This window comes from Phyllostomus discolor, chromosome 2, assembly GCF_004126475.2.
Source record: "Phyllostomus discolor isolate MPI-MPIP mPhyDis1 chromosome 2, mPhyDis1.pri.v3, whole genome shotgun sequence".
In the NCBI taxonomy this organism is placed as follows: domain Eukaryota; kingdom Metazoa; phylum Chordata; class Mammalia; order Chiroptera; family Phyllostomidae; genus Phyllostomus; species Phyllostomus discolor.
In genome coordinates, this window is record NC_040904.2 from 216,619,509 (window position 1) to 216,688,540 (window position 69,032).

The 69,032-nt window shown below is 63.5% G+C and overlaps 1 protein-coding gene across 7 annotated transcripts; it reads right to left on the reverse strand.

Annotated features, from left to right (window-relative positions):
- Positions 1-7,141: 7,141 nt before the first annotated feature.
- On the reverse strand, positions 7,142-42,593 carry BRD1 (bromodomain containing 1). 7 transcript variants are annotated; one of them, XM_028533022.2, is made up of 13 exons: positions 42,289-42,591; positions 37,709-39,088; positions 29,328-29,484; positions 24,785-24,916; positions 24,349-24,477; positions 23,343-23,655; positions 22,140-22,400; positions 16,837-17,334; positions 9,579-9,732; positions 9,111-9,238; positions 8,006-8,115; positions 7,678-7,832; positions 7,142-7,369 (listed from the first exon to the last, which is right to left on the reverse strand). In XM_028533022.2, exons 2-13 carry the CDS (start codon positions 39,073-39,075, stop codon positions 7,186-7,188), a joined length of 3,588 nt encoding a protein of 1,195 aa, XP_028388823.1. In that variant the 5' UTR covers positions 39,076-39,088; positions 42,289-42,591; the 3' UTR covers positions 7,142-7,185. The 7 variants fall into 7 exon arrangements, with proteins under 7 accessions (XP_028388823.1, XP_035875650.1, XP_028388825.1 ...); XM_036019757.1 differs by having other exon boundaries at positions 9,111-9,241; XM_028533024.2 differs by having other exon boundaries at positions 16,837-16,941; positions 42,289-42,590.
- Between the last annotated feature and the right edge of the window lie 26,439 nt (positions 42,594-69,032).

Below are 69,032 nucleotides of genomic sequence, written 5' to 3' on the forward strand. Positions count from 1 at the left end.
CCCACAGGCACCAGGGGACACGGCCCAAGTGCGGCCTGAGGCCTTGCCTTTGTGGGTGTTGTTCCGCAGCAAAGGGCCACGAACAGCAGGTGGTGCTGCAGCCTCGGGGACGCTCTGCAGCCCAGTGCAGAGGGCAACCACCCAGCCAGCACCCTGGGGCCCGTCGCAGCCGCTCAGCACCCACAGGCCAAGAGCCGCTGCACAGGGGCTGTCCCGGAGCCCCAGGGGAGAAGGCGGGGCGCAGAGGGTGGGGACCCCCCCCGAGGGCAGAGTGAGGCTCCCGGGAGAGCAGGGGGGGCAGTGGCAGTCCCACGAGGCTGTGCTGCGTGGCTCCCCAGCTCTGGACGGACCCCCGGAACCAGCTGCCAGAGCCTCTTCCCGGGGAAGTGTTGACAGCAAACGCCATCCATAACGTGATTTAATTAAGCGACGATGACAGTGAAATCGACAGTCGTGTGGAGTCTGGTGACGGCAGAGCCCGCCGACCACCCGGAGCCGAGGAATTAACGCATCGGGATGCCCGTTGTTTGGGGAGAATTACCATATTTTCCAAATGCCTTCAAACTTTTATTTTCTTCCCACGGTCTCCAAGTTTCTCCAGCCCTGACACTGATTAGTTCCAGCTAAATATGCCTTTTCTCATCAAGAGAAAAGATCATGCGTTTTATTTTCAATTAACTCGCAGGAATCTGTCAGGAATGATCCGGCTGAAGCTCATCACTCACAGTCCGGTTTCTCCAACCCCCGGGAGCCGGGAGGGGCGGTCCCGGGGGCCTGGCTGCTCGGCGGGGAGGAGGGGGCGGCACACCCCTGCTCGCTCCAGGCCGGGGCTGCCCTGTGCACAGAACTCCCCCCCAAAAAAGAGCAGGAATGTGGGGGGGGCCCATCACCACCTCTGAGTGGTGAGTGGTCCCCCACCCTGCCCACCCGTCCCCTTGGTCTGCAGGCCACACCGAGGGCCCCGCAGGGAGGACGTGGGCACCGGCAGCCCCCTCTAGGACCAGCCCCCAGACTGGGGGTGGAGCTCCCGGGCAGGGTCCAGCCTCTCCACCCCAGCGAGACCGGGACTGGCCTGAGGGGCCGGGGCCTCGGGGGTCTCGGCTTCACGTCCCCGGCGGGGGGGGGGGGGGGGGGGGGGGCATCTGACCCGGGCTGGCCCGCCGTGCAGCCGACGCACGTGTCCTGTTCGGTGTCGTTGGAAGGGACTTCCCGGCACCCCGAGGCCCTGTCCGCGCTGTGTGGGGCTCAGCGCAGCCGAGGGAAGGGCCCTCAGCGGGAACACTCCGTTCCTCAGGTCAGGGCCCGCAGGCGGAGGCGAGGGGCGCGAGGGGGCAGGAGGCCTGCGCCCAGCCCGGGGCTGACCCGGTGGTCCCGAATCGCGGCCTGAATGCACGGAGGGCCTGGCCGTGGACTCTCGGCCTCCCACGCTCAGGAGCGGCGCGGCCTCCACGCCTCCGTCTGAGACACACAGGGGTGGGGTGGGGCGGGGGGGGAGCCTGTTCGCCTCTCCCAGATGCGAAGGGAGTGGGGGCAGCCCCCTCTGCCAAGTCCAGGGACAGGGTGAGGGTCTTGCACACGGGAGGCACCTGGGGCAGTCCCCAGACGCTCAGTGCCCGAGCCCAGTGCCCAGCGGGGCCCCCGGGGCATTCATGTCTGACCCTGTCCCCCCCACGGCTTCCCCTTCTGCACCCGCCCAGCCCCACCTGCCCAGGAAGGGCGGCCTGCCTCCTCGTCCACCAGGACAGCTTCCACAACAGAGCACAGAGTGGGGGGCCCACTTCCTGTCCTCTCCCTGACACCCACCCAGGAGCTCCCCTTCCTGGGCCCATGGTAATGCCCCCTCCTCCAGGCAGCCCCCCCAGCACACTTGTGACTCAGTTATGGGTTGTGGTTGTTCCCGGCTCCTGCCCGGTGGGGGCGGCTGCCTCTCCTCTCTCGTCTGCCCCACCCCTCGTCCTCACAGAGCCCAGGGGGCAGGAGGTTCCAGGATGCACCTGGGAAACCAGGTGGACGCATGAAGGAATGGACGAGGGGACAGGTGGGGCTGAGGAAGGGGACTGGGACACGGGAGACTGCAGGAGCAGAGGGGGAGGCTAGAGGGGGAAGGCGAGGGAGAGATGGGGCGGCCCTCGGCCCCAGGACAAAGCTCGGGAGAGAAGGGAGCTAGGCCCAGGCAGGGTGACAGGGTGCGGTGGGTGACCGGGACATGGCAGGAGGGCTCTTCCTCCGGGACAGAGAGATGGCGTCAGGCCCCCGGGGAAGGACAGAGTGCCTGGGGCCTGGCGGGCAGGTCTGGAGGACCAATGAGAGGTGCCCCTCACACCCACAGGCGGTCACCGCTCCCTCCCGGCGGTCGGCAGCTCCCAGCCCTCCCCACAGGCCGGCTGTGCGGGCCCCGCTGCCGGCTGGGGGGCGGGTCCGCCCAAGGGGAGGCGGCCGGCACAGGAGCCTCTGGGCTTGGGCTGCAAAGCGGTCAGGGCTCGGGGGCACGGCCCGGAGGGGCCAGCGCGCCTACAGGACGGACGAAGCCCGGCAGGTGGGCGTTCCCAAGGACAGGTGGTGCGTGGGCGGCCCCCGAGGGGGCGGGCCGCACAGAGAGAAGACCCCGAGGGCCAGGCGCCTGGCCGAGCAAGTAGGATGGCCCCTCAGTCCAGCACCGACAGGGGAACCCTCTCGCGTCCCCACACCCGCGGACGCGTCCCGACCACGGCAACTCGGTCACCTCCAGAAGCTGCCCTCCGTCCGCACACTCGGTGGGAGGCTCTGGGCTCCGCTCCGAAGGTGCGTCAGCGCACCTTGCTGTGGCAGCGGGGCTCCCGGGCGGCCCCCGCAGGGCAGAGTGGGGTCCGGCCCCTGTTGGGAACCGCCCTGCCTGGTATCAGAAGCTGAAACCCCCGCCTAGGTTAAGGCTAAGGGAACGCCCTTGGAACCATAAGCCAGCAAGGAGACAAAAGTTTATCTCCCTGGCAGGAGCGCTGCTTCTGCTGCTTCATTCATAACTGAACCCCAAAGCTTGGTCGGTTAGCCAAAGACAGGTAAGATTCCCCAAGGGGGTAACGACCTAAGACAGGCACGATCACTTTGGGAGGCCCCCCAAAAGAAGGACTTGGGGGGCTGCAGCAAAAGGGGGCTGTGATGGACCCTCGCTCCTCGGCTTTGACATAGCCTGAGTTCTCATCATCTGGGAGAAAATCTCCTTATCTCTTGGGTGCCTTGGTTCCCGTGCTCCACCTAAGCCTGAAACAATGACAGGGTGGTGCAGCTCTGGGCTGGAAAGGGCGGATTCCCCAGGTGATCAGGCCTAAGAAAGAACATGTAAATTCCTGTGAAACCGGCTTTGTTTAGAATGCTCTCAGTGGAATGAGAGGGGTCCAAGGAGGAAGTTAGTTTGTTCCTCAAAGTCTTACAGCTCTTTGACCCTGACTCAATAGACCGGCAGAGTTCCTTGTTTTCTATAGTTCCTTACTTCCCCTGATGAGTCCTGTACTTTACCTGAATTATTATGCAAAAGGAGCCCAATAAACGCAGGTAAATCGGCGCGCTCCCCACTAGGGGGGGTGGCCATTCCGTCCCTACTTCCCCACAGACACTGGTCTGTCTCTGTGCGTGTGTTTTTTCTCGCGTGTTTTTTAGCGAGCCATCCACAGCGTTCCGTGGTCACTGCTGGCCGGTGACCCACGCGTCAGGCCCCGGTGCCTCGCTCCTCACACAGGGCACAGCCAGGGGCCGCAGCGGCACTGGCGGCGTGACTCTGGTCTGCTCAGGCTGTCCCTGGCAGCCCCCTGCCAGGTGACTCAACTCTCCGAGCCGCAACTCCTGTAAAATGAGACCACCACCAGGGGCTTTGACTGTCGGCGCCGGCCCGAGGCAGTTAGAGGTCGGGACCCCGTGTGTGGGGAGGCCTCGCCCCCTCTACCCAGGGTCTCCTGCAGCTCAGGCCCTGGGGGAGATGTGCGCCCCCGGAACCGGTCCCCGCACCCCCCAGGGAGCCCTCGGGGCCCCGCCCAGGCAGCGAGGGGTCAAGCCGCCGTCACTGGGGTGTTCCACACCGCACCCCGGCACCCAGAACTCCAGACCCCTCAACAGCCCCGTCCGCTGCCAGGGCCCGCCCCAGAAGACTGGCTGCAGGGGAGCCCGCCTGGGGCCCGAGGCTGGTCACACGGCCCCCACGTGCCCACCAGGGCCCCCCCGGTGCCGGGCGGAAGACGAGTCGGGAAGCCGGAGGCAGCTCCGAGGCTGCCCGGGTCCGCACGCCAGCCCCGGGAGCCGGGCTGCAGGGCCGCGGCACCCACCCAGGGTGCAGACCGACGGTGGGCCGAGGCCAGCGGCCAGGTGTCCGGAACACCCAGGTGCGAGGAGTGACCTGCAGGGAACCAGGCCGAAGCGCCTGCTCCGCACACACCGAGGCAAAACTCGCCATTTGTCCAGGACCCTCAGCCGGCACGGGCACGGGGACCGGCGTGCAGAACGGGAACACGGACCGAGGCCACCACCGGCGGTGCCGGCTGCGGCTCACGGGGCCCGTCCTGGGGGAGGCCGGGGCCACAGCCCCACCCGAGGCCCGTGAGCACGGCTCACCGACGCCAAGCTCTCGTTCGCTCACTCACACGCACGTGCACCTCCGCGGCACGTCACCAAAACCTCACAGGCCCCCCCCCCCCTCACACACGCACGGCTGCAGGCGCGGCCCCAGGGCCCCAGCCTCAGACCTCCACCCCACCTGTGGACGCCCCTGTGGGAGGCAGGTGGGGCCCAGCAGGTCTGGGGGCCCCGGAGTGGGCGTCCCCCGGCGGGGCTGACACCGAGGCTCCGGGCGGGACTCCGAGGGAGCTGCGGGAAGGTGAGGTCGCGGGACCCAGTCCACGCAGAGAGCCCAGGCGTGCGGGTCACAGCCTCCCTGGAAACAGTGGCAGCTGGGCAGCCGCCCCGGGGGCGCCTCTGAGCTCTGGTTTCCCCCGAATCCACAGGGAAGATCCAGGGTCAGCCCCTCAACCCCCAGAATCACCACGGACTCTCACAGGCCACTGGCGGAGTCTCGGAACGATGACGGGTCTTATCCCTTTCAACATCTTGCCGTGCACCGCTTGGTAAGAGCAAATACAAGGTCCTCTGCAGGGCAGCAGCGTCTGGCAGCCCGGCAGAGGCAGCCACGGAGCTGCCCGCGGGGCGGCGGCCGAGCACGGCGGCCACGCGGCCTGTCCAGCTGGTTCTTCACGAAGTGACGCACCTTCGAAGGGAGCTGCCTCTCGGCTCCTCTCCTGCGGCCCGGAGGGAGGTCCCGCTCCCCCTGCAGCAGCTGCGGGCGGGCGGGTGGGTGGGCGGCCTCCTGGGGCTCCCCATCAGACAGTGCCGAGGCCCCTGCCGTCCAGGAGGACCCCCGGCTCTGCAGGGCACGGGGCCCCCACAGCCCCCAGGGACGACACAGCCCAGACCCACCCAGGGCCTGTGACCTGGCTGAGGGCTGGGAGCCCCGGCGCTGCCCACCACCCAGAGCCAAAGCCGACCCCCGGAACACGGGTCTGCACCCTCACCCACCCTGCGAGGGGAAGCACCCGCTGCATCCGCCAGACGCCGAGGGCCGGCCTGAGCTGGGGGTCAGAAGGGGACACCCGTGGGCGAGGGCAGAGCACAGGGGAAGTGCCCCCACAGCTGGGCCCGCATGTGCACAGACCACCCCCCAAAGACAACAGGCCCTCCCGAGACCAGCCGCCCAGTGCTCGCCTGGAGCCCCGGACGGACGCCCAGGCCGGCCTCTGCAGCCTGCCCCAGGCCTGACGCCCTCCCGCAGGGGCGAGATTTGGCCCCGGCCCGGCTGACGCGACCGAAAAGCTCCAAGCGCCACCCTCCGCTGTGCGGAGACCCCACGACAACGCCCTCCTGCAGGGCGGGGCGGAGCGGAGCGGGCGCGCCGGCCTCCACCCCGGGCTCCGTGCCCGCCTGCGGGCCGCCCAGAGGGGCCTCGGCAGAGGGAGGCGTTTGTGCAACACGGGACGGAACCGTCGAAGGAGACGTTTATTTTCGAGTTTCCGTGGAGACGTTACAAACAACTGAGGCTGGAAAAGCAAAAAAATAAGAAAGAAATCTCAAACCCCCAGTTTGAAATAAAAGGAGGACTTGCTGAAGCAATCAGTGACGCCGCCCCGCGACCTGGCTGCCGTGAGGGCGTGTCCGGGCCCCGCGGGGACCGGCCGAGGGCCCGGGCGGCCCCGGGCTGCCCTCCGGGACGTAGGAATGAAACGGCCACACCGTCCGAGTCTTGACTTTATTTTTTAATATAAAAAAATGCAATTTTGGAAACCCACCCTACCTTTTCCCCTAACATAATGCTTTACCTCTGAAAAATAAAAATAAAGTACTAATTCTATGTACATCACAGGTACCATACAAAATGTATCCAAAGTTCCTATTGCTACCAAAGTGTCCTAACCCCAAGCAAGTCACAGAAAGGCCCTCCGTGTAAACAGGAGCACGAGTTACAAAACCGAAGAACACGCCCGTCGTCCCCACAACCACCAACGCAGCCCGCCCCCCGGCAGGCCGCTGCTTATGTGCCTGTATAAAAATGCATATCAATATACTTTCGCAAATTTATTTTTCATTATAAAGCACATGAATACACTTTCTACAATAAATAACCCGCGTGGGGGCACCCGGAGGCGGCGGGGCGCGGCAGGCGGAGGGGGCCGGGGCCGGGGGACCGCCCGCCCGGGGGTGAGCGGAGTGTTTTTGGTGGTCTGCAGGCGGTGGGCACGGCAGGAGTTTATCCCCCTTTCCACAAAGTACCATCAAAATAATGCGTTTTCTCTCTTAAAATACACATTTATCACTGTAAATTTACATCCCATCTTATTAAATAACTGGTACTCTGTGCAAAGAGTGTGATTTACAAAATTATTAAACATTCAAAAGTCTTTAAAAAAAAAGCTATGGATCGAAGAAAGGGATGCGGGCGCGCCCTCTGCCGAGACCCGTCCCGCCCGGGGGCCACGCCGCCAGCAGCAGGAGGCGCCGCCAGCAGGGGGCGCAGGCGGGCGGCCTCACAGAGAGCCCGGACGCGAGCCCCCTCGCCCGGGCCGGGAGCGAGCACTCCGCTGCACCTAGACCTCGGGGCGGGCGCAGTCAGGGCGGGCGCAGGGCGGCACGCCCAGCTGCCCACTGGGCGGGGCAGGGCGGGGCGGGGCGGCCTCAGTCGATGTCGCTGAGGTCGCTGGCCGGCTCCCCGTGCACGCGGCTCAGGTGGCTCATGGCCCGGTCGAAGGCGACCCGCACGGCCTTCCGGATGCTGGAGTTCCGGCCCTCCATCATCTTCAGCTTGTCTATCGTCTCGTCGATGCCCAGGGGCACCATCTTGGACTTGGGGAGCCACTGCCTGTCGGGGAGAGGGGGATGGTAACAGTGAGGTCGCCCGCGCAGCTGCCCGCTCGCGCCCACGTCCCGGCCCGACGGCCCCCACCCCCGGGGACACGGGGCTCTGTGGGGCCCGGGGCGGCGGAGAGGTGGCCCTGGCCGGCCTGGGGACAGCGGGGCAGACGCACGGCCCGGCCCGGCCCGCCCGCCGCACCTCTGCAAGCCCGAAACCAGGGGGCCCCTCCTCTCCTGAGCTGCCAGGCGGAGACCCGGCCGATTTGGTGCCGGTTCCCACCCCCGGGAGGCCCGGCCCCGCCCGCGCACACTCACCAGCTCCGCTTGTTGTCGAAGAAGAGGACCAGGAACAGCTTCTCGCCAGCCCTGGTCTGCATGTGCTCGCCTATCTTCAGCACGTCCAGCGGCGGGGCCGGGATGGTGACCCCGTTGTGGTGGCCGGGCACCCGCGGCATCTTGGGGTCGATGATCTGCCGAGGGAGAGAGGGCGCGGGCGGTCCCACCTGAGCGCAGCCCCGGCAGGAGCTCTCCCACACCGACCCCCCACGTGCGGGTCTCTCGGCAGCAGCTCCCAGGACCCCCGGCTGCGGGCCGGGCGCACGCGGGGCACCGCCCCTGCCCCGCCCCCCGCGCCAGCACTCACCAGGGCGGGGTACGAGGGGTAGCCGCTGCACTTGGCCCACACCACTTTGAGAGGCTCGAGGGCAGAGGCGGCAGCATCCGTCGAGATCCACATGCTGCTCTGCCCCACTTCTGCGGAAGGAGGGTGGACAGAGCAGTGAGTCACCTGGAGGGCAGCGGGGCACCCGGCACGCGTGAGGCCGCCCCGGAGGGCACACTCACCGCCAGGCAGCAGCCCCCACTCCCCGAACAGGAGGGCCGCAGTGCACCCTCTACCCCGGGCCTGAGGGCGGCTGAGGTCCTTGCACCCTCCCTCGCCGGGTCCCCTGCAGCCCCGCCCAGGCTTCCTCGTACCCTGCCCCCGCCCAAGGGCCTCCAACCTCCAGGTTCCCCACCACTGCCCCTCCGGGGCCCGGCCTCTCTCGCACCTCCGCCCCGGCGCCAACCTCCAATGGGCCCCAGTGCATCTCCACAACCGACACCCCAAATCCAAGACCACAGCCCTGGCCCCCCACCTGCTCTGCCCTCCTCACCCCTCCTCACACCTGGCCAGCAGGGAGCCTCGCCTCTCAGAACCCCCTGGAAGCCCACGCACACACCCGGGCAACCGAGGTCCCTCCCCGTGCCCAGCCTCCTCTCCATACAGCCCGGCTGCTGCTCAGGCCCCTCCTGGCTGTGCCTCCCAAGCCTCGCCCCACATCCAACCCAGACTCCACCCCAACTGGACAGCTTGGCCATGCCCCCCACACTCAGGGCCTCCCCCAGGTGCTGAGAGCTAGGGAACACTCCCCGCCCCGTGCCTGCTTGCCATCTCTCGGCGGCTGCAAATCTCAGGTTGGCCTAAACCAAAGCCAGCAGCCTCCACGGCGTCTCACGCCCAGAAACCAGTGGGAGCTCAGCGCTCCGCACCACACAGGCTGCCAGACAAAACCTCCTCCCCCGCCACGGCGGCCGGGGCTAGCTGCACGGACCCGGCCTGCAGACCCGTCCACGGCCCAGCACCCCGGCCTCCCTCCTCTGCGCTGCAGCCAGCCCCCCGCCCCCAGGAGGGCGGCCGGGGCACAGCCACCGAGTCCCCCCCGAGGTGCAAGGACGACACGGCGTCCACGGGGCCCCCACGCACTCACCAGCCGCGATCCTGGCCGCCTTGGCATAGTTCCCGTTCTCAATGCAGGAGATCAGCTCGCTGCGGTCCTCCAGCGTGTGCCTGCGCACCAGGGCCGGCTTGCCGCGGCCGCACTTGGGGGCGTTAAAGCTGCCGGAGGAGAAGCAGAGCGGCGTCAGAGGGCGGCCCTGGCCGCAGCCTGCAGTCCCGCCGCGGCCCACCGGGGGCAGTCCGCGCCCACCAACCAGGGACACGCGGGGCCCCGGGCACTCGGCGGCCTCCCCGAGGCAGGGAGCCAGGGAGCCAGGGCGCGGCTCACCACCGTTTCCACAAAGGCAAGCCTTCGTGAGAAAAAGACAAATTACACATCAACTACGGGTCTAAAAACGGTATTCCCGTGCGGTTGTGACTCCCCATTTCCAGGGAAGTCCCAGGAGACGGGCGTGTCCCACACGCCCACGACACCCGCAGGGCGGGGGGCGGGGCCCACCTGGCGCCGCACAGCGGGCTGCTGCTGGAGCAGATGCTGGACTCGGAGGCGCAGCGGCGCCGCGGCGCGGCTCTCCTCGCGGGCCCGCCGCCCGGCTCCGGCTCCGGCTCCGGCTCCTGCTCGCTCCTCACGCCCCCGAAGCCGTTGGTGAGACCTGCGAGAGACACGGGCGCTGAGCTCCCCGCCACGGCCCGTGCACGCGTGCGCATCGCGGTCCTCCCGCCCCAGCCCCGCCCCCAGCACGGCGCGCACGACGCAGGAGACGCCGCGCTGGCGCCAAGACACTGGGGCGGCCCTCGCCGCGGGGTTCAGTCAAACCCGGTCGGAGAACCCGTCGTCTCCGGGAGGACCCGTGTCCAACGGTCTCCACAAAGGCAAACACAGGGCACAGCTGCTGGGTCCCGGGTGGACGGAGCCGCACGCGGCCAGCCTGCGCACGCCGGGACCAGCCACGTCCGCACGAGGCCCCTCCCCGAGGAGCGCGGCCACCCAGAGCGGCTTCCCGCGCGGAGCTCCCGACGGGAACGCAAGGTCCAGGAAAAACCTCCTCCCCGCGGGGAGGGACTCGCGAGCTTCAACGCCACTCTGGAACACGCCACCACAGACCACGGGTGCCGGCCCACCTTGGGGGGTCGGGGGGTGGGCCGAGGGCCAGGCCAGCGCTCCGCCTCGGTCCCCCAGAAGCCAGGGCTGCGGTCCAGGCCGACCTCAGAACCGAGCCCCTGACCGCCCTCCCCGAGAGCCTGCCTCGCGTCGGTGACCAGGAGCAGCGCCCGGCCAGGCGGGCCCCCAGCACCAGCCCGGAGGACAGCGGGGCCGGCCCGTCACACTCGGCCGCGGCCACCGCCGGGGCCTAGACCCGCCCCCTCCCGCGCGACTCCTGAAGAACTGTGCCTGCTGTTTCCTCATTCAAAAAAGAATCCCCTTCACGCTTATTTAAAAGTCCGTTTTTCAAAAGCGTCACAGCAGGTGGTCAGGTCACTGGCCACCCCGCCCGACCACGCCGGGCGGACCCCGCGTGCGCACGCGCTGAAGGGCTGTGCAGCCCGGGGCCGAGGACCCTCTCGGCACCACTGTCCCAACCGCCTGTGCCCAGGGTCCTTCTCCCAGGGTCTCAACCCTTGTCCCTGCTCTCTCACTGTCACGGTGACCTGTGACCGGTGGCCTTGGTTGACGTTACTACTCTAACTGCCTTGGGGCTCCCCAAACTGCACCCACAGAAGATAGCGAACTTGGGGGGTAAATGTGACGCGTTCTCACTGCCCCACTGACCCACCGGCCCCCCCCCCCCGCCTCTCCCTCACGGCGGGCCTGCCTGTCCCCGGGGACATAACAGTATTGAAACCAGGCCAGCGAACACCCCCACCTCGGCCTCTAGCGGTCAAGTGGAAGGGAATCGCACGGTTCTCACTTTAGATCGGAAGCTAGGGATGACGGTCCAGTGAGGAAGGCGAGGGTGAAGCCGAGATAAGACCGAAGCCAGGCCCCCTCCTGCAGCAAACAGCCAAGTCGTGAGAGCCGAGGAGAGGTTCTCGAAGGAAACCAGAAGTGCTACTGCAGTGACCACACGAGTGACCAGAAGGCGGAACAGCCGCACTGCTGAGAGGGAGGGCGGTCCGGCGGAAGGTCAAAGCAGACACGACGTTCCCTTGAGCCGGAGCCCACTCCAGAGCAAGGCCCCACTCTCCCCCGTTCTGGGAAGGCTGGGAGGCAGGGAGGCCATGGGAGGAACGCCTGAGGCTGGCAGATGAGGCTCGGGGGGGGGGGGGGGGGGGGGGGAGCCGTCTCCGCAACAGGCACGTGCCCGCGAGGCAGCGAGCACCAGGCAGGGAGCCGCAGCGAGGTGTCCAGAAGGTCCACTGCGATGCCGCTGAGAGGGCTCCTCCCAGACAGCACGGTCTCGCATGGCGCACCTGGTCACCCCAGGGCTCTCTCACGGAGACGGACAGGAGGAACGCTGCTTGCTGCCTTTCCGTAGCTTGCGGATCCCGGACTCACTCTGACTTTCAGGTCTTATCGTTTAAGAACTACATTTCGTAAACCTTAGCTGCCGCAGTGATTCCTCGGATGGAAAAGCACTCACCGTTCTAGGTGCCATCAAGACCGTGAGTGATTCGTGGGAAGCGGTCGAAACGGTAACGAGAGTTTGGAAGGAGGTGATTCCAGCGGCCTGGGCTGGCTTTGAGGGGTCGCGACTTCAGTGGGGAGGAGCTCGGGACGCAGAGAAAGAAAGCAGCAGGAGCGCTGCAGCTGGGAGTGGCGCCCGAAGACGGGCCCGGATCGCTACGGTCTTGTGACAGACGTGAGCGGAGGAGGAGGAGGTGCTCACAGGGGAGCAGGGAGTGGCTGCTCGACATGGAGTCCCCTCCCGGCGGAGACGCTGTGGAGACGGTGCCCTGACATCGAAGGGTCAGAACCCTGACATCGAAGGGTCAGAACCCTGACATCGAAGGGTCAGAAGGTCGCACCAGCGCAGGGGACCAGGCAGCAGCGCGGTTTGAGGACTGGCTCGAGGCTCTGTGGCTGCCGCCCCTGCCGTGGGGAGACTACTCCGGAGAGGAGGAGGAGGCCGGGGACGCGGGACAGTCACCGCCGTCGCACTGTGAGAACGGCACAGCCACCCCCCACCCCGGGGCACCCCCCCTAGCCGGCAGCTTGCTCAGACGACGTCAACATTTTTTGCAACAAAGCGTTTCTTAGTTAGGGCGCACGCACTGTTCTCAGACACGACGCTACTGAACGCGTCACACACCACGGTGCAGCGTGAGCCTGGTTTCCGCGCGCACCGGGATGCCGCCGACACGGTCACGTGACGCGTTCTGCTGCCTGTGTGCTCCTCCGTGTCTTCCCGGGGACGGTGCCTCGGGCTTCAGGGACAGGGACGGCCAGCGCTCGGCGCAGCTCCAGCCGTGGGCGCGGCCCGGGGGCGCAGCTGCGGCCCACCAAGGGAGCGGAGGAGGCGCGTTCTCCCACGCAGACACCGGGCTCCGCCGCCGGACTCCACGCCACGGGCACTGCCAGAAAGAACTCACCACTACTTCTAGTTTAAAACTAACATTTATGAGCAGCAACACACACTGCCAGGGTGCGATGCTCATGTTGTAACCGAACGTCTGTGAGCAGCGACCAAGCCACGCTGGAAAAGACGGCCGAGCTGATGCACGGGACACAGCCGGCACCGTGCCACCCTTATCCCAGGAGGGGGAGGGGGAGCACAGCCAGGGGATGGCCGTTCCCAGGGGGCGCAGAAGGTGCCGCCAGGCCACCGGGACCCCCAGGAGCAGGGCGGCCCTCTCCTCGGCCCGCCGAGCCAGGACAGCCCACCCAGACAGACGGACGGACAGACAGACGGCACCCTGGGTGCGAGGCCAGGTCTGAGAGAAGGGGCCCCAGTCACCGGGGCACGCGCAGGCCCACCCAGCCCCAGCAAGGCTGCAAGGCCCCTGCCTGCCTACGCCCTCGGGAGAAGACCCGGGTGGCCCCGGACCTGAACCCGGCCCAGGCGCGCCCTGTGACGAAGCCCGGCACCGAGGACACGAGCCGCCACGCGCCTCTCCACAGCGTGCAGCGCAGCGCACGGCCGCACACCGCGTGCGGCGCCCCGGGGCCTCCACCGCGACGGCGCGGCTCCCTCCAGCGGAGTGGCACCGCCTCCCCAGGCGGAGCAGAGGCAGGCTGGGTCTGCACCAGAAAGCCTCCGCACAGGAGTGACGGGCGGGTCTGTCCGCCCGGGACAGGGGCGCGGAAGCCCTTGGGAGCAGCTAGAGCGGGGGCCTGGGGGGAAGACGAGGAGAGGCAGGCACCCCCCCCACCTGACCTCTCCCGGGCAGGGCGGCCCCTCGCAGCACCGGAGCGGAGCGGAGCAGAGGAGTCCGGGGCAAAGGAGACCCAGCACCAAACCACAGAGCAAGGCCACGCTTCTGACACCCACCAGCAGGTGACGTGCTTGGGGTCAGCAGCCTACAGCCAGGCTCCCGGGGGACACGAAGGGTTTGGGACTGAGACACAGGGGGCCTCACCCTAGGCGATGGGGGTGACCACGTCTCCCTCCCGGTTCTCTGGGAGCAGGGAGGACACACCGAGGGTGGCAAGCAGCCCCCATGCAGCTCTCCCGTGTCTCGTGGGAAGTGCCCCCAGCACCGGCCCCATCACGTCCCCCCACTGCACTCCCTGTGCGAGCCCCGCCCACGAGCTGCAGCCTGGGGCCCCTCGAGGACGTGAACGGACCCCGGCCGGGCTGGCCCGCGGGCCTGCGGAGAGGTGGGCCGAGAGCCCCCTGGAGAGGCAGGCGCCCCTCCGCCAGGGCCCCACCCGCGCGACCCGCAGGGCCCAGTGGCAGGAAGGGTGTCTGCGTTCGGGTCGGGTCAGGGCGCCGAGAGCGTGAGATGGGCCCCCAGCAGACGGGCCCACGTCCCCCAGCACGGCAGCCCCACCCCCCGCAGCACCGAGGCCGCCACGCCCGCCCAGGCCCTCTGGGGGCCCGAAGACTTCGTCAGAGACGAAAGCAAAGGCGAGGCCTCCTCTGCCCCCAAAGGCCTGGCCAAGCCCAGGCCGCCCTCGCTGGGCTCTCCTGCCCTGGCAGTGGCCAGAGGCACAGACCCGCCCCTGTGGCCGCCCCTCGGGGCCGGCCGGGTGGAGGAGGAGAGGGAACTGGACGGGGTGGCGGCGAGGAGGGCCCCTGGGCCCAGGTGCTGACGGCCGAGGGCCTCTGAGTCCTGTGGAGCACGCGGGCGCGTCCGGCCCGTTCTGGGCCGGCCGAGGGAACTCCCAGTGAGTCCTCTGGGGACGTGGGAGCCGCTCTGAGCCGCTCGGCTGACCGAGGCTCACGCCGGTCCACGGGTGGGGCCTTGGCGGCCGCCGGCCCACTGAGCCGCTGCCAGGCAGGCCCTCCGGGGCCCCAGCTCTGAGACTCTCAGAGGGACAGGTCTCCACGGGCTGGTGCTGGTCCGGAGGCGGCCGGACGGATGCTCCCGACGGCACCCAGAGAACCCCGTGAAACCCGAGGCGCAGCCGTCCGCGTCCCCACACGGCCCCGGGCAGCACTCCCGTCCAGGGCGGGCCCGCCAGCGAGTGGGCAGTGAGGACGGGACCCGGGGACCAGCAGGGAGGCCGCCCAGTCTGACTGAGGACGGCGACAGACGGGCCCCGCCCTGCACGGCCGAGGGCGCAGGGGAGGCCCTCCCGGCACACGCCCCACCACGCGCGCGGCGGGAACGGGCGGCGAGGACGCGAGGGGGAGGAGGAGGGGGGGGGGCAGGAGCACAGAGGTTCCGGCCGGCGGGTCTCCGCTGGGAACGTGCGCGGTCACCGAGGACAGGCGCTAGGGCCCAGCGCGGCTCTGCGGGCGCGGCCCCGGACGCAGTGGGGTGCGTGGTCCCCGCAAGGCCGCGAGGCGGCACCCACCTCCCCGCGGGCACTCCCGCTGGGACCCCGGGCCGGCGACCCGGAGCAGGCGCACCACGTCCCCTCGGACCCGGGAGCCCTGCAGCACGGCGGGGACCAGAGAACCCCCCGAAAGGCCGGCGAGCACTCGGCCACCCGAGGGGATGGCAGTCCAGGGCCCGGAGCGTCCACGGTTCAAGTCCAGACTGCGAGGCTGCAGCTCAGAGCACGAGGTCCAGGGGCGCAGAGCCGGGGCCCGGGTGGGCGGGCAAGGTCGGCAGTGCTCTGCCCGCGAGCCACTGAGGCTCCCGGCCACGCGGGAGTGGGCGGCCTCCCCGTGCGCCCACTGACGCTACGGCCACTCTGGAACAAGAAAGCAGAGACCCGCGTTTCAGCCACGGCCGCCGCACGCAGACGCTCCTCCGAGTCCACCGACGCCGTGGGCTGGCATTCCACTCGGATGCGGACGGGCAGGAGGAGGGCACGTGGCCTTTTCCACCAGGGACGCCAGGCGCTCCCCCGTCAGCCACGCCGGCCGGGCTGGGACCCCGCCGACGGTCCAAGGCTCGAGTGGAGCCCGGAGGGTCAGGGGAAGGCCGCTGAGGGAACACCAGCTCCTCAGCGGGGCCCCCGGCCCACAACCCGCGGGGCCTCCCCCCACACGCCAACTGCGGGCCGACTCGGAACCCGTGGAGCAGGCGGCACGCGGCTGCCTAGGACAGGCCGCGGCGAGGGGAAGGCCCGAGCCCGCGGTGAGCCGCACGCACACCCGCCCGCCGCGTCCCGCGGAGCACAGGAGGGGCTCTGGGCCTCTCGGACTCGACGGTTCCCGCGCGTCGAGAACGCCGCCTCGACCTCAGCCGTCAGGTCACGAGGGGGCGCGGCAGACGGCGTCTGCGGACCAGCCGCGTGCGGGCGAGTCCCGCCCGGTGAGGTGACCGCCCCGCGGCCCCTCGGCGAGTCACTCCAGCGACGACAGGGACCAGCTGTACGCCGGGCGCCCGCCGGCACCGCCGTCCCCTCCGCGTGGAGCCCTCCCCCCACCCCTGCCGGCGCGACGGGACAGACACGCTCCCGCCACGCAGCCTCGCTTCCTCACGGCTGTGCCGAGGGCGGCCACACGGAAAGACACCCGGGTCGGGGCGTGGCAGGCGGACCAGCGGGGAACACGGAGCGGGCTCTGGCCCGAGAGCCCACGGGACAAGCACGCTCCGACCCCCAGCAGGGCGGCGGGCCCCGAGACCCAGACGGCCCCACCTAACGCGCCCCTTCCCGCTCGGCCCCTGGGGCCCCGCGGAGACGCCGTCGGCCACTCAGACCAGCTCAGGCTACGAGAGCTCACTAGTGAGCGGGAAACACTTCCACGCGCCGTCCCGGCAGCGAACAGTAACCCACGCACTAACAAAGCCACCCAGGACGGCGGCAGAGCGCCAGCAAGTCCGAGCGGCTCCCAGGCCCGGGGCCCCCGCCCTCCTCAGGAAGACAGTGCCCCGCTCGCCGCGGGCCAGACCCATCGCACGCCCCTCCGCGGGCTCCGAGAGCCAGACCCCGCCTGCCCCCCACCCCGCGAGTGTCTGCGCGCGCCCGCTCGCCACGTGAGCGACTCCAGGCCCCCCCCCGCCCCCCGGGCTGTGCATGGACTCGGGGGAAGGACGAGCGGGACCGCCCACCCCACGTCCACCGAGGCAGCGGCCACCCCGAGACCGCGCCCCTCAGACCCGCGAGGGAGGGCTCTCCAAAGACGACGAGCCGTCTTCGCGCCTGGAAACCAAGCGAACCGGGTGTGCACGCCGCACCGAGACCGTCGCGGGGCAGCCCCCCCGACGACCGCACCCTCGGACCCCGGGGAGAGGAGGCGCGGCGAGGCGGCATTTACCTGTGTCCAGGCGCTTTCCCGGGGACCCCTCCTCCACCTCGGCGTCGCCGCAGGTGCTCCGCGACCTTTTTCTTGGCTGCAGAAGAGTCTCCAACCTCGGAAGGACTACAGACAAAAAGGTTTTGGTCCCTAGCTGAGGAGAAGTTGGCTGGGTTTCAGTGTTCTTGGCAGACTTTGGGGGGCTTACACTTTTCGATTTGCAGAAGAGAACAGAAGTGCGTCTGTTTACACCGCTTGCTGGCTCCGCCACCGCGGAGGCCGCCGCCGCCGGCGCATCGCCACTACAGGCGAGGGAGGGCTCTGCCGGGTGTCCGAGCACCAGTGCGCTCTGAGGGCAGGCGCTACGTGACTCGTCACCAAATGTGACTCTTTTGAAAAGTTTACTCTGCTCTGGGTTGAGTTCTACTGGTCTGAGGGTTGGTGGCTCTGAATTAGTCTCCGAGTTTGAAGGAAGAGGTAATGCATCTGATGGTTCAAGTTTAGGGGGAGATTTATCTCCTGAAAAAATTATAAATAAAGTGATTTTTGAAAACTGGTAACGATAAAGTCTACTATAAAACTTACTACAAATGTGAACTCCACCAAAACACGAACTCAGTCAAGGAAACACAGCATCACACACCAAGTCTGTGGGCGCCGAGGGCCGGCGGGTCCCGGGCGCCGGCCGCGGGGGCACCCCCACTCGCCGACGTGAGGCTCGCCACTCGAGGGCGTGACGCCCGCTGCGGCCCACAGCCCACTTACCTGGGGGGGGGGGGGGCGCACACACCTAAGTGTCTAACCAGGCGCCCCCCCGCTGCCTGGCCGCGGCCAGAGCTCAGCGCACGGCGGCAGCAGCACCGACCCCTGGCTCCTGACCCAGGTTCCCCAAGCCGGCGCCCACAGCAGGCAGTGCCGTGCGAGCGGCTGCGACCGGTTTTAGGGGAAGCAGGAGAGACCGCCCACTCGGTTCTCAGAACACAGTTTTCTACGCCACGTTCTGAAACGCTACAACTTAGGCTCTTTTTTCAAGTCTGACTTTAAAAATAAATGCAGCCTTTAGAAGAAAACTATTTTAATCTCTTTTTAAAGGGCTGTTAGAATTTCTGACATGAAAACGAGCTGTCTGAAGGAGCCGTGGGGCGGAGCTCTGGCCGGCGCCCAGGAGGCTGCCCTGCTGGCCGCGGGCCTGGGGGGCAGGCCCCGTGGGGCGGGGCCGGGCCGCGCACTGGGCTTCTCTGGGAGCAGGACCCACAGCCCACGGCCACCGCTCACACGACCCCGAGTGACGTCTGCTGTCCGGGTGGTGTTTGTTGCACTGAACCTGGGAACACCCCAAACCACCCAAAAGGTGTCTCGATCCCACCTGAGCCCCGAGTTCACTGTGAACATGAAAACCTGCACCACCTGTCGGTCCACGGGACCTCGGAGCCCGGGAGGACCCGGACTGCGGGGAGCCGCCGACGCTCCCCCACAGCCAGGGCCAGGCTCCCCACCCTCAGGGGCCACTCCACACCCGTCGGGGCCCCGCCTCAGCGGTGACCAGGCAGCGAGGGGCCAAGCGTTGTCACAGGAGACGCCACTCCTCATACACAGGGGCTGCCGGGGCACCCTCGCCCACCGGACCCGGACACCAGGGGGCGCCGACAAGGCGCACCGAACCCCGAGCCACAGCGACACAGCGACACGTTCTCCGGTGAGGAAACCCTTCCCACCGCCGCCGCTCCGAGTCACCAGCAGACGCGCGGCACTGACGGGCACGAGGCGCCCAGGGGCACCGTGCACGCGGACGGGAGGGCGTGCGGGGTCCTGCTTGCACAGGCCCTCCAGCCCACGCGCCCCGGGCCCTGACGGGCCCCACGGGGCGGCAGCTCCGCTGCGGCCTCTCCTCCCTCCCCCAGCCCGCCCCACGGGGCCCCACGGACACCTCTCCTGACCTCCCCACCAGAAGGGCCCACGGCGGCACCTGCAGGGTCCGCCCTGGTCCCGGCCAGGTGGCCTGCAGAGCCCCTCCCGCCGAGTGGCCGCTCCCCACCCCCACTGGGCTCTCCCACCACACAGCCAGGTCCCCCCACTGGCCACCTCCAGCCCACCCCCTACTCAAAGGCAGCCTCAGCCCCAGGGTGCCGCAGGCACCCGTGTGCCTGGCCATGCACAGGAGGCCCGGACCACCCCAGTCCCCACCCTCACCCACTCTCACGCTCAGCCCCCTCCCGCCCTCCTCCCAGGGGACCCCCTCGCAGGCGCAGGCTGCCCACCGCCTGTGCTCAGCCCCCGTCCCTGCTCTGCGGTCGCTGGCGCCCACCCAGGGGCAGCCCACACACAGACTCCCAAGGCACTGAGGGGCGGGCCAGTGAGGGGCCACCGCCAACCGGAGGCCGAGCTGGGGGTCGAACCCTCACCGGGCGTGCACACACGAGTCAGAGGGCCTGCTGTGCACAAAACCCGACACGTGACTGAGGTGTGCGAGAGGCCACGGCTCGACGGGCTTCCTCTAACTCTCTGCGGTGGGAAGTCACAGGCGTGAACACCAGCACCCAAACCCCGCTCGGCGGGACACGCACCGTCCGCAGGACGGCCGCAGGGCCGCACCCTGGGGCGCCTGGTCCAAAGCAACTGCTCTCGGGCCCCGGCTGCCGTCCCGGGTGCTGACGCCTGCGCAGCCACAGCTGGACGACTCCTCACACACCTGCTCGCCCACACCGCACCCCACCCCCCACCCCACGCTCACACACGCACCCTCCAACGCAGGAGTCCTCCAGCCCTGCAGCCGGGCCCCGCCCACGCCCGCGGGCCTCAGAAAGCAGGGCCCCGCACGGTGCACGCCACGGGCTGCACCGAACAAGCCGGCCCCCGGGAGCCTCCGGTCAGTCCTGGGGGGCTCAGCCTGAACAGCGGAGCGGGCTCCCAACACCACAACTGGGAGGAAGAGCCCCCTCAGGGATGCGGGGATGACACCCCGGCCCCACAGCCCACAGCTCGCCGTTCTCCCAAAGCCTCGGCCCTCACTGTTCGGCCCCCAGCAGCCGAAGGCACCCAACTCCGGGAGGAGGCGGAGAAATCAGGCCTCTACCGGCTGCTGGCGGCACACGGGGCTGCCCTCAGACCCGGGTGCGGTGGCCCGCCGCCTCCCGCTCCGACTAAGACCGCACCCCCGACCCGGCCGAGGCAGCAGCCGAGCACCGGCCCCGGACGCAAGCTGTACTGTGGGGACTGGCCTCCTGCCGGCTGGCCAGCCCCTCCTACCCAGGGACTCGACCAGAGGAATGCCCCTGGGGACCTCACGCCCGGGGGACCTCCCTTCCTTCGGACGAGGGGGATTCCACAGGCCTGACCTTGTCCCGCCCTCCCACGGAGCCCCCGGGAACGTGGGGCCACAGCCACGGCGGGGCTGGCACCGAGGAGCCTCCGTTCCCCGCCCCTCCCCAGGACAAGGGATGGGACGAGCTCGGCTGTGCCCGGGGAGAAGCAGAGCCCCGGCCGAGCGGCAGCCTGGGCTGCAGCAGGCTTGGCAACACAGGGCCGCCCTGGACTGCGAGGACCCACAAGGCACAACAGGGGGTCCAACCGACGGCCAGAGCCCCCCAAGAGCAAGTGCACACGAGAACCAAGCCCCCCGGGGAAGGGAGAGGGCTGGACACGGAGGCTGCTCCCGTGTCCTGGGGCCGACTGGGAGTTACGGAGCTGCTTCTGCCCTGGAACCAACCACCACTCCTAGCGCCCGACGGGGGAGCGCTAGAGCCCGCACCTCACGCTACGGGAGCCTAAGCCGGCAGGTCACAGGACCGGAAACCGGCACAAGAGGAGGGCAGGCTGCCGGACCCTCTGAGCCGCATGCACAGGGGGTCGCTGCTGAAGGGAGGCGCCCCAGGGCCCTCGTCCTCCTGCTCCGGGCATAGGAGAGGCACCCCACAGGACCCAAGTGCGGGCGGGGGGCGGGCCAAGACGCCGCAGACCACCCACCCTCGGCGGCACAGCGTTTGTTTCCTAGGACGTGAGCGGCAGAGGCCTGCACGTGTGCTGCCGCTTAAAGGCGTGAAGACTCTGAGCCCAAACGCCACCGGCTGTGGCAGGAGTCCTTCCCCTTCTCCCTGGGCTGCCCAAAAGGTCCACGTGGTTTCCCCGCAGGACGGCTCTGGTGCTGCTTGACCGTCTAGATTCCATCTGAAACAGTTCCGTTAGATTGTATCGCAACAGCTGTCATATCAGCAGTGCATTTAGGAAAATAAGTCATCAAATTTGGTGAATTTTTGTGTAGCCGCTGTAGTAACATTGAAATTGGAAGAAAACACCAAACACATCCGGCATATTATGCTTTGCTATTTCAAGAAACACAGAAACGCAACAAACACAAAAAAGGTGTGTGCGCTGTGTGGAGAAGGCGCCGTGGCTGACAGAACGTGCCGGAAGGGGTTTGCGCAGTCTCTCGCTGGAGACTTCCCACTGGGCGGAGCTCCGGCCGGGCAGACCAGCTGCGGCGGACAGCGATCCGGTGGAGCCGTTCTTGAGAAAAAATAGTGTTCCACCACACGGGGACCGGCCAACGTACTCCAGATACCCAAACCAATACGGTCATCAGTGAAAAGTAAAAACACGTCTTGTCTTTACCAAAACAAACCACGTGGGCCTTCTGGCCAACCCAGTGCTCTGTGGAGCTGAACGCGCGGCTGACACTCAGGTTAGAAAGAGGGCGCAGGAGAGAAGGGAAGGGCTTTCGGGCAAGCCCCACCCGCTCCATCCACTGAAGCTCCCAGCTGAGCCCGCCTCCCAGGCTCGGGCGCTCCGCCCGCTCTGGGGGCCCCAGGGGCGGGAGGGGTCCGCCCCGTCGTGTGCTTCCCGCCTACAGAACACGCCGCTGCCCCCGCTCCGCTCCCAGACACGCACACGCTCCCGATGGTCTGCACGGGAAGTGCCGGCGTGCGGCCGAGGCGTGGCTGTCTCCGGGGCCCCGACACAGGCCGTGCCGGCCCGCTGCCCACGCTGCCGCCCCCCCCCCACCGGCAGACACCGCAGGAGCGTGGAAGGGAGGGCAGCACACAGCAGCCCTCATGCGCCCTGAGGGGCCCTCCCTCAGCACACGGACGCAGCAGGCGCACATGGCCACCACCCGGCACGCGGCTGCCCCACCTGCCAACCCCTCCGGGTGGCCTGTCAGGTCACTCCGTGCTATTCCCACGGCCCCTCGGGACCCGGCTGAGAAAGGAGGTCTCCCTCTGAGCCCTCGCCTCGGCACCGCTGGAGACCCAGCACCGCGTGGCGGCACGGCCGTGGGGACCCGGGCCGCGGGGAGACCGAGACGGCAATGGCGACGGCGCTGTGCTTACCTTCCTCCCCCGCCTCCTGCCCCCGCGGAGCACCGTCCTCGGCCGAGCCTCCAGTACCTGACCCCGCGGGCGGGGGCTGGCCCTGCTGCTGGCTCAGCTTGTGCCGGACGAGCGCGATCTCCTTCTTCAGCAGCTTGGCCCGCTTGCTCCTCGACCCGCTGGACTTCATGGAGCAGGTGAGGTCCAGCTTGTCCAGCAGCTCCCGCAGCTGCTCCTCCAGGGCCATGTGGGCCCTGCTGGCCGGGTTCAGCAGCCTGTCCACTGAAGGCAGACGACACACGCCGGTCAGCTCTGGGACGCCGCGCTGCCTCGCGAGGCCAGAAGACCGTCCCGCTCCCACCGCCCCTAAAGACGTGCTTTCCACCCGAGGGTGTGAAGACCCACAGCCAACCAGGGGCAGGAGGCGGGGCGGGCGCAGGCGAGAGGCGGGGACGGCGCCCCAGTGCGCACACGAGCACTCCTGCAGACAGGGGGCCCCACGCAGGGCCGCCACGCCGGCTCACGCCCGGGCCCGGGCCGGGGCCGCAGGGCACCACAGCTGGCCCCTGAGCCCGAGCCTACAGACCCAGGTCGTTACAGGGCTCGATAACTACGTGGGCTGCAGAACTCACAAGTGACTCTCAATTTCAGGCTAATTTACCACAAAAATCCCTAAGTTTCAATCTCAGCAAAACACCGACATTGTTAGCACAGACTACGCTCCGATCGCCAGGAAGTCTGGCGGCGGCGGGAGCGTGGCGCTGGGAAGGCGGCCGGGGCCGGGGCAGGGCGTGCGGACTGGGAGTGCGGGCCGACCGGGGCACGCGTGCTCGTTTCTGCCCCCGAGACACGGAGCCCTCGGCCGCCGCCGAGGCCCGCCCCGGGCGCGGGCCCCCGGCGACACTGCTTCCCGGGCCGCACCCAGCAGGCCTGAGCTGCCCCGCAGGGGGCACGGGGCGCCCGAAGCACGGCTGGTCTGCACAGCGGTGCTGTGCGTGCGAAGTGCACGGCGGGGCCGAGAGAAAACACACCCGACGGGAAGCACCGCCAGTGACGCCCACGCCGAGCGCACGGCACCGGGGCTGCTGGATGAGCGCTGGCTGCCGACGCGCACTTGGCCTCCTCCCTCCCTCCCTCCCTCCCCTCCCTCCCTCACGAGGCTGCGGGGGAGCCTGACCCACGCAGGGGTCGCGTCCCAGGCCTCCTGGCCAGCCGGGCGCTTACCGTCCTCCCAGGAGAAGGGCCGCCGAGGTGCCGCGACGGGCCGCTCCGGCAGGTGCATCCCTGAGGCCTCCTCGAATCCAATGCTGTCCGCCTGGCGCCGGGCCTGCCGCAGCACGACGCCGCCCTGGTCGCGCAGCCGCACCGCGGCCCGGTAGAACACCGTGTCCTTGGCGTTGTACCTCATGCAGTTGTCCACGATGAGGTCGAAGTCCTCCTCGAACTCCAGGAGGCTCTGGTACCCTTGGGCCTCCACGCGCTTCCTCATCGTGGCGAAGTCCATGGGCTGTTTGATGTGGTCCAAGTAGTCGGGCACCTGGCGCCGGGGGAGAGCGAGCGGAGCACTCAGACACAGGGGGCGGCTCCCGGCCACTCCGGAGGACGGGTGCACGCACCACACACGACAGCCTCCCTCGCACACGTGCAGCGTGGGCACACACGTGCACGCACAGCAAAGGCGACTCTCGCACACCAGCCAGTGGCAGCGCTGAGGCAGACCAGACTTAACCCTGCGTCCCCGAGGGCCCGGCAGACACCAACCCCCCTCCTTGGAGCCAGAGTGACCGCTGCCAGACCCCACCCCACCCCCCGGCCTGCAGAGCGGGTCTCTCTGAGCAGGGACCTCCACCTGCCTCGCTTCTCAGATTCTACCACGAAAGGCACCGCTTTCACAATTTAAACAGGCGAGCCCTCGCCAGTGTGGCTCAGTGGACTGAGCGCCAGCCTGCGAACCGAAAGGTCGCCGGTTCGATTCCCAGTCAGGGCACACGCCTGCGTTGCAGGCCAGGTCCCCAGGTCCTGGGGGCGAGCGAGAGGCAACCAATCGATGTTCCTCCCACACGTCACTGTTTCTCTTTCTCTTTTTCTCCCTCCCTCCCCCTCCCTCTAAAAGTGAGTAAAACCTCTGAAAACACAAAGTGAAACCACAAAGAGCAGGTGAAGTGAAAACACGAGCTCCGCGTGTGGAGAGCGAGGGCGCCCCGGCCGGCGGAGCAGGATGCACACCCACCTCCTTCAGGCTCACCGGCTGGGCGAATATGCGCGCCGGGTCCTTGTCCTGCAGCTGGTCCAGCACGGAGCGCAGCAGCACCGTGAGCGGCGTCAGCCGCAGCTCCAGCGCCATCTGCTCCACCTTCACCTGAGGGACAGTGGCGCTCAGCACAGACACTCTCGAGGTGACTGTCCCCCCAAACCTTGACCTCCTGCCGCCTGGGCGCCGCCACACGGCCCCAAGCCCAGGCGGAGGCGCCTCACACACGGAGCCCCCCAGACACCCACCGGGTGCCGGCCCGGCTCCCACCTTCCCTGGCCCCAGGCCCTCCCACACGCCCCACCGAACTCCTGACCCGGCACCACCCCCGCGTCCTCCAGGGGTCAGAGCCCCCTCCCGCACGGCTGTCCGCACCCCGGGCACCAGGACGGCCCGGAAGAGGCCGGGGCCTCACCTGCTCCCGCTTCAGCTTCTCGCGCTTGCGCAGCAGCTCGATCAGCAGGCGTGCGCGCTCCAGGTCGTGCCGCAGCCGCTGCCAGTACTTCAGCTTCTCCTTGGCGGCCTGGACCTCCTCGTCGCTCCCCCTCTGCGGAACGCACAGACAGGCCGGCGAGTCGGCCTCGACGCCCTCGTGGCGAGCGCCCAGGCAGCGGCGGGGGGGGGGGGGGGGGGGGGGGGCCCCCACGTCCCCAGGCCCCGGGCCGCACACAGGGTGGGCAGCAGAGCAGAGGAGGGACGGGGCGGGGCCCGGAGGCGGGAGGCCGGGGCTCTGAAGACCCAAGAGCGGAAGGGCCTGTGGGGACCTCAGGAGGCAGCCGGGGCCCCCACCTCGTGCACCCCGAGGACACGGCAGCAGCCCGGGAAGAACCGAACCACAGGAACCACCCAGGCCAGGCGGTCCCGGCCACAGGCCAAGCCCACACGAGTGGGTCTGCGCTCGGCCACGCCGCCTGCCCGTCTGCATCTGCATCTCGACACCAAACACGACACCAAACACGTGCTGCTGGTGTCAAGTCCCAGAAACCGGCGGCGGCGGCGACCAGATGGGGTGACAGGGCCACAAGAGGCCTGCCCGACGCGCCTCCAACCCCAGTGACAGAGAGTCCCCCACAGAACCACCCCAGACGTCCCCGACAGCCTGACGGGCCACCCGGCACAGGGAACGACCCCAGAGGCGCTCCGGGTCCCCATGGAGGCAGCACCCCAACCTCCAGGGCGGCCTCGCCCTCCCTCTCCGGCTCCCCACAGCCCCGCCTCCCGGAGCGTGCCCAGGGTCCCCGCACGCCCCGGTGGTGGCCGTCCAGCTCTCCCAGCAGCTGCCCATCCTCAGCCCCACTCCCGGGCCCCCCTGCCGCCCGCCACTGACGCCGCCCCACAGAGGCCAAGTGCCCGGAGCCGGGCCCACCCCTCGGGTCCAGCCTGCTGGAGGCCAGCCCTCCGCCCGACCCCAGCTCCCAGCCAGGTCAGACCCAGCACGGGCAGCGAAGGACACCGCTGGGACGACCCCTCGGCTCCCCCCAAAACCACGCTCCACTAAGACGCTCCCATCTGTCCCTGCCGTGGCTGTGACCACAGCCGCCCAGGACACCCCGATCCCACCCCAGGCGCATGTGGGTGTCTCCCCAGACCACGGGAGGGTCCCACTCAGGCCCCTTTCCTCCCTCTCCTGGACCACACGGCCTGCGGCTCAGCCGGTCGCCCAGCACCGGCCTCCAGAACACGCCCCCGCAGGCACACACCCCGCCGGACACCCCGCCCTGCCCCCGGGAGGCCTCGCAGACCTAAGGCCCTGCCCTCGAGGTCCGGCCACCGTGCCCCCAGTGTGAACACCTGCAGGGGAGGAGAGGGCTCTGCCTGGAGGGCAGGTCCTGCTCTCCAAAGGGAGCTACAGCAAGGCACACCCAGAGGCCCACGCGGGAGGCCTGGGTGCTCCAGCCCCGGGACCAGGGTGCAGGGGGCCAAAACGGGGCCTCGGCACCCACCGACCAAACAACCAAGCTAGCAACGTTCTTTCAAACTCTCGGGCATCACCTTGGCCGGGCACCTCAGCTGGTTAGAGCAGTGTCCCGATACACCAAGGTCACAGGTTCGATCCCTGCTCGGGACACAAGTAAGAATCAACCAACGAACGCGTGGATAAGTGAACAAGTCAAGACTCCTCTTTAAAACAAACATCAGCAGGTTAGAAGAAAAAGCCCTCGGGCGTCAAAGGGAGTGCACGGTGACGCCCGCCGTGCGGCCCCGGCCAGGACGCACTCGCAGAGGTGGACTCGGACACCACGCTGCCCGCAAGCCCCTGGGGGCCGCACAGCAGCCGCTGCGGGCGGAGCCCACACAGCCCGGTGCCGACAGCCCCGGGGGGGGCGGGGGGGGGCACGGCACACTGGCGGCCCCACTCGCCCGAGAGGCCCCGGTCCCCTGACCCTGCTCCTCAGCGGTCCGCGTGCCCCAGGTAAAGGCGCCCCCGGAGGACGGCGGCAGGGGGGGAGAGACAGTCGTGCCCCCCCGGGAAGCTGTGAGAAGAGAACTTGAGAAGACCGTGTCTGAAATCCCGCCAACTCCCACACCACCCACAGGAGGGACGCCCGCTGCCGGGGAGAGGACACGGCCCCTGCACCGGCGGGAAGGGCCACCTGAGTCCTCAGCTCGTCCACCCGAGTCCCAGGCCACTGCGCGATGAGAGGCCCCGCGTGGCCACGGGGTCCCAGCCCCTGGAGTGGGTTCTCGGGGGACCGGCTCCCACTGCAGAGCCTGATGCCGGAGCCCCAGGAGGGGGTGGCCAGGCAAGGCCTCGGGGGCCTCCGAGCCGGCCGCAGGAGCAGCGGCCCTCCCTCCTGCGGCACCGCGGCCTGCGGTGCAGGGCCCCAGCCGCCCGCACCCCGAGGTGCTCCGCCTGCCCTCAGGCCGCCTTGTCCTGTCCGTCTGCCCCCCGGAAAGTCGGGCACAGGAGAGCAAGGCTGCACCTGACTGCTTCCTGGGCCTGGCTCAGGGTGGGCACCCAGAAACACGGACAAATGAGTTAAACTCTACCATCAGCGTCTTTCAAGTTTCAAAAAACACTAAAGTCACACCACGCTGACCCCCCTCAACAGCCAACCCTTACAGGATGAAGGGGTCAGGCACGGCCCTCCCCCGCTGCCCCACCCTCCCCACGGAGGGCCGACCCACCCGGGCAGCGGCCGCTCTGCGGTCGTGTGGGGTTGCCCAGGAGCTGGCCCTTCCACGAGAGTCCAGGGCAGCCAAGGCCCCGGGCTGACCCCAGCGCTCGCCATTTCCCGCCACTGCCCAAGACCTTGTGTGCGCGAGAACCCCACGGGACACGACCGGGGGCACCACACACCCGCACCCGGCCCTGCACCCCGTGGGGGGTGGGGGGGGGGTGAGACGGCCTCGTCGTCACCCACTCCACGGGGCAGCGGGCCCCACGAAGCACGCCCTCGGGCCTGGAGGTGGAGAAGGGTCAGGGTGCACCCTGTCTCACAGAGGCCAGAAACCCTAACAGTTTCTAAAAGAATGTAAAAGAAGACATTAAAATCCAAGTTTTGAAAAAACTTAGAAGACCTGTTTTGTCACCACAGAGCTAGGAAAAGTTAAGACGAGGGACGCCCTGAGACCGACGTCGGCGTCCAGGCCGGGAAGCACAGGTGGCCCAGGACACGCTCGCCCGGGACGTGCTGGGACTCGGGAGGGGCGGCGCCAGAGGGGAAGGCGCCGCTCCGCCCCGAAGCCAGAAACACCCGTCCAGGCCTCTCTCCCGGGGCAGGCCCTGTGCGGGGCGGTGGCCCTGTGCGGGGCGGTGGCCCTGCGGGGGGACAGAGGCTCCTGCTCAGCGGCCCCAGCCTGAAGGCCAGAGCGCCCCCCGGGAGGGGCACCCGCCCCCAGAACACAGCAGAGGAGCGACGCGAGTGGCCCCCAACTGCATGGACAGCCCCCATCGGGGAACCCCCACACCGGCCACCCGCAGGCCCCCGAGCCCCGCCCCTGCCCGCCCGGAGAGCACCACGTCCCGCTGTGTGAGGCAGCGCCCCCCGGCCCCGCTCGGCTGCCCGGCAGATCGGCAGCCGCAGCAGCAGAGCCACTCGGGCACCAGAGGTGCGCGGCCACACGGGCGCCCCGAGGCAGGGCCCCTGAGCACGGTCTTGCCGCGCGCCCAGGAGGGCAGAGAAGCGGCGGAGAGGGAACTCGGGCCAGACTCTGTTCTCGGCCGCGCCCCCCCGCCCCCCCGCAGGGGAGGTGGGCGCAGGCAGTGCGGGCCCCCACCCGGGGGTGGCAAGCAGACGCCCGTCCCCCCGCGCCCACAGGGCCCACCGCTGACTCTCCCCTCACCCCCGTCCCCAGAGCCGCTCTGCAGCCTCCGGCGTCGCTGCGAGCCCACACTGGGCACCGAAGTACGAGGGCTCGCCCGGCCTGTTCCTGCCTGTTCCCCACAGAGCATGGCCCGAGTCCGCGCGGCACCGTCACGCGGGGGCCCTGCTCGTCTTCTGCCCCGCCCCAATCCCGGCACGCGTGCCCCAGGGCAGGCGCTGACTCTGTTCTTTGGAAAAGCAAAACCCCTGCCCTGGCACTCACCCCACCCCCCCGCCCCGGCCCTCCCGCAGAGGAACGCCCTTAAAACACACCGCCGCCCCTCACACAACACGCCCACACCTCCACGCCGGACCCAGCTCAGACCACGCCACGGCACCCGGCTTCACCCTCCAGCCTCCCCTCCCAGGACCCCGCCCCCCGCCCCACACGGCAGGCCCGTCACAGCCCCTCCCCGGACACCCCCAAATGTGCAGAGTGGGGGAGGAAGCTGCAGCCACAGGCAGGGACACCAGGGGACACAGGCAGGTGAGAGTCACCTGCACCACCCAGCAGCCCACGACGTGTGCGGGTCCACGCTCGCTGCCAGAACCAGACCGGCCGGCAGCAGGAGCCGCGCCCTAGGGAAGACCCCTGCTCGGAGCGCGGGCAGACGGGAGGGACACCGGGAGGGCGCGGGCGCGGGCGCGTACCTGCTGCGTGCTCCTCTGGGACTGCAGGCTGGACTGGAGCCGCCTCAGCAGCGGCACGCCGTTCCGGGACAGCCTCTTGAGCAGCCAGTAGCTGTGCGCTCTCTCCACGAACTGCTTCTTCCGCTGGATGGACACCTGATTCGCGATCCTGTTTAGTCTGGAACATGGGGAGACTCAGCGTTTAGCTTCAGCGCGGCGCACCACCGCGCTTCCGCCACGGAGACCGGGAACGGCAGTGCACTCCGGGTGGACCACACGTGTTTCCCCTCACCCGCGGCACTAAGCGCCACCCCTGCCGTCCCTGGTTCGGCCGCAGCAACACCCACCCCCCCACTGCCCACAGGTGTCACCCACTCTGCTCCGCTCATGCACGCCTCCCGGTTCAACCACCCGAGAAGCGGCCACGCTGGCACCGAAGCTCTGAGCTCCCTCAGCCCCTGCATGGGACGCGGTCCCCACGCACGCGGGCTGCGCGCAGCGTCAGGAGAGGGAGGCCCTGCCGCGGTCCCACTCGGTCACCTCGCAGGGGACAAGCGGGGCGCGCTAGAGAGAGGAGCAGCAGCCGAGGCAGGGCTGGACACGAAGGGGCGCTGGGCATCTCCCAGTCCCCCGAGAGACCTCGTCCTCTCAGGGGCTGTGGGACACAGAGGCTTGCAGGCAGCGGGGGCAGGGGTGAGATCACCGTGCAATGGCCTCTCCACCACCAGAAGCCCCTCTTCCCCGGTCACCGCCACCCTGCCGCTCAAACAAAGCGGCTCGTCAGCTGCCGTGACGAGGACACTGGAAGGTAACGTGACCGCAGCCCAGACGGAGACAGGGCAGAAACACAGACTCCAACAAGAAGGCGTTCTTCAGTGTGCACCACGGAACGCCAGAGCAGGGGACACCGGCGAACTCAAAGACCGGGCTCTTGAGAGACTCTGAGGCCAAAGCCTCACAGAACCACCCGAGAACCAAACTGTGCGAGTACCGCCACCCTGACCGACCCGGCCCACGACGGCCTTTCAGAGACTGTCTGAGCCGGGGTGCCCTCCGGGCCAGGCTCCGAAGGGCGCATCCCACCCGGCTGCCCCCCCGGACCGGCAGGCCGTGCAGGGACCTGGGACCACCTCCTGGGGCAGAACACGGCTCAAGTCCTGTGGAGGGGCCCGACCCCAGGGGGCCGGGCAGACGTGGCCCTGTCGAACCAAGAGCCTCCGCAGGCCGATGCAGACCCCAGGCCAAGCGTATGCAGAGCCTGACCTGGACCGGGGGGAGGGCAGGGGGACGGGGCGAGGAGGGCCGTTCGGAAGCTCTTAGGAGAAAACCTTGAGGCCCTCAGGAAATGAGGGGTTATCTTACAAAGACACGACAACACAGACCCTGAAGTAAAACACATACGTGGCGATAAAAGGCCACCCGCTGCAGAGCACCAGGACCGAGGCCGGGCCCCCCCTCACCCTCCAGACCGGCCTGCGCCAGGCCGCACGAGGGCCGCCCGAGAGAGTCCACAGCACGTCACACCCACCTCGGGCAACGCCCGCAGCAGGTGGGTCCTTTCCGAGAGCGAGCTAGTGTCGAGGAGGTGCGGTGGTTACCGCGCTGAGTCTGTACAGGGGCTTGAACAGCGCAAACCACGACCACTCACGGACACGTTCAGGAGGCCCCAGGGGGCAGCGAGGGGGCCACGTTCACAGCCGGATGAAGTCCGCCTCCCTGAAGGAGCGCAGGCCCCGGGGGCCCGGGCCCGGGGCAAGGCCTGGGTGGGACGGACGGGTCAGGGCCGCGAGCAGCAGAGGCCAGCGGACGGCGGGGACGTAAGTCACACCCCACTCTCAGCTGCAGGACTAGGGCTGCTCTGACAGAACTCGGGGCGGAGGGGCCGGAAGGCCTCGGGGCACACCTAGGACGGACACACGGACACGGACACACACACACGCACGCACACACGCACACACACACACACGCACACACGCACACACGCGCACACACGCGCACACACACGCACACACACGCGCACACGCACACACACGGACACGCACACACGCACACACGCACACACACTGCTTCGGAAGAGACACTGAGACGGACGAACCTGAGCCCCTCGAGACGCGGCGGGGTCGCGGCTGCTGAGTGAGGCGGGGTGCCCGGTCTCCGCGCCGACGCGTCCCGGATGAAAGTGGGACCGGGAGCTCCCGGGACGCTCCCGAGGCGGGGACAGGCGGGGGACACCAGGCAGACGGGGCGGTGACCGCTGACGCCGGGTGGCGGGGCAGGCGGGCTCCCCCCACATCGCCCAGACTCCCGAGCCGGAGCAGACTTCTGCAGACCCTGACAGTGCGCCGCGGAGCCCAGGGAAGAGAGCTGCCGTGAACACAGCCTCACTCGCCCCAGGCGGCGCGAAGGGACACGGGCACGCCGCTCCAGGGCCCCTGACACCAGCTGCACCGAGGGTCCCAGCGCCGCCTGCCCGCCGCGAGACCCGCCGCAGCCCCGGGGACGTGCACAGAGCGTCGGCCCCGCGCCCCAAGTCCTCGCACACCCACGCCAGCCGGCATGTGCGCCACGTGGGGGGAGGGGAGGGGAGGGGAGGGGAGGGCGGCCGAGACGCACCTGCCGCCCACTCCCAGTGAGGGGCTGGGGGGGGACAGCTTCTGGAAACGCAGTGTCTCAGAGGTGACTGGAAGTGTCCACTCAACACTGACTCGTTTTAACACATCTCGACACTTCGTAAGTGAATGTTAACGTAACTTCCTTTGTTTTTAAGCTTTTTACCTGAAGATCGTGAAAAATAGGGAAAATGTCATTAAAAAATTTACTTCCTCCCAAAGCACAGAAGAACACTCCCCAGCCACCCTGGAGTCCCACGCACAGCGGGGAGCGGGGAGCGGGGGTCAGGACGCGCCCGCCCTTTCTAGCGCCCGAACCAGGTCTTTGTAACGGCCCCGACCGCTCAGAGGTCAGGGGGAGGTCAGCGTGGCGCCAAGGAGACCCAGCCCTGGGGCAGGGGTGTCCCACCTGCGGCCCGCGGGCTGCACGCAGACCAAGATGGCCGTGAATGCGGCCCAACACAAAACCGAAAATCCACTTAAAACACGACCAGGTTTCTGCTGTGACGACGTGTCACGATGTAGTGAACGTGTGGCCCAGAGACGACACCCCCCGGACCCCAGAGCCCGGGGTCTGCCTCTGGGGGTGGGCCCACTCCCACCACCCTGGCTCCTGGGAGAGCTCCCTGCACGGCTCAGGCCAGGATGGCCCGCGCCCTCCTCGGGGCTCCAGGCGCACGGACGGCAGTCACAGGGCCCCAGGATCACTGGGGTGCCCACGTCCGCACCCCCGGCCAGGCCTCACCATCACCCAGTGGCACCGAGGGGGCTCCCGACCAAGAGCTGAGATTCCTGAGGTCGGAACAGCCAGCTCCGCCCGGGTTCACGAGAAACCCCACCAGACGCTCCCTCCCCGGCGCAGCCCTGACCTTGCCCTGACCTTGCCCGGCCCGCCCAGGAGTGCACCTCCACGGTCCTGCCGAGGGGGGCCTCTCCGAGGACCAGCACCCCCAGCTCACCACATCAGGGGGAGGGACCCTGCAGAGGGGGCTGAGGTGCACAGCGGCCTCCGGCCCTCACAGGACGGTGACCCAGGCAAGGACAGGCGTGACATCTGGTGCTGGGGGGGGAGGGGGGGCACATGGCCTCCAAGGGTCTCCCAGACCTTGGATCAGATGACAGGAGAGGCCAAAGCAGGAACCACCTGAGGCGCTGGCAACGCCTCCACCACTGAGGAGCAGGGCACCACTGCGTCCCAGACGGGAGCGTGTGGCATTCCCGTGGCGTTCCCGTGGCACCCGAGCACACGCCACCAGCAGCCAAGCCCGACGGCACAGGACCCAGGGCAGGCCACCTCCACGCGGACCAGGGCGTCCACTGAGCAGCTGCACAGACGCCCCCAGGACAGAGGAAGTCGGACAGGCAGGTCCGGGCTGCAGGCACAGGGCACCCTGGCCCCTCCGGACGTGCCGCAAACGGACGCCACAGAAACCCTGGCCACGCCCGCCTGGAGGCCGGCTCCTCTCGGGACACTGGCCCACCCAGTGGACTCACGGCGTCACCCTCAGAGGGCGCCCGCCCGTGCGCCTGCTGTGTGTCCCAGCGGGCCGAGGCCGCAGAGGCAAGCCCCGACGGGGCACGCTCAAGAACCGCCGGTGGACGCACAGGTAAGCGGAACAACCAAGGGATCTCTCCCTCCCTCCCTCCCTTCAAGTCAATAAACAAACTTAAATGTTCTCAGACGTAAAGCAAAGCCCGGGGCAGCAGCGAGTCACGGGAGGTGAGCAGCAGGCCGCTTCAGGCGGTGCGCGGGGTGACGTGCTCGGGGCAGCGCACTCAGGGGCGTCTTCTCGCCTGCGCGGAGGCTCCCGCGCGGCCGCTCTCCTGCGAGACCGACCGGGGGACCGCGGTCTGGTGCGGACGGGGACACCGGCGCTGCTGAGCGCCTGTCTCTGAGCCCTCGTCACAGCACTCCAGGACTTCCGTGACACAGGATGCGGCGGGGCGCCCGCCGGCAGCAGCCTCGAGGACACGCCGCCGGGGACCGGATCCTCCGCCCTCGCCTCGGATGCCAGCAACAACCTCCCTCGTGACATCCGCACTGACTTACGGGTGTCCGTCCCTGCAAGTGGTCCAAGTGGCCGAGGGGACCGGGTCGGAGTCCGGAGCACGCCGCGCACGAGCCTCCCGGCTCACACCGCCACGTCCCCTCGCAGATCAAGAGCCACCCCCAGGTGCCCCCAGAGAGGGGACTCGGGGGAACGGGCCGGTCGTGCCGAAGGAGCCAGTGGCTCCACTCAACGAGCCCCCCCCCCCCCGCCACCGTGAGGCAGCATCGAACGGACGGACGTGGGGCCAGAGAAACACCCGGTCCAAGTGGCAGCTGCGTGAGGAAGAGGCTGCGCTTCCAGCAGGGAAAGCTGCAGCGGCACCCACTGAAACGTGAGGTTTTTTCCAGAACGGCAGAAAAAGTGGGGGAAAAGAAATTCTCTCCTCCTTAGATCTGACTTTTCGCATCTTCCTCGACTTTAAATAAGTTGTTTCTACGTTGGAAAGTAACTTTTATCTCATTTATATACGTACTCTTTAAGATTGTATGTATTTCCTTGGAGGGGACGGGAAGGAGACACAGGGAGGGGAACGCGAGTGTGTGAGATGTACCACCAGTTGGGGGCCTCTCACACCCCCCCCCACCGAGGACCTGGCCCGCAACCTGGGCACGTGCCCCGACCGGGAATCGAACGGGTGAGCTTCCGGTCCGCCGGCCGGCACTCACACCAGTCGGGGCACGGTTTCCACTCCAACGGAAGTGGGCGCAGGCAGGCGCAGGCAGACAGGACAACTCGAGGCCCCGGGACGACTGCGCGGGGCGAGCGCCGAAGGCCTGGGCGCTCGGACCACACTGGAGGCCGGGGCCCTCACGGGCAGAGGCACCAGCAGAGCCGACTAAGTGCCCCCCAGCCCCGAGCCGCCCCACCCGGCAGGCGCGTTAGGGGCACTGCTCCTTCCCGGCCAGAGCCGCCGCCGACCCAGGGTCTTGCACGGGCAGCAAAGCCTCCCACCACCCACATCCTCATCCCAGAGTCTCTTGCTTCGAGAAGGAAAAAGTAACCTCCGCTACTTAAAAGTGCTAAGACATTTAAAAAACTAAATATCTCCTCCTTCCCCTCTCACACAGAATAGACTAGAGCCCTGGCTGGTATGATTCAGGGGACTGACCGTCAGCCTGCAAACTGAAAGGTCGCCGGTTCAATTCCCCATCGGGGCACACGCCTGGGTTGCAGGCCAGGTCCCCAGTTGGGGGCCTGTGAGAGGCAACCAGTCTATGTTTCTCTCTCACACACAGATGTTTCTCTGCCTCTATTTCTCTCTCACCCGTGAAATAAATTAAAATCCAAAACACTGAAACTTTAAAAAAAAAAAACTTAGGAGCCCAGGTGGTCTCCGTTATCCTCACTTGAGAGATATTTAACCCACTCAGGTCACTAGAGCACTTGACGGTCCCTGGCGGTCCTCCCCCGCCCCTCCTTCTCACAGCCCGCTCTCCTCTCTGCAGGGAGGGGACCCTCCTCTTCTGGGGTCTCCACAATGACAGCTGAGGGGGTCCCGGGTCCCTCTCCAGGACCACCTCTGGAGCTGGCTCAGAACGCCGCCGTAGCTGCCCCCCCAGACAGCCCTACACCCAAGGCTGCAGACAGCACCCAGCTTCCCCCTGCCCGCAGCACGCCAGCTCGCCCCACCCACACTCCCCTGGGGCCTCCGGCACACACCCCAGGCTGACGCTTCAGGCCCCCCGCACCTGCCCTGGCAACCCCAGGGGCGGCCCAGCACCAGCTACTGCGGGGCAAAGGGTGGCCGGGAGAGCCTCTACGGTGGTAAGTTGGCCCAAAACGTGAGGTTCCCCAGAGGACCCTGGCAACCCAGAGAGCAAAGCGAGCAGCCACACACACTTGTCCGAGAACCCCCTTTATCTGCACCCCAAACTGTAGTTAGCAGCTCACTCCTGAGTTAGGGAAAGGACAGACAGAACACGAGCGAGACCACACCTTCAGGACACAGCGGACCTGCACCACCTGCTCTGAGGTACTCAGGTCCGAGGCCCGAGCTCTGCTCCCACTCAGACCCGGGCACCTTGGGCCCTCGGCTGCGAGCACGCCCCACCGCGAGGGCCCCGGGGCCCAGGGCCCTCCTGGCGCCGGCGCCCACACAGGCCGGACGCGGGGCAGGCGGCCCTGCAGACTGTGGTCTCCCAGCTCGTCGGACCGTGTGTTTGTTTTGTTTACTGCGATTTCAGTAAAGCTGGGATTTTCAGGGGCCTTAAACTGAAGCTCTTCACACAAACCGTGTCCTTCTGACTCAGAGGAGGAAATCCAAGTGAGGCTGTCCGTTAAGTCGGGCTGCCCGGCTTGCAGCAGGCTCCCCGGTCTGGACGGCGGTTCCCTCCTGATGAGGGGCTTGGAGCGCTTTTTCCTGCTTGGACCGAACTGACTGACTCTACCGTGAGTGTGCACCACTCCACAAAAGAAAAAAGGTTTCATTTCCGGGCCGGGGTGGGGGAGCCAGGCTCCTAACTGTTAACACAAATTCAGTGACCCCTCCTCCCAGGACAAAACCAGGATTCTGAGTGGCAGGTGTCAGCACACTTCTACAACCTCAGCAGTAAATGCGTGACACGCGAAAACCAAACTGTATCAAACCATGTGTCGGAAGGCATGAATTATTTTACCCCCAAATACATAGGAAAACAACGTGAAAACTAATACTCAATACATTGAAAGTAACTTTTACTTCTTAATAAAGTCCCGGAAGTCTTGCACGCACTTGATCTGTAAGATAAACGCAACTTGACGTACGCATGACTTGCAAACAACGAGACCGTCTGGGTAACAGCAGGCGCCCCCCACTTCCCTCAGGGGCAGACGCCCAGCGCACCCCAACCTCGTGGGCTCAGCGCTCTGCCTCCCTCCCCCGGCATCACAGGCCCCAGCCCTGTCACCGGGGCAGCGTGCCACTCCCTCGAAGCCCAAGGAAGTGCTGGGAGCGGGGTGCCTGCTCTCCGGGACTCCGGGGCACTGGCTCCGTGCGAAACTCACCGAGTAACTTACCTCGCACCCCAAACACGAGCGTTTGGGAAGGTGACAGAGAAAAGTCCAGAGCGCGTCCCTAACAAGAGGAGCAGGCACAGCTGCCTGCGGACCAGCTCGCAAGCCGGGCCAGAGCGCGGCGGGCCCACCCACAGCAGGCGCCAGCAGAGCCCACACCCCCCCACTGTGGACCCCTCCGCCACTGTGGACCACGCCAGTCGAGAGCCCCACGCTGACCAGGCCACGCTCCCATCCCGAAGGGCGGTCGGAGTCCAGAGAGACTGTCACGCTGACGGTGGGGGGGCCAGCCCGCCCTCCCCACGGCCTCCGGGGCCCCACTCTGATCTCCAAACCAGGGCCTCCTTACCCGGCCCCGCTGCTTCACTTCCCAGCAAGGGACTTAAAAACCCTGCACAGTCCCCGAACGTCGGTGGGGGCGCGAGAACCCCTGACCGCACCCGGACACCACAGGGCGCCAGACCCGGCCCCGCGGGCCGTGTGGCCGCGGCCACCCTGGCAGTGCCTGGCTCGCCCTGTGGGTGAGAACGGGCATCGAGGACACCACCCAGCCTTCCGGGTCTGAGAGACTCGAGTCCCCTGCAACACCCGCGCCCCCGCCGGGTGGTGGGTGAGCAAGGCCACGTGCCGGGGGCCACCAGGAAACTCCCTCCACGGAGGGCACGAGGCCGCCCCGACACAGCCCCGCGCAGGCCCTCCCTGGCGCCCCCACGCTGGGCCCACCCCGGCGCCCACGGCCGCACACTCTCACCTCTGGGGGGGGATGTACGGAGCACACACGGGGGGCAGGGCTGCGCACGGCTCGCTCAGTGCTTTCTTGGCCTTCTTGGCCTTCTTCCTGACCTTGGACGAGGACCTGACCGTCTTGGCGGAGCTGTCTTTCCGACACACCCCGTTCTTCACCTCGACGTCCCCGTAAATGTTCAGAGGCCTCCGGACGCAGCCCGGGGGCGTGTGCATGTCACAGTAGGCGGTCTTGCGGACGGAGAAGGTCGCGGCGCCCCCCGCCAGCTCCCTCACGGGCTCCATGCGCATGTAGAGGCCGGCCCTCTGGGCGCACGTCACGTGGAAGGCCGTGTAGCAGTTGGCCTTGTGGCACTGGATGCAGGCGCCCACGCCCTTCTGCTTGCACAGGTAGCACGTCAGCCTCCAGCGGGCGGGCGGGATGTTCCGCACGCCGTCGATGGGCTCGATGAACACCGTGTTGGCGAAGCCGACCTCCGGGATCCACAGGGCGCACACCACGTGGCCCCAGCGGTCATCGTCCGTCTTCTTGAAGGCACCTCCCTTGTTGGGGCACAGCACGCAGTCGGCGGGCCGGGCCCGGGACTGCAGGCAGTGCCGGCAGAGCCACTGGCCCTCGGGGATGTAGGGCACGCCGTAGCACTCCTGGTGCACGGCCAGGTTGCACAGGTCGCAGAAGAGGATGACGTTGCTATTCTGGCACTCGCCGTCCATGCAGATGCAGCACACGGCGTCCTCGTCGATGAGCGACTGCTGCTCCCCCTGCTTCTGGGTCTCGCAGTACGACTCCTTCTCGAAGCGGTCCATCAGGAACTCGAACACGCTCTGCGACACGGCCGCCACGCAGTCGCCCTTCCGCTTCTCGTTGACGATCTCCAGCCAGGCGTAGTCCTCCTCGTCCATGTCGTACTCCACCTCGTCGTCCAGCTCCTCGGCGGACTTCTCCACGAACTTGTAGTACACGGGCGGCCGCCGGGGCGCCGCCGGGGGGCTGTACTCCACGATCCGCACCTTGGGCTCCGGGAGGGCGCTGGCCAAGGCCGGGGAGCCGTGGGCGCTGGGGAGGGCCTCGCTCTTCTTCTTGACGCGGTTGTTTTTGTGGCGTTTAGTTCTCAGGCACACGGGGGGCCGCTCGCTGTTCTCCTTGTTGCTGTTGCACTCGCTCATCTCCTGCGCGGTGAGGTCATCCTCCAGGATGATCTCCAGGGGGTCGAAGATGCTGATCCTGTGCAGGCGGCCCTCGATCTCGATCTCCACCATCCTCTGGGCTTGTGCGTAGGTCAGGGTCTCTCGCGCCGGGGAGTGCTTAGTGCTGCACGGGGAGGAAGGGTGCCTCGCTGCAGCGCCTCGATGGCATCGTCCTTTCCTCCTCATTTGGTACTGACCCCTGGAACAGGCAGAGGGGGGTTAACACGAGGACACCACCGGGCCCACCCGGGCAGCGCCAGCCCGCCCGTTCACACGGAAGCCGAACTCCCAGCTAAGACACCTCTGAGGTTTCAAAACCACTCGCCCCAGGACTCACGGCCGTGTGTCAGCAGCCCGTCACACCTCGCCGGGGACTCCCAGAAAACCAGACGGCGAGGAGCGGGCCTCGAGGGCTATGTGCGGCGACAAGCCCCTCCAGTGCCCTGAGGCTCCCCCTGCTCACCAGACGCCTTCCTAGACAACAGGTCCCTGACGTGACCGCGGCACCCCTCAGGAGTGGCCCTGCCCGGGGACGCCCCCGCACCCAGGTGGACTCCAGCAGGACCGGAGTCTCTGACCCCGAGGCAGAGGTGCCCTGGCTCCCCTGCCACTGCCCGGGGCCACCCGGAGCCCCAGGGCACCGGTCTCGGTAGCACCCGTGCCAGGCCCCGGAGGCCGCAGCGGTCTGACCGCAGCCTGGCCTCCTTCTCCGTGAGCGCGTCCCCCACATCTGCGTGGAGGCACAGGGCCCCCAACAAAACCAAGAACCGAGAGGGAGCCCCACACTGATCTAGGGGGACACCCCTCACCCCCAAGACTTCCCGGCCCAGCTTCTGCAGGGCCTCAGTGGCAACCCCCAGGACACCCCCACGGGCCAGCCGGCCTGCCGCTTCCCCTCAGGGGTGCTTCTCGGTGCTGCTGGCCTGACCACAGCGCCGGGGCAGCCCTCCTCCCCTCAAGCACACCCTGACACCAGCAACGTGCTGCCAGGGACGGCACAGCGTCTCCCGTCCTCGCTCCCCGGTGAGGGCCGTCTGAACCCTACGCTGCCTGCAGAGCCACCAACCCCCCGGCCTGCCGGCACTGGCTCAGGGACCGGGACTCTTGGCCGGGAGGTTACGATCTGCTCCTTTCAGCCCCCGCTGTCCCTTGCTGACTGAGTTTACGTCACGTTAACCCCCCCCACTCCAGACCACTGCCCACCCCACAGGAGTCTGTTACCCCAGGAACCCACAACACAGACCCCTCCAGGCCTCCAAGGCTCCACCCCCAAACACCATCTTTCCGACAGAGAGCAAACCAACGCTAGAGAGAGGGGCTCTCACGGGCTCTCTTAGCAAACACGGCCGTCCCGAATGGGAGCCCGAGGCCCCCAGCTGCTCGTGGCAGCCGAGCAGGAGCCCAGAGCCGAGCACCTGGGTGAGGCGGGAACCACGGCCTCACGGACACCTGGCGGGTCTTCAGGAAAAGGGCTCACAGCACAGGGCTCCCGCGGCAAACCCTGGGAGGAGCTCCCAGCAGTCCCCACACGCACTCTCGAGACAAGCACTTCCGAGAGCAGCTCGTTCTGTGCCGTGTCAGACGGACGCCTGCGCCTCAACGGGGACTCCTCGTGAGGGGGAGCATGGCCTGCCCGGCGGTCCGCCGGACCCCAACCCCCCCGGCACCCGGGGGCTCCATGTGCACCCGGGGACCAGCCCCCAAGTCCTGGGGCATGAGCGGTCAACAGAGCCACCGCCCAGCTGGCTCTGGACCTGCAATCCTCTCTAAGGGGGAGCTGGGCGTGTCCCCCAGGTGTCACTGCCACAGCCTGCAGAGGGGACCCCGAGGCACCCAGGGGAAGGTCCACGTGTCACCATTGAGGTGCGGCAGGAACAACAGTGGGTTACTCACCACGGGAAAAGCAAACTGGTAATTTTCTCCTCCACAGTGAAGCGCCAACTGGCTCCAGCTAACGCCAGCCCTCAAAGCCCAGCCCCACCGGGCCCTGGAGCCCCACCTGACCCTGGAGCCCCACCTGACCAGGAATGTTGCCCAGCTCCCTCGTTTGAGAATGCAGTTGTGACCGGGGGAAAGGCCCTCGGCAGCACGGCCCCACACAGCATCCTCACCTGCCGTCACTTCCACACCCACAGGCTCTGCATGTGGCCCCCTCGGCTGCACCCACCCTGGCAATGCAGCTGGGGGGGGAGGGCCCGCAAGGACAACCCGAAAGCCTACCCACAAGTGACTCTGCTAAACGGATCCAGGAGAGCCGCCTGCCGCCCAGGAGAGGAAGACTCCCCACTGACGACCAGCCCGCAATGCCGGCTCAGTCCCTCTGCTGCCTGACTCTGCACGGGTGGGTCCCTTGAGCTCTGCAAGCCGCTGCTCCCTGTGCCACAAAGCGCGACCCCGAGGAGCACGCCCCTCCGGGGCTGTGTGCAGACGGAGTGAACCCAGAGCGCTGGGCCCGGCCCCGGGCAGAGCAGGTGCTAGGCCGGGTGAGCAAACACCACCCTGACGCTGTAACGCTCGCTGTTCACGCGACGACCAGGCAGGGCTGAAGTGCGGGGAACGACAGGGTCGGTCTGGACGGGGGTGGTTTCCTGGGCCTTAGGCGCTGGTCAGGACTTACTGTGAGCTCACAGCAGCTGCACTTTCTGCAGACCGGGCCTCAATAAAGTTCCTTCTTCAAAAAACGGCCCAGCAGAGCCGGGGCACAAGTCCATTTCACGGTGTTTACTGCCAGCGCCGCCCGGAAGCGGGAGGGACGCCTCCCTGCGCCGCCGAACGCCTGACCTTGCGTCCACCGACTCCCCGTCTCGTCGGCAGCCTTTAAGTCGGGCCTATGGCCGGGCCCCTGACCCGCAGAACGTACGAGTGTGTCTGTTACATAACGCGACCCGCGGGCGCGACCAGGGCTCCCGGCCGGGTACAGCCGGCTCTCGCGCCGGTCCCGCCCCGCTGAGGCCGCCCCTGCTCTGCCGGAGCCCGCGGAGGCCGGCAGCGCGGGCGGGCCCGGAACGAGGCCGCAGGGCGGGCGGGCCCGGAACCAGTCGGGCCCCTGCCGCCCAGCCTCGCGCCCCACGGCCCGGCCTCTCCCACACCCCGGCTCCCGCCGCCCGAGACCACCCGGCGCCCGCCCCTCAGCCCGGTCCCCCCGCTTCCCCTGCACCGCGGCCTGGGGCCCCACAGCCCAGGCTCGCGCAGGCCGGGCCCCCGAGCAGCCCGGCCTCGCCGCGGCCCCGGCCTACCGCCCCAGGCCGGCCTCCCCGGCCTCCCTCCGCGCCCGCCCGCCGCCCGCGGACAATGCGCCGCCGCCGCCGCCGCGGCCTCCAACATGGCGGCGGCCCGGCACCCGGCGGCCCGCGAGACGGCAGCGGCGGCGGCGACCACCGCCCGCCCCCGCCCACTCACCTTCGGGGCCGCGGGAGCCCGGCGGGCGGGCGGGCGGCGCGGGGGCCGGCGCGGCCGAGGCGGCGCTAATGGCGCCCGCGGCTCCTCCGCCAACGGCCGCGCAGGCCCGGCGCCGCCACTCCGGGCGCGGGCTCCTGTCGGAGGGCTCCTGTCGGCCGGCGGCGGCGCGGCGGCGGCGGGGCCGGGGAGGCCCGGCGGGGCCCGGCCGGCGGCGGGGTGCGGGGAGCGGGGCGCGGCGCGGGCTCGGGGCTACTCAGACACTCGGACCGGCTCGCTCGCTCGCTCCGGACCGAAGGAAACAATGCGGCGAGCGCTCCGCCCGGCGGCTGCGTGCGAGACGTGCCCCGCCCGCCGCCGTGACGCAGCCCGGGGGCGGGGCGCCAGGGGGCGGGGCCCGGGGACGCGGACGCCGGGGCGGGGCTGGGGGCCGCCGCGACTGCGGCGCGGGGCGGGGGGGCGGGGAGAGGCGCCTGGCGGCCTGCGGGGCAGGGGGCTGGGGGCTCGGGGGGCCGAGGGGCCCCGGGCGCGGGGAGGAGCAGAGGGGGCCTCAGCCGGGCGGAGACCGAGGAAGTGGGAGTGAGAGGGCTGGACCGAACGCGGGGACACACTGGACGGGGGCAGCTGGGGAGGAAGGGCGCCCCGCGACCAGGAAGGAGAGGGGCGCCGGGAGGGAGGGGCTGTCGGGGCGGGCGGGAGAGCGGCGGGCAGCGCCGGGGGGGCCTGGAGCGGCTCCGGGCGGGGTGGGGCTGGGAGGGCCGCGAAGGTGAGCGCGCAGGGCCGCTCGGGTGCCTGAGCTTGGTTTAAACTCCAAGGTGCAGTGGTCTGGTGACGGTTTTCACCTGGACGTCACGTCCCACAGTGTTTCGAGAGGAGGGAGAAACCTCGACGGCTCCCTGGTTTCCCCGAGGGGTGCGCCGGGGCGGCGCTGGCTGTACGCGCTGCCCGCATCCAGCCTGCGGCGTCGGGGGAGTCTGGGCAGCGCGAGAACGCGCGCGCGCTCCCCCCCCCCCCCCAGGCAAGAGCTGTCCTTCTGCGCCGATGGGGGCTTCCCCCACACGGGCCGGCAGGACAGGGCCCACTGCTTAGGACGCCCCACAAATGCCCGCCCAGGCGCACGAAGCGGAGACGGAGCCCCACTGCGCCCGGTGCACGAACTGGGAAGCGAAGGCCCGAAGGGTGGCCTAGGACTGCAGCCCCGGTCGCCCAGCGCTCAGACGCGGCGGGGGCCCCACCTGCAGGCTGGTGTCTTAGGGCCCGGGTGCGGCGCGCCCAGCTCCAGGTCCGGCAGTCCTCCTCTGCTGCAAAGACGTCCGCTTCTCCGCGTGCAAGCGGCCGTGCAACCGCGGGTGGGGGGCCGGCGGCTGGGGCCTGGACGCCCCTCTGCTCTGGAGGGCTCACCGAGGCGGACCAGCGAGGTGGAGGCCCCACGGCGGCGCAGAGCACAGGTAAGAGGCAGCCTCGGCAAGGAGAAGGCGGAGGACGGAAAAACTCGGTTCTGCGCGCCACAGGGGAGAGGAGCAGAAAGTGTCTTCTCAAAGAGTCGAAGTGCGCCAACGGAGTTAGAAAAGGCCCGTTCTCGGATTCCAAGCGTAAAGAACCGAGCTCAGAAAACTTGCGAGAGGAAATGATCTTCTGTGATCAGACTGAACCTGATTGTCAGTGGTTCTGAGAGGAGCGAGCAGCCTAGATGGTTCCTTGGCCAAGAGGCCACTGACTCGATGCTGAGGAAATTGAGCGTAGATGTCCATACCCGGTGAAACTGGCGTCCAAGCGAACCAGTAAAACGAGGATATTTCACAGCCCGGAAGCACTCAAGTTCACCTCACACAAAGTCTCTAAACAATTACTGAAAGATGTGCCCCAGCAAGATGAAAAGGGAATCCGAGAGTGAGCCACGGACGCCAGCAAAGAAGCCTGTTCAGACTGTTAAAATCAATGATTTGAGAGAAAACCGCAAATGAACTGAATAGGGCTCTGACGAGAGTAAAGGGGAACAAGAAATAAAAACGTACTAAAGTTCTTGAATTACCAGAGGATTTTAGAATCAACAGAAAATGGCTTAAAGTGTTAAACTATCCAAGTTCCCAGTAGAAAAGTAGAACTAGGATTTGCAAACTTCAAGAGAGCTGGGCGGGAACCGAAACGAGGGAAAATCGAGAATGCCAACAAGTAGCAGAAAAGAGGAAACGAAGAATGCGTGGTCAGTAGGGAGCATGATACGAGGTGACAGGAATGAATTTAAATGAATGATGGAATCAAAGTCATCTCCTGGAAGACTGAGCCTCAAACTGGAATACAAATATCATTCCAGCGTTTACAAGAAATACACCTTAAAATGTCACAGAGATTGAAAACAAAGGAATGGAAAGCGTGGGTCACACAACTTCTGCTTCCCAAAAGACCACAAAAAGAATGAAGAACAAAAGACTAAAGAATGAAAGACTAAAAGACAGACAATGTTTGCAACAAGTGTACCTTGCAAATGATTAGTATCCAGAATATATTTTAAAAAAAAAAACAACCTTTTGAATCCCTTAGAAAAAGACAAGCCAATAGGATGGGCAAAACTCATACTCAGGCTCCTTAGACAGACATGGAAGGGCGGGTAATGCCACTAGTAATTTTTTTAACTTTTTAAAAGTATTTTATTTATTTACTTTTAGAGAAGGAAGGGAAGGAGAGAGAGAAACATCAATTTGTGGTTGCTGGGGGCCGTGGCCTGCAACCCAGGCATGTGCCCTGACTGGGAATCAAACCTGTGATCCCTGGTTTGCAGCCTGTGCTCAATCCACTGAGCTACGCCAGCCAGGGCTACCACTAGTAATTTTAAGAAGCCAAACTGAAACCACAGCAAATGAGCACAAACGTTGAAAGTCTGGCAACACGCAGTGATGGCAAGAAGGTGGGTCAGCCGAACCCTCCGGGCTAGAGTGGTGGGTAGTGGGATTATCTTAGTAAATAAAAGGGCATTGCCCAATGAAATCGGATCTCTGCATCTGTTACCACCACATAGCAAACCACCCCCAGAACATCACAGCTCAAACCAGCAGTCGCTCCCTTTGCTCGTGGACCTGCCATCTGGGTGAGATTCAGCAGTCAGAGGTGGCCGGGTTCCTAAGGGCAAGCATCCCAAGAGAACCAAGTAGGACCTGTGTCACTTTTATCTTTTTCTGGGGCAGCACACTGGCTTTCCAGATTTGTAGCATTTTTTGTATTGTCACCTCACCAGTCACATAGCATCAGTTCTTGCACAAACCTGCCGAGATTCAAGATACAGGGTGTGGGGAACACCCACCCCTCCTTCCTGTGGAGAGAAGGGTCAGTCTCTCTCGTAATCCTCATCCAAGGATACATTTATTGATTTGAGAGAGAAACATCGCTCAGTTTCCTCCCACATGCACCCTGACCAAGGGATTAAACCCACGACTTTTGGTGTATGGGGCAATGCTCCAACTACCTGAGCCACCTGGCCAGGGCAGTCACACATGAAGAGGGGCGTGACTGTGGGGGAAGTTGCATGGCCACTGTGGGAAGAGGCAAGCTGCCACAATGTGCACACCCATTCCCAGCTGCAGGGTCAAAGAGGTGTGTGCTCCTAGGTAAGTTCCATGCCTAGAACCTGCACTTGTCCATCAGGAGACACGTGTCAGTGTTCAAACCAGCACTGTTCTTCGCAAAAATACCGGTAAAAAAAAAACCTTGAATGCCATGGATATAAAGTGAGGGGTGTCCGTACAATGGAGTAGCACGCAGCTAAAATGAATGAACAGCGACACTTCTGCACTGTGTGCTGAATCTCAGTATTGCTGAATGGGAAAGACAGCTCACGGAAGACTGTGATGTAAAGAGTGAGTCCATTTACACTCAACAGAGCTGGGAAAGAGACATGTGAGTGTGCACGCACACACACACACACACACACACACCCCTCTACCTTCTTCGGTATCTACTGACAAACCTTGAGTTTGTACTGACAGCTCCAGTTCCGGCCCAGCGGAGTGCATTCTCTCCTCCCTCCTTCCCGCGGAGCTCTCAGCAGTGAGAGCCCCGTGTGAGCTCACCTGGAGGCTCAGCCCCCACCGCGTGCTGGGGCTCTACCAGCCAGACACGTGACCCCAGACGCACCAAACGGCCATTAGATGTGCCACCTGAAAAGCTCAGTTCTGGGGACTGCGCACCCCCACCTCCAGCATTGCACCATTGAATCTGCAGCTGGAAGTTCAGACCCAACGAAGACAAGGAGAAAGCAGGGCTATTTTTTAATGTTCTGGCAGAAGATGAAATCCATTTTCTCCTTGATCTATCTCTAACCTTTGATTTAGTGGACTGGGCTATCATAAACAAGTGAAACGTTCTTCTTTTTTTAAGATTTTATTTATTTATTTTTAGAGAGGGAAGGGAGGGAGAAAGAGAGAGAGAAACATCAATGTGCGGTTGCTGGGGGCCGTGGCCTACAACCCAGGCATGTGCCCTGACTGGGAATTGAACCTGTGACACTTTGGTTGGCAGCCCGAGCTCAATCCACTGAGCTACGCCAGCCAGGGCTGTGAAATGTTCTTTAAATGGTATTTTCTCACTACAGAATTTGAGAAAAGTTTCTCCTGACTCTTCTCATATAAATCTAGTTGTTTGAACAGTTTCAGTAAAAACCAGTCCTCCTTTTTCCTTGGATCTAACAAGGCAAATCAGTTGCACAACCCATGCTTTATGCTCATATCATATTTGAGAATACATCTCACGTGATTCCGTATGGCCCACCCAGCTGTGGAATGAGGGTTGTGGCATCTGTGTTGCACCAACGCCCACACAGCCCTCAGACCCACACTGGGCTCTCAGTCTAACACGTAGTAAGGAGGACACCACAGTCCAGGAAAATAAGAATGTACTGACATCCCTGAGCACTGCCGGCAAACCTGAGGCACATTGCTTGGTTGGGTTCTGTAACCTAGGAGCAGAAGAGCAAGTGGGAGAAATTAAAATCTCAGGCATAGCAGAGACCCGATCCTGTATTCCTTATGATGACACCTCCAGACAGAAGCCGAATTTCCAGCCTCCGCTGTTGGGCAACACGACAACATTGCTTAGATGTGCCGGCCCAGCCGGGAGGCTCCTGCGTGCTAATTACCGCTTCTTACAGCATCTGCGTCGATGAGTCAGGTCCAAACACAGTAAGACTAGCTTTCTGTGCTCACCAGTAACCTTTGGGATTATCACCACGAAGGAAGACAGGCCAATACAAACACTTCCAACACTTTCCTCTGAAGAGAAAGAAAGAGGGCAGTGGGCCTTGGGGCGGGAGGCAGAGTGTGGTCTCGCACACCTGCCCGGGGAGTTTTCTGATTCTCTGGGCTGTGCCTTCTCGCTTGTCACTTACTATCGATTGTGGGTTTTTTACAACTTAAGGAGGACAGACTTGTAGAAAAGGATGGTGAGGTGAAATGATTCTCGTCTGAGAGCAATGCAAATGAGCGCGGCCCAGCAGCAAAGGACAGAAATCACTCCTGTCTGCAGAGAAGAGTGCAGCTAGAACAGGGTGCAGCGTTCTGTCCCTGCAGAACACCCGTCTGTTCGTCACCTGAATTGGCGAGCCCGCTCAAGCCAGCTTTTCCTCCCCCGCCACCCATACTTCCCTCTCCCCCACCTTTTGAAACAGCCTTACCATTATGCTGGTCTCCACATAAATGGTTTAAATAAATCTTCAACACACCCTTACGTTAGAGCTGTCGAGTCGGACTTCTAACTGTTTGAGACATGGTGCTTGGACGGCTCCTGTGTGTGGCTAGCTGCCTCCTCAGCACGTGCTCCAGGAGGTCTGCCAGGCGTCTCAAACTCAACGTGCCGGACACTGAGCGCCTGGCCTCTGTCTCCAGACGTCCCCTTGCTGGTCTTCATCCTCCGTCATGGGTTGAACTGTGTCTCCCCGAAAGATACGTGACCTCCTGACCCCTGGGCATGGGACCCCATCGGGAAACAGGATCTTTACAGATGGTCCGATTAAGATGAGGTCATTGGGGTGGACCCTGATCCAGCGACTGCTGTCCCTTTAAGAACAGGGGGATTGGGGCACGGACACACAGGGGGAAGGACACGTGACGACGGAGACAGAGACTGGGAAGATGCACCTACGAGCCCAGAACCACCAGCCGCCGGGAGCGGGAGGGGCAGGGAGCCCCTGCCGCACAGGTTTCAGAGAGAACGCAGCCCTGCGGACTCCCCGAGCTCAGGCCTCCGGCCCGTGGGACTGTGAGACAGAACCTTTTCTGTTTGTTATTTTAACCACCCACTCGGTGGTTGTTTGCCGTGGCAGTCATGCCTTCTCAGGAAGGGGTGACTCCACGCTTTGCTCAATGAAAGGTAGTGCCCTACTGCGCACACCCAATCGGCCAGGAAACCCCGTGGGCTCCCCTTCACCAGGCACCCCCAGATTCTTCCCACGCAGAGCAGCCCGAGTGCCACTGCCACTCCTGGGCTTGGAACCTTCCAGTGGCTCGCCTCTCTCGGAGTAAAACTGAAGTCCTCAACTCAGCAACCAAAATAAACAAGCGGCTTTAAAAACATGGGCAGAGGACTTCAGTAGACATTTCTCTGAAGAAAATATGAAATGGCCGATGAGGACAGGACAAGATGCTCAGCATCATCAGCCATCGGAGAAATGCACGTCGAAACGACAACGAGACACCACTGCACGCCACCCGGACGGCTGGAATCAAAAGGTCGGACAGCATCAAGTCCTGGGGAGGGTGTGGGGACGCTGGAAGTCTCTTGCAGTGCCAGCAGGAACGTGAAACGGGGCAGCTGCTTTGGAAAACAGGTGGGCAGTTCCTCAAAATGCTGCACAGGGTTGCCACGGAACCGGCAATGCTACTAACAGGCACACACACACGCCCAGGAGACACGAGAGACACCCGTCCACACAGAAGCGTACGTCAAGAGTCACAGCAGCATTGCTCACAGGAGCCAGAAAGCGACAACAAACCACATCCGTAAACTGACGGAGGGACAGGTGGTGAAATGCGGTCTGCCGTGGACGGAGCACCAGTCCCCAATGGAGAGAAGTGAGGTGCTGAAGTGTCCTGCAGCGTGGGTGAATCTGGAAAACATCACGATAAGTGAAAGAACCAGGAAGGCCACAGGCTGTGTGACTTCACTGACATGAAATGTCCATTTTAGGCAAATCTGGAGCGGCGGGAGGCAAATCAGCGGTGGCTAGGGCCCCTGGGGCGGGGGTACTGGGGGGAGACCACTGGCGGGCACGGAGCTTCTCTGGGGATGGTGGGAACGCGCTAACGTTGACTGGCAGGGGGTCCCCGACGCTGTGCACACACTAGAAACCATTCAATTATACACATTTTAAATGGGTGAACGGAACAGTATGCGAGTTACATCTCAATAAAGCTATTTTTAAAATACACTGAATAATTACATAAACAAACTTTAGAATAATATCAGAGACTTCTAGCCCAGAAGGAGATGATGTAAACATGTCTCTCCCTGCTCCTCCAACTATTGCGCAGCCAGAAAGGTTTTTTTTTTTTCCCCCTCCGTAAAATGGCTCTAGTAGCACTTGGTTGTCTTTGACTGCATTTGAAACAGTTTTCTTGGATTATATCGTGACAGCCGTCATATCAAGGGGCATTTAGGAAAAGCTTATCAATGTCGCTGCAGCCGTTTTAATACTGCAGGTGGAAACATACACAACAATTTGGCATAGTATGCTTTATTATTTCAAGAAGGGTAAAAATGTAACTGAAATGCAAAAAAAAAGTTCTGTGCAGCGTGTGGAGGAGGGGCTGTGACGGGCTGCACGTGTCGGAAGCGGTTTGTGATGTTTCTCGCTGGAGATTTCCCGCCGGACGACGCCCACAGTGGGGCAGACCAGGCGAGGTGGACAGCGATCCGACCGAGACCTTGAGAACCATCAACATGACAGCACACAGGAGAAAGCCGACACGCTCAAAATATCCAAATCAACGAAGTTATTGGTGAAAATGAAGAAAGTGTCTTTTATTTTACAGGGAAAACACTGAACGAACTTTTTGGCCAACCCAGTAAGTCACCGCACAGCAGCCAAGCGCTGGTCTCTGAACGGTGGGAATGGGAAGGCGGGCCAGCCAGGCCGAGGGCTGCGGGAGAACTGCGCCGCAACCCGGAGTCCCCCGCCGCCCACTCAGCCACGCACGGCAGCCCAGGCCCAGCGCCTCCCCGCCCGCCCCCCAGACCGGCAGCGTGGAAGTGCCCCCCTCGGGGGGACTGGTGGAGGCTGGGTAGGGACCCTGCCAGAGGCCACCACCGGTTCCTGGCAGCCCCGATAGTCCCTCCGCCCCTGCGGACGGCACTCTTGGAGCGAAGGGGAGCTCTAGTGGGAATCGAGGAACCAAACAGACCCGCATGGAGGCGGGCAGGCCCCCCAACACCGCGTTCTTGCTGCAGCCACGCCCATGGACGCAGGCGGACGCAGGCGAGGACGAGCTGCCCCTCGCCAGGGCGACTGCGCACCGAAGCGGAAGCTGTGCGCGGGGTTCGGGTCTCCGGATGCACTCTCCAAACCAAGTGGATGACGACTTTTAAAGTCACTGTCAGCCCTGGCTGGCGTAGCTCAGTGGATTGAGCGTGGGCTGCCAACCAAAGTGTCGCAGGTTCGATTCCCAGTCAGGGCACATGCCTGGGTTGCAGGCCACGGCCCCCAGCCGTTGATGTTTCTCTCTCTTTCTCCCTCCCCTCCCTCTCTAAAAATCAATAAATAAAATCTTTAAAAATATATTTTAAAAAAAATAAAATAAAATAAAGTTACTGCGGTGCCAGGGAGTTCCCACCCTGGGGAAGAAAACGCAGACCCCAGCGCTGAGACGAATCAGACGCCGGAACTCTCCGACGGGGAGAGTAAGGCCGCCACCCCAGAATGCTTCCGCGAGCAACTACAAATTATCCTGAAACAAAGTAAAACACAGAAAATCTTGGCAAACAAATGGGTTATTAAATAAAGCAAATGGAAATTATGGAACTGAAAAACACATCAAAATAAAAAATAAAAAAGCTCGCTCAGCCCGACCTGCTGTAGCTCAGCTGGCTGGAGCATCGCGCCGTAACCGAAGGGTCGCGGGTTCAACCCCCCGGTCTGGTGCCTGCAATCCCGAGTCTGGGCGCGCACGGGAGGCGACCAACGGAAGTTTCTTTCTCACGCTGACCTTCCTCTCTCTCCCGTCCTCTTTTTCTAAAAACCAATGAAAAGAATGTGCTCGGGTGACAACTGAAGAAGAAACCTCCCTCAGGTAGGCTCCACAGCACACCCGACGTGACAGCACAGAGACCCCATGAGCTGGAAGGCAGAACAACGGAATTTCGGTCAGAAAGACGGAGAAAAACCAGACGGAAAGCCATAAAGTGACAGAGCTTCAGGGGACGGTGGGACTATGAAACAGAGAATGAACACCTGTCTCCTTGGGTCCCGGGAGGAGAGGAGCAGGGTATGGGGCTGGGGAAACACCTGAAGAACTGGCGCCGGAAACTCCCGAGTCTGGCAAAAGACCTACACCTGTGCGTTCGAGAGACGAAGCAAGTCCCAAACAAGATAAACCCAAAGAAATCCATGGCGTGCACGTGATAACGAGACTTCTGGAACCTAGTAACAATGGGAAAAAAAAAACCTTGAAAACGGATGGAGAGAAGCAGCACATTGCCTACCAGGGAAGAACTAGAATAATAGTGGGTGTTTCATCGCACCCTCGGAGGCCAGCCAGGAAGCAGCACATTTTTCACGTGCGAAAAGGAAAGGACTGTCCACCATGAACTCCGTATGTGGTGGAAATACGCTTCCAGAAGGAGGGGGGAAACAGACGTTCTCAGACCAAGGCAACGAAAACAATTTGCCACCAGCAGAGCTGCCCATGAAGAATGACGGAAGGAAGTTCTCCAAATAGAAAACAAACGACAGAAGAGGACTTAGCACCTCGGGAAGGACAGACAGACACTGGAACGTGTGAAATAGAGCAAATGTCACAGGTTATCCTTTTCACCGTGAGTTTACTAAATTCCATCGGACTGTCGAAACAAACGGGGGGGCTGTTCGCCCTGGCAGGGCGGTTCTGCTGTTGGGGCCTCATCCTGTGCACCCAAAGTTTGTGGGTTCGATCCCCCATCACGGCACGTCCGGGGCAACCAGCCGATGTTTCTCTCATATCGATGCCTTTTCCCCTCTCTCTCTCTCTCCCTAAAATCAGTAAGTATATCCTTGGGTGAGAATTAAAAAAAGACTTGTGACTATCTGACATGGAGCTATCATGTACAAGTACAAAATACTTTAGATATTCGTATTTTTTAAATTTTTTTTTCTGATTTGCTGAATTTTTTTAAAGATTTTATTTATTTATTTTTAGAGAGGGAAGGGAAGGGGAGAGAGAGAGAAAGAGAGAGAGAGAGAGAAACATCAATGTGTGTGTGGTTGCTGGGGGTTGTGGCCTGCAACCTAGGCATGTGCCCTGGCTGGGAATCGAACCCTCAGTGCCTGGTTCGCAGCCCGCGCTCAATCCACTGAGCTACACCAGCCAGGGCAGATACTCGTATTTTTCAAGTGGGGATGGTGGGGGGGCGAAGTGGAAGCCAGGCTTCTGCACCGCCCCAGAGTGCTGAGACCACGTCCACAGACTGTGAAGACGCACGCCTGTTGCTGAGACACCCGGAGGGCCGCTGAGAAAACGACACAAAGTGTCACACTCAAAGGCGGTGTGAAAAAAATCAAAAGGGGCCCTGGCTCCCTGGGCCCCTTTTTGGGGATTGAGCGTGGGCTGGGAACCAAAGCATCCCAGGTTCGATTCCCAGTCAGGGCACACGCCTGGGTTGCAGGCCATGACCCCCAGCAACCACACATTGATGTTTCTCCCTCTCTCTCTCTCTCTCTCTCTCTCTCCCTTCCTTCCCTCCCTAAAAATAAATAAATAAATAAAATCTTTAAAAAAATCAAAAGGGAATTATAAGCAATGTTCGTGTCTCCTACAGGAACTCAAAAACACAAAGAAATGGCTGAGAAAGAGAGGGCATAAAAAGAGAACAAATAATAAAACGGCAGGCTTCAACATAAGTTTAAAAAATATATAAAATATATATATATAAAAAACTAATATATTAAATATATATTAACTTTATAGTAAAACTACATTTAAAAACTTAATGTAATGCTATGAAGACACAGGAAAACACACAGACTGTCAGAGTGGATTAAGGAAGAAACAAAACCCAGTGACATGCTGTCTACAGGGAAGCCCCTTCAGGCATAAGGACACAGGTAGGTGAAAAGTGAAAGAATGATAAAAACACAATACATGGAAACTTAGTGAAAATGTAGGCATGGCCATAGTTTATGATTTGTTAAAGAACATAACATGCATTAGATAGTGTAGTGTTACTAATTCTATATTACAGTCGGGTGAAGGAGACTCGGAACCAGGAAAACTGCTGAGAGCAGAGAGGAACGTCACGCAACGATAAAAGGACAATCCTTCTGAGAGACATAGTGACCCCGAATGTGTACGCGTCGGACAACAGAGTTTTAGACACAAAAAGCAGAAACTGAGAGCGCTGAGAGGACATGCGGGAAAATGTAAAATCACAGGTGGGGACTGGCGTCTTCAGCCACTGACAGGACCACCAGACGGAAAGTCAGTAAAGATACAGGAGGACTCACTACTACCACCCTCCAGCAGGGTCTGAACACCATTCATAACACACTCCACATACCAGCAGCTGAATACACACCCTTTTCAAGCACCCATGGAACATCACCCAAGGCAGGCCTTACCCTGGCTCAAAAAACAAACCTCGAAAAGTTTAAAACAGTTTAAATAATACAGAGTACGTTCTCTGATCATAATAGAATCAAACTAAGCTCCCACTTTAAGAACTTAGGGGGGGAAAGAGCAAAATAAGCCCCAAGAAAGCAAATAATATAAACAAGAGAAAATCCCTGCAACAAAGAGCTGGTTCTTCGAAAAAAACAACAAAATCGACAAACCTCAGGCAAGACCGGTGAGAGAAAAAAGAGAAGGCAGGTGACTGACATGAAGAATGAGGACTTCCGGTCAAGATGGAGGCACAGGTGGACAGACACACTTTGCCTCCTCGTGCAACCACAGAAAACCGTAGGAAGAATTACAACTAGATCTCGAAACAAACAGTGCCCAGAACCCTCAGAAAATCGAGCTCTTTGGAAGTCTGACCACCCAGGATCCAAAGAAGCCGCGCTCACCCAGACCAGGAGGAGGGGCGGAGCTGCAGAGACAGGAGGTGGCACAGGGATGCTGTGTGGCCCAGATGGGTGGCAGAAGCAGAACAAAGGGTCCCACACTGACACATGGTGGACAACAACCAGGAGGCACACCTGGTTGGCAGCAAGCCGTCCCAGCCCCGGCCCAGACCACGCAGCCGGGGGGTCCAGTACCAGGAAGATACAGCACCAGACCTTCTGGCGGTAAAAACCAGTGGGGGTTGGGGCAGCAGAAAGAACTGCCAGATTTTCAGGAGACTCCGTTGAAAGGGCCCTGATGGAGTGAGAACGTTCACAGATCCACCCACTCTGGGGTGCAGCACCAGGGCAACAGCAGAAGGGTACCCATCACGCACGGTGAGAGAGTGAAGTGACTGGAAACAGGATAAGTGACAGGCACATCTCCAGAAGCCAGGCAGCGGCTTCCCCAAGCCCTGCCCCCCCCACACACACACACACAGAGCCATAACGCCCAGAAGCAGGTTGCCCTGCCCTGGCAATCACCTAAGGCTCCACCCCACACAATGCCCAGGTGCCTTTTCTACAACAGGCCATGCTACTAAGACAGGGAGTCACAGCAGCTCTGCCCAGTACACAGCAACAAACACAGGGAGGCTGCCAAACGGAGGAGACAGAGAAATGTGGCCAATGGAAGCACAGAACAGAAGCCCTGAAAAAGAACTAAATGAAATGGAGATCACTAACCTAACAGATGCAGAGTTCAAAACACTGGTTATCAGGATGCTCAAGGAACTCACTGACCACGGCAACAGCATAAGAAAGACCCAGGCAGAAATGAAGCTTACGTCCGGTGAAAGAAAGAAACACTGACAGGGAATCGACAAGGGAGAGGATGACGCCGAGATTCAAATCCATGCCTTGGAACATAAGGAAGAAATAAGCATTCGACCAGAACAGCAAGGAGAAAAAACAATATAAAAAAACAGGAGAGTATAAGGACCTTCTGGGAATCTCCAAACGTACCAACATCTGAATCATAGGGCTGCTAGAAACAGAAGAGGAAGAGCAAGAAATTGAAAACTTACTTGAAAAAAACTGAATGAAAACTTCCATAATTTGGCAAAGGAAATAGACATACAAGTCCAGGAAGCACAGGGTCCCAAGCGAGTTGGATCACACCAAGACACATCATAATTAAAATGCCCAAGGTTAAATATAAAGATTCTTAAAAGCAGCAAGAGAAAAGCAGATAGTTACCTACAAAGGAGTGCCCATAAGACCATCAGCTGATTTCTCAAAAAAAACCTTGCAGACAAGAAGGGACCAGCAAGAAGTATCCACGGTGATGAAAAGCAAGGACCTACCACCTAGACCACTCTCTCCAGCAAGGCTACTATTGCTTGGAAAGGAAGGGCAGATAAAGTGCGTCCCAGACAAGTAAAGCTAAAGGAGTTGATCATCACCAAGCCATTATTACATAAAATGTTAAAGGGACTCATTTAAGAAAAAGATCAAAACTATGAACATTAAAATGCCAACAAATTCACAACTATCAACTGAATCTAAAAAAAAAAAAAAAAAAAAAAACTAAGCAAACTACCAGAACAGGAATAGAATCACAGATGTGGAGATCATTTGGAAGGTTATCAGCTGGGAGGAGGAAGGGGGAGGATGGGGGAAAAGGTACTGGAATTAAGAAGCATAGTTGGTAGGTACAAAAAGGGCATGGGGATGTTAAGAATAATGTAGGAAATGAAGGAACCAAAGAATTTATATGCACAACCCATGGACATGGACCAAGAGGGGGACTGCTGGATGGAAAGGGGGTACCAGGAGGAGGAGGCCAAACGGGGGAAAATTGGAGCAACTGTAACAGCGTAACCAATTTTATATACATACATATTTATATCTTTTTATTTTATTTTTTAATGAGAAGCCTATTTTTTTAAAGATTTTTATTTATTTATTTTTAGAGAGAGAAGGGAGGGAGAAAGAGAAACATCAATGTGTGGTTGGGAATCGAACCTGAGACACTTTGGTTCGCAACCCACACTCAGTCCACTGAGCTACGCCAGGGAGGCCCTATCTTTGTATTTTAAAGAATGACATAGGAGGTATCACTCCAGACCCTACAGACATTAAAAAGGTAGTAAGAAGGGTGTGACGGTTAATTTTGCATGTCCACTTGGCTAGGTCCCAGTGCCCAGATGCATGGCCAAACATTGTTCTGGGTGTGTCTGCGAGGGTGCGGTTAGATGCCACGCGCAGTGGAATCAGCGGACTGCGCGTAGAGCAGATTGCCCTCCACAACGTGGGTGGGCCCTGTCCAATCAGGCAAACGGGTGTGACATCATTAGCCCCCAGGGAAATGCCAACCAGAAGCACGATGAGCTATCACACCCATTATAGCGATGAAAGTAAACACCTGTGACCGCAGCAACAGCTGGTGGAAACGTGGGGAAACTTGATCGCGCATGCGCTGCGAGAGCGGAGGGAAGTGGCGCTGCTGCCCTGGACGCCAGCCCGGCAGCGTCTTCAAGAACTAGCCACACAAGTGCCGCACCGCCCAGCAGGTGTGCTCCGGGTACTTACGCCAGGGAAATGGACACTTCTGGTCACACCACAGCCTAGACACAAGCATCCATAGTGTTTTGTTAGTAACAGACCGAGGTTGGAATCAACCCAGACGCTCTTCTACAGGTGGGTGTAAACAGCCTGGCCCGCCCACACCTTGGAATGCTGTTCGCGATACGGAGGACCACACTATCGGCAGGTGCAACAACTTGGAGGGATCTCCAGGAAGTTTTGCTGGGTGAAGTAGCTACTCCCAAAGGTTACTTACTATGTGATTCCACTTATAAAGAACTGAAATGACAACATTTTAGGGGCAGAGGGCAGCTAGGTGGTTGCCAGGGATTAGTGACTGGTGGGGACAATCCAGAGGTAGGTGTGGTTAAAAAAGGGCAACACAAACCCTGGCTGGTGTGGTTCAGTGGATCGAGCACCAGCTTTCGAACCAAAGGGTCACTGGTTCAATTCCCAGTCAGGGCACATGCCTGGGTTGTGGGCCAGGTCTCCAGTAGGGGGCTCACAAGAGGCAACCACACACTGATGTTTCTCTCCCTTTCTTTCTCCCTCCCTTCCCCTCTCTAAAAAATCTTTTAAAAAAAGGGCGGGGCAATATGAGCCCTCACCTTTGGGGTTCTTCAGTATCTTGCCTGTGGATGCAGGAACCAACTTGGATACAATTGTACTGCATTTAATACACACACAAACACAAGTAACACCAGGAAACACGATGGGTGGATTGTATCAGTGTCGATGTCCTGCTTGTGATCTACTGGGTCTTTATAAAACGTTAGTCCCCCCCGGAGGGCGGGGGGTAAACCAACGCACAAGAGCACTTGCTGTTGTTTCTTAGAATTGCATGTGAATCTATCATCTCATCCGTAAAATATTCAATAAAAAAATTCCACTGCCAGGAACTCTCCCTGAGCAAACAACCAGAAGGGGCTGTGAAGGTGTAAGAGCAGCCACGCTTCCCTGAGAAGTGTCTCTGTCGGAGCTGCTGCCCGCCTGTGTGGTGTGGCCCTGGGGCCCGCACGCCACGGTGTGCGGCCATGACGGGCCTGGACGGTCGTTTTCATAATCTACCAGCTTGTATTCGAAACCTGGGCAAGACACACATCTAACTGTTTTCTTTTTTTTTTTAAGGTTTTATTTATTTATTTTTAGAGAGGGAAGGGAGGGGGAGAGAGAGAGAGAGAGAGAGGGAGGGAGAGAGAGAGAGAGAGAAACATCAATGTGTGGTTGCTGGGGGCCGTGGCCTGCAACCCAGGCATGTGCCCTGACTGGGAATTGAACCTGCGACACTTTGGTTCACAGTCCACGCTCCATCCACTGAGCTATGCCAGCCAGGGCCACATCTAACTGTTTTCAAAGTGGACATTGCCCACGAGCAAACTTTCTGGAGCTGGTTAAGTGCACTCAAACCCTGGGGGGCCCAGGCCCCTGGGAGGCCAGCCCTGGCTCCCTGCCCAACTCCACTCTGGTTAAGGTTCTTGTAGCTGTGTCCCCAAAAATGGAGGGCTACTCCAGGCAGGAGCCCCCAGAGAAACAATGGGACACCTTGCACAACCACAACAGGAGCCCGCAGTTCCGCCTTTCACGGCACAAAGTGACAACGAAAACTGTTCAAACAGGAAGCTGAAGGGCACTTCCTCTTTGCTAGTCCTGGGGGAACTGGAGCGTCCCCTCCGGGCCCCACCCACCACAGGAGGCTGGAGAGGGCTGGGAGAAGGCCGTGATGAAGATGTCTGGGTGGGGGCTGGCCCCCGTGTGGGAGGATTCCAGAGTGGGAAGTGTTGGGGTTCACCTGATGTCAGTGCCCGACTCCACCCTGGGGGCCGTGGCCACCCGGAGGCCGGCGCTGGCACCTGCCCTCCCTGCCCCACTTCCAGCTCCCAACACGGCCTCCAGGAGCCTGCCGGCACGTAGGCATCAGAGGAGTTTTCTGTGGGCCGGGCGATGTCGGGGAAATGGGCACCCAGATCACTTCAACTTCATATAATCTTCACAGGTCATGAAAAATTAGTCCTTTGACTCCTGCCCCCCCCCATGCACTTAAAAATGAGAAAACACCTTTGCTGGGGGGCCACACAAACAGAGGCAGTGGGCGTGGCCAGGCCTGCACTACAGCTGGCTGCCCCTGAGCTCCAGGAGAAACACCCAGCACTGCTCTATGCTAGGCAGCATTCTAGGAAGGGGGAGCCTTCGGTGAGAACGTAAAAAAACAAAACGCTGCCACTGACTTATGGGAACAAATAAGTAAATTATCAAGGGTGTGAGAAGGTCCTAAACTCCACCGTGCCTGGCTCACTCATGCAAAGAGCCTGAGGCTGGAGTTGAACTAGTGGGCTACGGGGTTCTGCCACAGAGCAGGGGGTTGTGGAGGGCGGGCTCTGGGCAGGAGGGGCCCATGCACTCACCTTACAAAGTAGGCCACTAATTATTGAGTGAACGACTTCCTAATGACTACATTGACACTTACAAACTGAACACATTTATCTCATTTCCATACAACATAAGCTGTAGTCCAAAACGAGGTCACAAAGGACCGGCCTCTGGACCCAATTCAGCCTGCAGAAATTAGTTGGCACGCACAGAAATGTGCATCAGGAAACTGGACATTGCACACTCATACTTCTCACAGATGCTGAAAGGGGGCCCGCGTTCCACGTGGTCAGAACCTGCTGCCGCTGGGCCTCCGCACCCAAGGGGCTGGCTGCTCCGAAGCCACAGCCAGCCACCCCAAGGCCTCCGGGCTGCTGGCCACCGCAGCGTACGGTCCTTTTCCATGGCACACACAGGGATTCAGTTCTAATCCCTGCTCTACAGAGAACGAGGCCGCGCAGAAAAGGACCTCATCGCCTTCGGGGCCCGTGCGCAAGAAGCTGGGCACTCAGTGCCCTTTCCGGGCAAGCCGGCCCCTAGGCGCTGCTTCTCGCCGCTCGGGGCGCGCGGGGCACCGGGTCGCGCGCAGGTGGGCTTCCCGCCCCCAAGGCTCCGGCGCTCCGGGGCCCGCCGGATATAGTCCCGGTCCCGCGGCCCGGAACGCGCGAACGGACCACGCCTGGCACATCTAAGCGCATCAGCTGGCTAAACCTAGCGCCAAACTGCGCCGCCAGGGCCCAGGGACGCTCCAGCTGGGGCACAGAAGCTTGGAGACTGCAGAGCACGGTCGGTCCTGCCGGGGAGGGAACCTGCACCTGAGTAATAAGCCCGGTCCTCTCGGATCGGAGCCGACGCTCTGGGCACGGCGCCTGCGTGGCCCGTCTCGCCGTGCAGAAGAGAGACCAAAGTGCGAACTTGCACCTGAGCAGGATGTTCCACTCATCTTGAGGGCGGGGCTGGCGCGCACGGTCTGCGTCTGCGCAGTCTGCGGTCCGGCCTGCGCACCGCCGCTCCGGAAGTCTTCTGCGCAGGTCCTGGGAGCGGGGTGGAGCCAGGCGGAAGGCGGCGCGGCGAGCTCAGCTTTTTTTCGTCAGTGCAGTGCGCGTGCGCACTCCGGCCCCGCCCACGGCCCCGCCTAGCGCCGCGCGGGGCCCTGGGAGGGGCGCAGCGTCCGGCGGCGTCGCGGGCAGGCGGGTGGCGGGCGTCGGAGGCGGCGGGAGGGGCCGCGGGGGCAGACAAAGCCGTGGCGGCTAATGAATGGAAGAAGGGCGTCCGCCCGCACCGTCCGTGGCCCGCACCGGGCGGGAGCCCCGCCGCCCGACCCCGCCGCCCGCGGTGAGTGCGCGGCCGGAGCCGGCTCTTCCTCAGCCACGAGCTCGCGCCCGGACCCGGCCGTCGGGGCCGGGCTGTGCCGGGGGTCGTGGCCGGGGTCGGAGGCCGGGCCGGGGGTCGGAGCTGGGGTCGGTAGCCGCGCCGGGGTCGGCGGCCAGGCTGTGGCCGCGCCCCCGCAATACCGCCTGCGCCGGGCACGGGCCGGCGTTGGCCGCCGGGCGGACGCGGCCTCCCGTGGCCTGAACCCCGCCCGGGCCGCCCACTGGGCCGCGATGTCTCCAGCGCCGGGCCTGCCTCCGGTCGCAGCCCTGGCCCCGGTGACAGCTGGCGAGAGGCGGGCCCGGCCAGCCGACCGGCGAGACGGTCGCCGCCGAGGCACGTCTTCCGGACAGCAGGATTTTGTGGACCAAACACCCGAAGTGGTAAAAGTTGGTGCGGTCCCCTCCGCCGCCGCCGCCCCGGGGACGACGGGGGTGGCGCGCGCGGAAGGAAGGGCTCCCGTGGGCGCCGCAGGCGAGAGCGAGCACTCGGGGGTCTGCGGCGCGAGGCGAGCGGCGTTTCTGCAGGGGCCGGGCCGGGCGGCGGGCGCGCCGGACGGAGATCGCCCGAGAGGAGCGGTTGCCGGGTGGGGGTCGCCGGGCAGGCGGCCAGGGCGGCTCCTCCAGCCCGAGACAGGTGCTGATGGCCCGTCTTCCTCGGGGCAGCTCGCCTTCTGCCCCGGACAGCGCGTTGCCGTGCAAAGTATGTTTCTTAGAACTTCTCGCTGCAGGTGTTTCACTTGCACGGGCACTTCCAGGAAGGGCAGCCAGGGGCCTTGTGCGCAAGTGTTAGGAAGCAGCGGACACGAGATCCCCGTCGGAACGGGCTTTGAAATTCCCCAGTTACGGTGCGTGTGTCTGGATACGGCCGTTCAGCCTTAGCCAATAAAAACAGCGAGTCGCTCGGCACGGTTTCAGACGTTCTTCCGATGGCGGTGGTTTTCCTAGGCCCCAGCAAACCCGGGCACCTGCGCCTCTTCTCTTCTCCTTTTCCCGTGACCGCCGCCTCCCTGGCCTCCGAGAACCGCGGGCCCTCCGTGCTGTCTCGGCCTTTCGGGCGACCCTCGGTGGACACAGGCGTCTCGGGAGCGGGTGCCTGCCGAGCTGAGCCCGCGGGAGACGCTTGTGCTGGCGTTCTCGTGCTTGTGAAAACGGGAAGTCAGTCTGTTTTGGAAGACTTCAAAGTGCACCGTCTTTAAAGATCCACTTTAGACTCGACCGAGGCCAGCTTGCCAACTAAAACAAGGGCCTCCGTGTGCCTCTCTGTAGAGGAACACTAGTTTTGGGGTGTTTTCTGTACTGCACGGCGATGGAGTTAGGAGACTAGGAAGGACGAAGCAGTGTTCTTTTTCTGTTGCTCCGAATGAGCCGGACTTGAGTGATGAGCCGCGTCCAGCGACTGAACCCGGTTGCCTTGGGGGCGGGGTCTGCTCACCGGGGGTCTGACTGCACACCTGAGGGTGTCCCCTGGGGGGGCCGTGAGGGGCGCGCCGTCTGCCGTCCTCGGGTTACGTCTGCTTGCTGCGACTTACGCTTCCGCAGGGAAGGCCCTGCGACCAGTCAGCGGTGTCCTGGGACCCCGCGGGAGGTCTCGGAGGACACAGGCCGCCCCCCACATTGGAAGCAAGCTCAGACTTTCAGTCCCCCTGACGGGCGGTCACCTGGCGGCGCCAGACACGCACACCTGCTCCGGCCAGCTCCTGCACGGGGCGCTCGGCGGAGGTCCGTGAGCAGTTCCGCCGCGTGAAGAGCGTTCCTGACGCCTCGGAGACGTGTTCGGAGGTCCGCCACTGTCACTAGGGTCGCTGTGGGGACTCTGTGCGCAGAGCGGCTGCTGCAGCGTCCCCCTCGGGAAGGAGCGTGTCGCCCCCTGTGTCCCACGTCTGCGAGCACTTGGAGAATCCTCGTGCGACGTCAGCGTTCTTGCCGCCGGGCACTTTGTGCTTCCTTCCGCCGGCGGCGCCGCACGTGGTGCCCGCCCTGAACACCTGCGGGCTTCTTTCGTCGGCAGGACTCCCTGAGTGGCACGGTGGCACGACGGTGGCCGTCGTGTTCGGTGTCGCGAGGGCCCCCGAGGCAACCCCGAGTTCGCAGGGGCCCGTGTGGGGGCAGCGGACTCTCGGACAGCGGGGCCGTGGAGTGGGAGGGTCCGCTCACGCGTGCGTTTTTTCCAGTAAATACTGTCAGTGTCCTCTCTGTCGCGAGAACGCAGTGTATCAGCACACGGCCCGGGTGGGTGTGGGTGGGCTGTTTGGGTTGCTGATGGCACCTCTGGTCAGCGGTAGGGTGTGGGCAGTGTGTCCGGGGGCATCCGAGGCTAGTTGTGAGCTTTGACTGCGGGGGTGCCCCCGGCGCCCCTAGTGCCGCACTATTCACGAGTCATCCGTGCCGTGTCCTTCCGGTGAGGGGGTGGAGCCTGCGCGGACTTCGTCACCCGCGGCGGGTTCTGGAACCCGGGCCCCGGGCTGCGTCTGTGCTCGGGCTCCGTCCTGCCTGGGGTTCGGAGAGCGAGCAGACTCGAGGATGGGGCCGTGGGCGCCTGAGGGGCAGCGGTCTGGGCAGCGACCCTTCCCCGTGCTCGCACTCGCTGCTTTCTCTCGGCCGGCTCCCCTGCAGTCTGACTCCCCGCTCCTTCCCCGGGAGGTTTCCTGGGAGCTCCCCGCCCCACGGTGGGCGGAGGCCCCGCCCACTCTGCGCAGGCGTCCAGTCTCCCTCGGGGCTGCCCGGCCCAGAGCGAATGGTCTCCGGAGCTGGGATGGTCCGTCCTCTCGTCGCCCCTGGGTTTCTAGGGCGCTGCCTGGAGGCCAGGACCCGAGGGCGGGAGCTCTGGAGCCCACGTCTCTCGGGCTCTGTCTCTCGGGCTCTGCGTTCTCCTGAGTCTGGCTGCACGGACAGCCCCAGGGCGCCTCCCGCGCAGACTCGTGCCTGCCCGCCCGCCGTCCTCACTTCCGGCCCCACACTTCCGGGTCCCCGGCGCGCTGCATCCGCACCCCTGTCCCTGTCCTTTAACCCCTCTTTTTTCTCAGCTGAGATGTTTGGGGTTTTTTTACAGCGAGAATTGATGTGAGAGAGAAACATTGATAGGTTGCCTCCCGTACACAGTACCCACCCCGCCTGGGAATCGAACCCGCAACCGAGGTATTTGCCCTGACCAGGAATTGACCCCACAACCTCTTTTTTTTTTTTTAATTTTTACTTATTTTTAGACAGAGGGGAAGGGAGGGGGAAAGAAATAGAAACACCGGTGTGTGGTTGCCTCTCGTGCGCCCCCCACTGGGGACTGGCCCACAACCCAGGCGTGTGCCCTGACTGGGGATTGAACCAGCGACCCTTTGGTTCTCAGGCTTGTGCTCAATCCTGAGTCGCACCAGCCAGGGCTGGCCCCCAACCCTTTTTTTTTTTTTTCCCCTAAATGCTCACCTGAAGACATGCTCATTGATTGTATAGAGAAGGGGAAGGGAGGTGGAAAGAGAGGGAGAGGCACGTTGATGTGAGAGAGAAACATTGATTGGCTGTCTCTTGTACACGCCCCGACCGGGACGGACCCAGACACGTGTCCTGACTGGGAATCGAACTGGCAGCCTTTCGGTGGCAGGACGGAGGCCTCGGGACGATGCCCCGTGTACTGAGCCACGCAGTCGGCAAGTTTTTTACCTCCAGTGTGGCCTGATTAACCCATCTTCCCTCGACGGTTAGCCCTACAGTTTAAATCGAGCTTACAAGGATATTTTCCTGCATTCTTCATCGCTTTTCCTGTAGCGGGCCATCTACCCGGAGTTGATTTGGGGCAGCGGGAGCGGGGGCTTATTTTCCCCAGGCCTCGTCGTCCCGGCAGCGCTTGTTTGAAGACCCTCCTCACTGCCCCCCTGCGGCATCTCATCTCGGGCAGGAACACTCGGGGACGGGTGGCGTGCGTGCCGTGTCCTGGACTGTTCCTGGGCGCCCCCCGCCCCCCGCCCTGCCCCATCTGCGTGTTGGTCCCCTGGCCCCTTGCACCAGGATGCCCTCCGCAGTGTAGTTTCTCGGGGGGGTTTATTAAAGCTGCCTTCTTCTGAAGTGCAGCGGACGTGGGGACTGCCCAGAGTCCGTGTGTAGCTTGAGGAGTCACTATAAGGTGGGCACACTCGTGTAACCATCGCCGGGGCCAGGGAGTCACACTTCGCCGGCTCCCCAGAGTCCTGCCGCCTGCCCTGCCCCGGTCGGTCCCCCGCTCCTTGCCGACAGAGTCGCCACCCGCCTCCCTTTGCTGGCGGTCACTCTCCCGCTTGTCCTCACGGTTTCACCTCCAAACAGTGCAGCGTCGCCTGGTGGCGTGACGCTGCAGTCCCGGGGACACCGTTGGTGTACGAGGCCCAGATTTCGCTGATCGTGGTCCCCCGGCCGGTGCGAAAGGTTCCTGTGCCCTCGGCTCCCTGTGTGTCCGCCGTTGGCTCCGCCGGAACTTGGGCAGACTCGGGTGTGACCTCTGGTAAGTCTCCTCCGTGGGGTGTGCTGTTGCTCTGTCCGGGGCACAGGGGCGTGGCCCCCCTTCCACGCTGGCAGCCAGCACAGTGCGGGCTGTCGGCGTTAACCCCGGAGGGCAGGGCCCCGGCTCAGCGCCCCGGCTCAGCGCCCACTGCGCCTCCCTCCGGCGAGAGGAGGGGCCCCGTCCTCTGCAGGCCCCGCAGTGCGCATGTGCGGGCAGGAGGCTGGAGGTCGGTGCTCGATTCTTTGTCACTTTTCAAAATAATCGTATTTTATCATCCTCCAAAAGTGATCAGTTGGTTGTTTTGTTATGAACGCACAGATTTAAATGTATTGAATGAGTTTTAATGTGATTTGGGGTCTTTTTATGTTCAAATTGTCCATTTTTGGACAGTGGGGGCCTTTACGAATCGGCTCCTGGACCCTTTGACAAAACTCGAGTGCGCTGCCAGCAGCTCCTCGCCCCCCAGACCCCGCGGTCCCCTGCACCCCTGCACCCCAGCCGGGGGAGCCCCGGCTTCCAGAGCCCTTCCCTGATGGGCAGCGGCATTTCAGAGCCGCGACCCGCACGTCCGTCGTCCCTCCTCGGCGTCGGTGTCGTGGTGGGCGGAGCTGGGGTTGGCACCTGCTCACGGGTGGCAGGATGTGTACCTGACCTTTCGAGTCTCGTGTGGCCGTTCCACCCTGAGAACCCCGGTTCCCGAGGGCGTGGGAAACGAGACCCCTAGGTAACGGTCCCTGCCCACTTGCCCACCCTCGCCACGCACTCCGCAGCCTCAGGGTCGCGGTGGCAGTGCGGCCACCACTGGTGTCACTTCAACCACCGGGTGAAACGCGTGTGCGAAGACTGCCCACGCGCTCCCGCCCTGTGCTCTGTGGCGCTCGTGGCCCTGCTGGCGGCGTCCGCCCGTGGGCCCGCCCTGGTCTCCATGCGGCTGTGCGGACACTCGGTGCCACACCCCGGCCTGGTGTCAGCTTCTCTGGACTTTCTGGCTGGGGTTCTCAGGCGGATTTCTCGGGAAAGACACGTGCGAAACAGGCAGATTTTTTTTCCTCAATCTTGCACGCCAGTACTGGTTTTCCTGCGTCCCTTACACTCGAAGGGCAGATTGGTTGGATATAAGATCCTTGGCTCACGCTATCTGTCCTTAAGTATCTCAGGCATGTTGTTTACTTGCCTTCCAGCGTAAACCGCTGCCGTCAGACTCGTGGCAATTCCGTATGCTTTCCCCGGGCGATGAGTGCCCTGGTCCTCGGCCCGAGGGGCAGTTCCCTCCGGGCGCAGTCCTGTCACTGCGCCGACCTGGCGGTGAGGGCTGCGGTGGGCTTTCGCAGCCGCACGGTGCGCTCCTCCGTCTGCGGTTTCCACTCCGGGAGGGTGTCTGCGTCCTCCGTGCTCTGCCCCCCTTTCTGGCGAGGGGTGCCTGCTTGTGCCCCGCGGGTCTCCTCTGCTGCCTTCTCGATCGATCGGCCTCTCTCGAGTCTGTACTTCCATTTCTGTTTCATTTAGAAAACTCTCTCTGCCCCAGCCCGGGGGCTGAGTGGGGTGGGCATCGTCCCGCAGACCCAAAGGTCGCCTCTCGGAGTCCTGGTCAGGGGCCCGTGGCCGGGCTGTGGGTGCGGTCCCAGCTCTGGGCGCACGCAGAGGGCGGCCCACCCGTGTTTTTCTGCCCCCTTCTCCCTCCCTCCCTCCCTCTTCAAAATCCGCTCTCCTGTTTATCGGAAGCAGTCAACTGCGGACTTGGTTTATTCCTATGTGGCTTATAACTTCGTTTTTATTCTTGAAGTGGTATTTCACTTTGTTTCTAGTATTTTTCTAGGATCCGTAACCTCATTTCAGTGTTTTTCTATCCTGATTTATGTTGTTCTTTTGTATTATTTTTTAATATCACTAGCTTCATTTGAAGTAACTTACAGTTTTTACTTAATTTGAGGTTATGGTTTTCTTCTGTGCTTTCAGTGTCTGTAGAGATGTTTTTCTGTTCTTCATTATTTTTTTCTCTCATGTTTTTGTGGGATTTGGCCTTAATCCCTTTGTTGCTGGTGTTCACCAAAGCAGGAGTCCCCCAAAGCCTGTATTTTGGGGATTTTTCTGGGGCTTCATCACATCGGCACGATCACCCACCAACTCCGCTTCCAGCCCGTCTGCCCCTGCCCAGGGAGTGGGGGAGCGAGAAGGGCTGTGGCTGCAAGCTGCGGGCCACGGCCCGGTCCCTCTGGTGCCGAGTGCCCACGCAGGAGCCGCCCGGCGGTGCCTCATCAGAGCAGGAGACCCCGCTGTCACCCACGCGCTCTGTGTCAGGAACCAGGGTCAGAGACCACCTAGCAGCAGGCACTGGGGGCGGATACATGTGTACGTGTGTGTGTGTTTATTTAGACAGAGAGACAGGGAGGGAGGGAGACCGACAGACAGACTGACCAGAAAAGGTCCAGCCGTCGTTCCTGTAATGAGAACAGTTTGTGCAACATGGGTGTGACCTGGCAGCCAACGAGAGTGGACTGGAATGCGCACGTGTGAACAGTGACACCTTCACTGTACTCCCCAGTGGGGGGGTAGACACCGTTGAGTGCGTGTGTGTGCTGTGTGGCCGTCGCGGTCAAACTGCACGAGTAGAACAACGGACCTGCGTCGGATTTTGCGTTAAAGCTTGAACACCCGCCCCCCCCAGTGGAAACTACTCAGATGACTCAGAAGGCCCCGCTGTGGGCAGCTGGTGATCGGCAGCCGCATCTCAACAACGAGTCTGCTCGTGCACCGTGTCTCATGCAGAATGTTTTTTGTGGGTTTTGTTTTTTTGCAAAACCTCTGATTTCCCAGGTGACTCAGCCCCCCTACAGCCCAGATTTGGCGCCCTGCAACTTCTGGCTTTTCCCAAAACTAAAATCAAGGTGAAAGGGAAGAGATTTAAGGCCGTCAGTGAGACTCAGGACAATGCAACGGGGCAGCTGATGGCAACTGGGAGTCCCAAGGCGCCCACTGTGAAGGGGACCGAGGCATCACTGTCTAATGTACAGTGTTTCTCGTACCTCGTATCTTCTTTGATAAACGCTGCTTTTTTGTGCTGCACGGCTGGAAACTTTCTGGACAGACTCCTGTCTAGCTGCCTCTATGCATGTGCACACAAAAACGCCGCATTGTTCCACATCAGGCAGAACGGACGTGTCACACAGCTCGGTAAGCGGAGGCGCACGTGCAGTCACACACACGTGTCACGTCCCTGTGAGCAGCGTCTCAGGTGGGCTGGGGTCTTTCCCGTGCAGGGCTCGGGTGGCCCCGTGCTCCACGCACGGGTTTGGGCTCGGGCCACAGCGGCTGGCACCGCTCTGGTGACAGTGGTGCATCCCTGGGTGTCCAGCGCCTCCCAGGGGCCTCCCCCAGGCCGTGCTGGCCCTGGACGGGCGTGAGGGGGCAAGGGTGCGCTGTCCGTTGGGGCACCGAGTGGGTCTGGGGCCCGCCTCCGGCCGGCCGCTAGACACGGAGCAGGCGCCGGGGTGAAGCCTGAAGCCAGCGTGGTGCCCGGTGGGACAGCCGCCGTCTGCTCCAGGGAGCTGGCCCGCCCCTCAGCGCGGCTCAGCTCCCAGCGGGGCAGGACCCCGCCCTCCACCACCATTCCGCCCTCCCACGGCCAGGCACGAGCTCCTCCTTCCCCTTCTCTTTCCTCGCCCTCCGCACTGGGCTTTAAATGGGTGCGTGAGTCGGCTGAGCCAGAGACTCACACCCGATTTCTGTCCCCGCCACT

Excerpts from the sequence above, each read along its gene's own strand:
- BRD1 (XM_036019757.1), bottom strand. The coding sequence starts at position 39,075 with ATGAGGAGGAAAGGACGATGCCATCGAGGCGCTGCAGCGAGGCACCCT. Across the intron at positions 22,401-23,342 it reads GCCCTTCTCCTGGGAGGACG|TGGACAGGCTGCTGAACCCG; the intron begins GTAAGCGCCCGG and ends GTCTGCCTTCAG. Across the intron at positions 17,335-22,139 it reads GCAGGAGGCGGGGGAGGAAG|GAGATAAATCTCCCCCTAAA; the intron begins GTAAGCACAGCG and ends TAATTTTTTCAG.